Below are 72,089 nucleotides of genomic sequence, written 5' to 3'. Positions count from 1 at the left end.
TCAAAGGTAAGGATGAATTTTTTTATGAGATTCATGACTAGAGAAATACAAAGAATATTTGATGAAGGTGATTTAACAATTAGAAATGGAGTACATAGTTCAAGGTGGAAGTATATTTTCTGAGCATCTAGATTAAATTAATATGAACTTGATGAAGATTTGATGATTATGATTAAGCAAAAGAACTTAGAAGATTCTAAAGGGATCATTTTTTTTTTCTATTTAAAGGATGAACAAAATGTTCATTCTAGCTAGCCAAGGAAGAAGAAAGCATGTAGAACTAAATTGTGAAGATCAAGCAATGGAAGTGCTAAGTTTTTGTGTGGAGTGAGTGAATCAGCAAAAAAGGGATTATAATTTGAAAGAGGGAAGATATTTGATGACACAAAGATTCAAAAAAGAAAGATAATGCTAAAAAATAACAGATCATTTCATTGTTACTCTCTAATCATTGTAGCAGAAAATCTCTTAATCAACTAAACCTAATAGTCTTTTGAAATTCTATATGGTGACATTGTGTTGAATGTTTTGTAAGTCCTTTGGAATAGACCACTCTTTATAATTTTCAAGGAATGAACAAGGTCTAGATGACTTTGCTATAAATCCTCTAACAAGGTCACATTAACAATGTGTATGTAACCTTGGTTGGATCCTTATGGATCTTACTTTAGAAGAGTGAAATTTTTGGGTTGTTGGTTCCTAGGTGTTTTTTCCTATACAAAGTTTTGATGTTAATTACTTGTGTCAAATTGTTCAAATTCTTATTGTTAGCGATTTTAGCCCCCCCTGTTTACTCCAATGTTGCCACCTTCATAAGGACCCATGGTGATAGTCATGTTCCACATCCATCAAGTTATTCATGATTGCCATGCATGCATGAGATGGATACGTAAAATATTGGTCATACATCTTCTCCTTATATCCCTAAGTCTAATATTTTCTGATTTGTATGATAATTTTCTTATGGATATTTCAAGTTGCAATCATGCAAAAACCTTCCCATCATTTTGTTACTTTGGTTTATTTCTTAACCATCATATGAGATGTGAATATTTGACACATTTAGGATAACCATCAACGTGTCTTCATAGTTGTTAATGCTAGCATTCAAATTCATGTTGTGATGGTGCGAATGGTAATCATGCAGTTAAGTTTAGGATAGTCGTAGTGTCACACAAGGTGAAGGCTAATCCATGGTTTGGGCTGTGAAACAATGAAGCCTTTTGTCACTTCATTGCATGGAGTTAAAGATCACTAGGTTTTAAGGCTCTGAGGTTGCAATTTGAGGAAAATTTTAACTCCAAGAGGCTTTTGTGACATTGTAACAGTTAGCAAAAGTAAGCCGTCTACGGTCACAAAGCTACGAGGGCATCAAATAGTTAAAAGAAGTGGTATTCATATTATTGCATGTGTTTGAGCTGTAGTCAAGCTTAAGTTGTGAGGGTGTGATGGAAGTTAGATGAATGGTTATGACCATTTCATGATAGTTAATGGAAAGAAAAAGAAAGCAGCTATGATAGTGCGATTGGTAGTTAAAGGTTTCTTCGAGGCTTCATACAATCAAATTGTGAGTAAGGATTTTAAGTTGTGATAGTGCAAAGGGCATTAAAAAATTAATCCATTTCAATGTTTTGCTTATTCACAAGTAGTTAAGATTAACCTATGATTAGGTTTGCAATGAAGATAAATACTTTAACTACATTTTTGCAGGGTTAAATGCTAACTCTAGTTTTAGGTTGCATGGAAGCAATGAGTGAACACGTCTTGGTGGGCCTGATTCTTATGAGATCCTCATCGCATCATCACAAGGTTAGGAGGCAACTAATATATCAAGTTTCAAAGGAGTATCTCATTGAAGAAAGGAAACTGAGCTTCAATCGATATCACTCCATCAATAAGCTTCAATGTTTCAAGTTGCTATGATGCAATAGTCAACAACCTCAATCAAATCTAGTCATTGCTCCATCACACCTAGTTGAGGGTAACCCATGGTTTAGGTAGTGAAGTAGTGAAAGGCTTTGATCATGGTTTCACAAGGTTAATTGCTGAGTTAGAAGTTTGAGCTATAATAGTGTGAAAAGTGATTAGAGTAGTTAAGTTCAATGGTCATCGCATCTTTATAGATGGTTAAAGGAAACCCAAGGATATAGTGGCGAAGATGTGAATGCTTTGTTCGCATCTTTACAAGGTTAAAATTGAGGTTAAATTCAAGGGTTACAAAGGGTTGACAAAGGAAAAGTATAAAGGCCTTGCAACATCACATGGTTAAATAAATGATAGGTCCTAGCAGTTGTGATGATGTAGAGCAATCAAGATGCGGTCATCACAAGGTCATTTTGGTTAGAGCACTACAGTGTTTTAAAGTTGCAAGCTGTGATCAAGCATGATATGAAGAGGTCATAGTTTTGGATGGCCAAACAGTTAATGAGGATTATGAGTTGCAAAGCCACAAAAAAATGAAGGGACATGTCAACATAATGGAAAGGAAGTTGGAAAAGGTGGCATAATGCTTACGGGTTACAGGGCCACCTAGCGAGATTGAATTGTTAAATTTAGTTGACTTACTAATATGGCTGACTTGGCATGGTTGTGAACATAGAATTGAGTAACTCTTTAATGATGAACATGTCTTTTTGTTCATTTGGAACCATCTTTTGGTGTTCTCCATGCCTTGCAAATGCATTTTTCACCTTTTCACTAGTTTGGGTTATCCATCTACTAGCCATAGCAGTTGTGGCTGCCATTTCTACCTTTTTAGGGCTCAATTTGCAAGTAAAGATCAGATTTCCTACATATGGACATGCACCCAATAAAATATTCCTAGATTTGTAGTAAATTTTCTTTGTGAAAATAGAAAATAGTTGAGTTTTGGCTTCCAATAGAGTTTTTCTCAGTTATGTTTTAGCTATAAAAACAAGTTTTCTGACCCTTTAAAGGGTCAATCTTTCTATGATTCTATAGCAATTGAATTTGTATTCTCTACTTACTATAATTTCCTTTTTCCTTTGAATAAATATACTTCTCTACTATACCTCTTTCTTCATTAATATATTGTGCAATATCTTCTTTCCTTATGTTGATGTATTGCCTCCTTTATTCAACTGTATAATTGCATCTACTAGGCCTTTGAATGATATAGAGTGAAGTTCCTTCCTTATAGAATTCTATTGGTTTCTAATCTTCATGTGGTTCTTGAGTTAAGAAAGGATTGCATCTATGTATTTTGAGATTATATTGATGAACTGTGCAGCTCTAGGTAGCGATAAGATTGAACATACTATTTTGGTGTATCACCCCTCTAGATTAGATTAGGTAGTTTGATTTTCATGCATTTCCTTCTTCCTTTTCCTCTCAAGATGTAATTAGGTGCAAGCTAATAGTAATGAAGTTGAGATTCTCTAGAGACTCAATCTCATTGTTCAAGTCCCACAACTTGGAGATTGTTCAAAACTTTAGGGAAGGGTGCAAACTTTTGTGACAACAATTTTTGGCATGCTTGGTGGGACATATTTAGATTCATAAGTCTACTGGTTAGCCAATTTGAAGATCCATTCATTGAGAAATTTGGTATTTTTCTCAATGCCATTAGCCTTTGGAGGCATCTAGCTAACACCACGGTGACTCTATGCATCTATTTGTTTCAACAGACCAAGTGGTGGTCTAGTTTTCAGTTTTATGTTTCCTCAATATTTCTGTGTAGTTATTTTCCTAAATGCTTTATCATGGACCCCCTTCATAGAGATGCCTCCCACTTCCCCCATATCATGAAGAGGCTATTCCTTGGCCCTCTTGTTCTCTACCTTAGCTTGCCTAGTCTTCCTTAGAACCTCATAGTGATCCTAGGTCAAAGGTAGGAGAGTTTTATGATTGCTCAAATTTTTTAGGCCTTGGATTTGCTAACATAGACAATATTTTTGAATTCGTACATAATCCTTATGAGGATACAAACTATGGAGATGCTGCTTATGTTATGTTCATTATGTCTTCTTGGCTTAATGATATGCATTATGAGAGGAAGATGTGGGAAAATATCCCCTATTTTCACACCATGGTGTTTGAGGCATTTGATATTTTGAATGAGGATCAAGAGGTTTTTCTCTAGTTGTGGTAGGAGAAAGAACTTAAAAAAAAGAAATATGAGGAGGAAGCAAGACTCGAGCTTGCCCAAATGAAGAAAGCTGAAGTGCAAGAGCCTCTAAGGAGAAAATTTGCTAGCTTTAGAGAAAGCAGTCCTCCCTAGATTTATACTTCAAGCTACCTTGAACCTCAACCTACAGTTCAAATCCCTCCACATGTCAATGATGGTGAGCCCCAAAATGATTATTGTCCCTTCTTTATAGTTCTTGAAGAAGTGGATATATCTTCACCCACATCAAAGACAAAAAATGAGTAGCCACTAATTGAAGAACATATGCTGCACCAAGAGTAAATCCTTATCCTTGAGGAGGAACACATTAATGTGCATTTGGCTACTCCTTAGCTTGTATGCAATATCACAATAGAGAAGAAAACCCAAGAAGAAGTTTTTCTCTCTTCTTCAAGGCATCATAGAGACTGTTGTGACATGGGGTCATAACACTAGAGGGAGATTGATTTCTATGAGCTCGAGGCCTCGTGCCTATCTAATGAGTCATATTTCCCATATGAGGAGTATTTGTTGCAACAAACTATCCTCCATGTTAGGGAGGATGGAAGGGAGGATCCCAAGGATAGCTCTATCCTTAAGGTGGAACATGCTAATATGCATAAAGTTTCCCCTCAACCTATGCATGTTATTATATACATAATGGAGGAGATCAATGATGAGGATGACCTTTTGGATGATTTTTATGCTATCTTCTCTTTCATAGGTGTTGAATCATCATATCCTATATATGACAAGCATGTTCTTCAACAACAACAAGTGGAGAGTCACACCATACTAGTAGCTCCCAAGGAGGTGACTCATGAGCATCATGAGCAAGGGGTGGAGATTGTTTCTTTACAAAGAGAGGAGACACTTCCAAATCACTTGGATACTACCATTATAGAGCACAATATGATCAAGGTTGATTGCCTGGACCCAACACCATCGAGAAGTGCCCCATTAGGTATCTTGTTGGACTAACCACCAATGTTCCCCTTGAGGATTCGTGACATGGCTTAACCACCTTCTATGTTCTATAAGTCTAGTGTTTATATCAAGCATTAGAACGTCAATTTTTTGGTTTAATGAAAACTCTAGCTTGTAACAAGTAGTATCAGAGCTTGGTCATAGGTTCAAATCTCTTTAGGTAACACTAAGTGGGGGATTGTTGGACTAACTGCCAATGTTCCCCTTTGGGATTCATGACATGGCTTGACCACCTCTTGTGTTCTATAAGTCTAGTGTTTATATCAGACATTAATAGGTCTATCTTTTGGTGCAATGACAACTCTAGCTTGTAACACATCTAGCTCTGCAACAATGCAAGTTGCCCCCAAAGAAAGAAATAATGGTATTGTAAACACATAATAAAAAATATCAAGAATTTATTTTATTCATAATATTAAATAAAATTTCATATAATTGTGGACAATCTCATAAGTGAGATGTATGTCTACAAATTAATCAAATTTGGATAAACTCATGGAGGATTTGTGTGTCCAAGCTCATAAAAGTTGGGCTATCCTATGAATGATATGTGTGCCTATGAACTCTATAAGAGTTGGGAAATCCCATGGTTGAGATGTCTACCCATGAACTCCATATATAAGATCTAATACAAATTGGCAATCTCAGCAAATGAGATGTATCTCGATCTTCCTTTTTCTTCTTTTTGTTGTTGAATTTGACTTGAGCCTCTTTATGCATATCTTCATGGAAGTTGAAAGATTGCTTCATTTACATCTTCTTTAGAAATTGAATGGACAATTTAGAATTGAAGAGTCATACTAATTGATTAGAGACACAAATTAATTAAAATATATGACTTAATATAATATGCTAGTTCAATTTTGATCATTCCTCCCCTCTTATGAGGCAATGGGCTCCATTGTCTGATCACCTTTTGCATGATATGCACTAAAGGCATGTAGCTTGAAATATAGATATACCAAGACAAGTTCCTATATATAGATACCCTCTTAGTTGTGATAGTCTCGATCACTTTAAGAAGAAATAATGGCAAACTCATCTTCCCTTAATGTATCATCTGGCTTCCATGGATACATTCTAACCATGAGCATGTTGAGATATATCTTATCAAATATATTGCACCAAAGTCCATAATAGATCTACTATGCAACTTGAAAGTTATGTTAAGACCATAGCCTTATCAAGATACCTTAAAGTTATAGATAGAATGAATTTCAATGAGATTTAATGCACACTAACAGAAAAATCTCGCACTAGACTATTAAACTTTGCATCTTTACTAAAGTTGTTTATCATTGACATCCAAAGGTTACAATAAATAAATTATCTTTAATATGCATGCCCTCAATGCTAAAGAATAGGCCCTTAAGCTATTTGTAATATAGTTTGGCATGGAAAATGCATTGTGTGAACAAAGATAAACAAGGGAAATTTCAGAAGTTGAAGCATCATAGGATTGTGAAGGCCTACTTTTGCTAAATGAACTAATTTATAGTTTTGCTACACCAATATCTCTCAGCTGCACCAATAAATTCACAACATGCTTACATATATAACACTTTTCTCCTCCAATCCAACTGGCATTTTTGAAAATATTTATGCATCAAGATTTAATGAAATTTGTCTTTAATCACAATATTTGACTGTTGATCTTCATTTTCCATTGTATCTTACATTTTGGTTAGATATTTGATCTTCTTCTAAGTGGATGCTTCTACTTCGATGGCAACTATTGGAGAAGTAAATAGAATAGAAATGAGATTTACCCTTTGTAGTGTATCATTATATCTTTTGCATCCATTACTTTGATTATCACATTTATAGTGATCAATTTTAGGTTTGTAAAGCTCAAACACCTTCTATAATGATTCGACAATTCTCCCAAACATATAAAGTTGAAGTGCGAAGTTATGAGCTTGTCTATCTTTATTAGGTTTGCAGACAACTTTTTATTTGCTAACATCACTTCTCAATTTACAAGCTTGATGGATCATTTTGGAAACATTTTCGAACCTAAATTTAATACAAAACCTATGAAATATGAAACCTTCATTGCAAAGAAAATAACAAAACTTGCCCAATTATGTGTCATCAAATTCTTCATCAAAACAAAACTCATAATCATTATTTTCATTGTGATGATTCTCAATAATTCTTGGGGTTGGTAGGCCTTCTACCACTTGTAATACCTTGGTGAGTATCTGGTTATCCCCTATTTCACTTAGATCATGCACACAAATCTATACATCACTCAAAATATCATTGACCTCTACCAATGGAAGAAATGAGTATTGTATACACTCCATGGGATTCTCGCAAATACAATTGTCTACTTGGAGTTCAAAAAGGTAGAACTCCTTCTATATTGAATAGAATTCTCTCTTACCAGGTATAACATGATCTGTAGCATATATTTAGTTAAATGGTGAATTCAGCTCATCAAACTCTCTTTTCAATTCATTGGAGTGATTGTTGAAGTCCGATAGATGGTGCCTAATATCTTTTCTTAAGGTAGAAGTGTTTTTTGCAATCTCTCCCAACTTTGATACCACTGATCTAAATCATATTGTTAATTTAGAGGACAATACCAAAAGAAAGAAATAATGGTATTGTAAACACACAATAAATAATATCAAGAATTCAATTTATTCATAAAAATTAAATAAAATTTCATACAATTGTGGACAATCTCCTAAGTGAGATGTATGCCTGCAAATAAATTAAATTTGGACAAACTCATGGAGGTATTGTGTGTACAAGATCATAAAAGTTGGGATATCCCATGAATGAGATGTGTGCTCATGAATTCTATAGGAGTTGGACAATCCCGTGGTTGAGATGTCTACCCATGAACTCCGTATATGAGATCTGATACAAATTGGAAATCTCAACAAATGAGATGTATGTCTATCTCCCTTTTCCTTCTTTTTTTTGTTAAATTTGACTTGAGCCTCTTTATGCATATCTTCATGGAAGTTGAAAGATTGCTTTATTTACATCTTCATTAGAAATTGAATGGAAAATTTAGAATTGAAGAATCATACTAATTTATTAGAGACAAGAATTAATTAAAATATATGACTTAATATAATATGCTAGTTCAATTCTAATCACCTAGTCATGCTTACCTCAAAGCATGAGGAAGATTTTCACCAGAAGGATAGAGTTGATCTTGCTGAAGACCAAGGTGTCCTAGTATTGGAATAGTTCATTGTTTTCAACATCCATAAGATACTTCAAGTTGTAGTAGCATGTTTGTTATGCTTGCTGCCATTTTTAGCTAACCTTATGCATAGAAGAAGAAATCCGCTAGTGAGGAAGGGTAGTTACTTCACAAAACCAGTCAATGGGTTTGTTTAACCTTCCATATCTATAAATTTTTGTACGTATTAGAGTAGTTGTTTTCCTTTTTTTTCAAGAAGTGCATGAGCATAGACTATTTCTTTGTGAAATACAAGGTTTTAAATTTTCCCTAGTCGTAGAGGTCATAATTTTCTAGTTTTGCAGAGAGAGTCTCATTTTTTGTGACTCTATAGCCCAATAGATTGCTTAAGGCCATTGGTCCATGCTTAGCAAGAAAAAATCCCCTTTGAGTCACCAGAAATGTTAGCCATTTTAGTCCCCCCCTATTTACTCCAATGTTGCCACCTTCATAAGGACCCAAGGTGATACTCATGTTCCACGTCCATCAAGTTATTCATGATTGCCATTCATGCATGAGAGGGATGCATAAAATATTGGTCATAGGTCTTCTCCTTATATTCCTAAGTCTTATATTTTATGATTTGTATGACAATTTTCTTATGGATATTTCACGTTGCGATCATGCAAAACCTTTTCATCGCTCTGTCACTTTGGTTTATAACTAAAACATCAGAATGGAAGTAAAGGTGTGAGATAACCATAAGTGCAAATTTGCAACTATTAATGATAGCATTCAAATTCATGTCATGATGATGTGAATGGTAATCATGTAGTTAAGTTCAAGATAGTCATAGTGTCATAGATGGTGAAGGCTAATCCATGGTTTGGGTTGTGAAGCAACAAAGCCTTTTTTTTCTTCATTGCATGGAGTTAGATATTACCTAGGTTTAAGGTTATGAGGTTATGATTAAAAGAAAATGTTAACTCCAGGAAGCTTTTGCAACATTGTAGTGGTTAGTAAAGGTAAGTAGTCTATAGTTGTGATGTTGCGAGGGACATCAAACAGTTAAAAGAAGTGGTCTTTGTATCATCACAAGTGTTTGAGCTACAATCAAGCTTAAGTTGTGAGGGTGCAATGATAGTTAGATGAATGATTATCACCATTTCGTGGAAGTTAATGGAAAGAAACAACAAGCAGTCATGACAGTGTGATTGGTAGTTAAAGGTTGTCTTCATGGCTTTGCACAATCAAACTATCAGAAAGGATTTTAAGTTACAATAGTGTGAAGGGCATTAAAATAGTAATCCATTTTAATGTTTCACATAGTCACAAGAAGTTAAGATTAACTTATGATTAGGGTTGTGATGAAGCAAAATGCTTTAATTGCATTTTTGTAGGGTTAAATGTTAACTCCAATTTCAAGTTGTGTGGAATCAGCAAGTGAATATGTGTCTTGGAGGGATCGATTCTTATGAGATCCTCATCACATTGTTGCAAAGTTAGGAGGCGAATAATATATCAGGTTTTGAAGGAGTATCTCATTGAATAGAGGTAACTGAGATTCAATTGATATCACTCCATCAATAATTTTAGTGTTTCAAGTTGTGATGATGTGATAATCAACAACCTTAGTCAAATCCAATCATCACTCTATTGTACCCAGTTAAAGGTAAACCATGTTTTAGGGTGCAAAGAAACAAAAGGCTTTGATCATAGTTTTGTAAGGTTAATTACTGAGTTAAAAGTTTGAGCTATGACAGTGCGAAAAGAAATCAGAGTAGTTAGGTTCAGTGGTCATCACATCTTTGTGAATGGTTAAAAGCAACCCAAGGTTATGGTGGTGAAGATGCAAATGATATGTTTGCATCTTCACAGGGTTAAAACAGAGGTTAAGTTCAAGGGTTTCCAAAGAGTGACAAAGGAAAAGTATAAAGGCCTTGCAGCATTGCAAACATTAGGTCTTGGTAGTTGCAATGATGAAGAAAAATCAAGATGCGCTCATCACAAGATAGCTGCGATTAGAGCACTAAAATATTTTCAAGCTGTGAAGAAATGATCAAACATGAGATGAAGAGGTCATGATTTTGCATGGCCAAACATGGCCAAATAGTTAATGAGGAATATGAATTGCCAAGCCACAAAAAATGAAGGTATAGGTCAACATAATATAAAGGAAGCTAGAAAAGGTGAAAAAATGCTTAAGGGGTATAGGGCCACGTGGTGAGATTGTATGGTTGAATTTAGTTGAATTCTTGATATGGTTGACTTTGCATGGTCATAAACATGGAATTGAGCAACTCTTTAATGGAGAACAGGTCTTTCTGATCATCTACAACCACCTTTTGATATTCTCCATGACTTGTAAATGTAGTTTTCACCTTTCCACTACTTTGGGTTATCCATCTACCAGCCAGAGTAGTTATGGTTGTCATTTCTATCTTTTTAGGGCTTGATTTACATCTAAAGATTAGATTTCTTGCATATGGACATGCAACCAATCAAATCTTCCTAGATCTTTTGTAATTGTTCTCGACAACAACAGGTAGTAGTTGAGTTTTGGCTTCCAGTAGAAGTTTTCTTAGTTATGCTTTAGTTATAAAAAATGTTTTGTGACCCTTTCAAGGGTTGCTCTTGCTCTAATTCTATATTAGTTTTATTTGTATGCTCTACTACTATAATTTCCTTTTTCCTTTGGATGAATATTATTCTATAGTGTAATTTTTTCTTCATTAATATATTGTGCAATATCTTTTGACCTTATGTTGATGTATTACTTCCATTCTTCAACTATATGATTGTATCTACTCGACATTTGAATGATATAGAGTGAAGTTACTTCCTTATAGAATTCTACTGGTGTTTAATCTTCATTTGGTTGTTGAGTTAAGAAAGGATTGAATCTATGTATTTTGAGATTATATTGATGAATTGTGCAATTATAGGAAGAGATAAGATTGAACATACTATTTTGGTGTATCACCCTTCTAGATTAGAGTGTTGGGAGATTGTTGGAAGCATGAATGTTGATGATATTCCTATGGGGGAGTATTTTAGATATGTTACTATGATGATATGTTACATTCATGACTGAGTTTGTCATTGATGTCAAGATAGAAGTTTTCTATGGTATCTGACAGAAGAAAAATAGAAAGATCAAGTTGGTATAGATGACTAGTTGAGTATTCTCACTATTTGAAGTTATGGGAGATACTTCTAAGTATCTATTATATGCAGTTAACATTGGATGAAGAAATGATGAGTCAAGAAGAAGTTATGTAAGTTTTGGTGATGTCTATTCTAAGATAGAGTTTACAGAGGTATGTTCTGGTAAACTTGTTATATCTCTTAGTAGAATTGCTATTCTAAGAATCGAGATTGAGGATGTGTAGAAGACATGTTGATGATGATGTGGCTAAGCTCACTCATCATAATATTATGTGTATGAAAAGATATTCAAGTTGCAAGATGAAAGATTAATGTTATCGCTAAGTGTAACATGTTCTTAATGTGGTCCTATAATAATTAATTGAGAAGGTGTAACAACTAACTTAGAGAATTGTTTTATGAACTTGGTATAAAGGAAGGACATTTTCCTTTATCAAGAGAGGTGTGGAAGACATGGAATTGTATTGATAAGAAGTAATTGTAACCAACAAAGAGAGCATAATGCAAAGTTAAGAAGAGCAGATTGGAAGTGAAGGAAACTTCATTGCAGAGGTTCTATCTTGTGATCCAAGGTTTGATATTTGGATCCAATGTTTGTGACCTTGTCTACAAGGTCTGATAGCGATTGGTTTAGTTGATAGCACAAAGAAAAGATGAACATAATAGTAAATTGCATGTTTGAGCAGTGAGTTCTTCTTGTAATTGAAATTATATGTTTGGGCAATGGGCTCTTCTTGCATACATTGTACTACAACTCCTAATAGGTTTGGAATCTCCTAATAGGGATTCAAAGTCTCCTAATAGGGACTCTATGTACTAAATGTTGTAATAGAATCCTAATAGGGTCCATCCTCTAAGAAGGAATATTTATATTAGTGCATCATCTTGTAAGCATCATTCCCATTGGGGTTTTCCCTCTGATCAAGGGTTTCCCTAGTTAATATATCTAGTGTAATTTTCTATGTGCATCTTGTTATGGTTGTTGTTTGATTTGTTTGAATGGTTAAGTTTTTTTAAAGAAGATAAATGTTTTAATTATTGGATAACTGATTCAACCCCCCTCTTAGTAATCTTGGTGGACTATTGTTTCTAACAATTAGTATCATAGCATTAGGTCCTTGAAGATAAAGTTTAACAAATTTGGGAGATCTATGGCGAGCATGTTTAGGAAAGATAGTCCTAAGTCTACCAGAGGAAATTTTGACACCTAGATGGTGGAAATTTTTGGTGAGTAATTAGATTTGTGTAAAGAACAAAGTATTGAGTTTTCAAATCAGAATCCTTGTATTGTATACAAAAGAATAGAAGCCCAAGCAAATATAACTCAAAATCCAAAGAAGACATAAAGATAAAGGAAGATGTTGACCTACTTATGAAAAGAGAGCCAGAAGGTATGAATTTTTATTTTTGTTGGACATGTAAAGAGTTTGGTCATTTTTCATCTAGATGTCCTAAGAGATTGAGGAATTTAAAGCAAGTATGGAAAGATTATTGAATGACTATGATAATGAGTCTAGATTGGTTAATAAAAAGGAAGTAAAAGAAGAGGTAACTTTGGTGACTATTATGGAGAGTGAAAATGTGAGAGTTGATGAGAAATTTAGGATACAAGAAATAATAGTTAATTACAATTTAGATGATGATGTTGTTACTAAACCAAGGAATGATAAAGTATTCTTTGAGACTAAAAATGATTTGTAGAATGAATGAGAGATAAGACATGAGAAGAGCTTAGAACCTTTAGTAGAGCCAAGAGTTAAGATAACAACTCCTACTTCACATAAGAATATGACAAAGAATCATTCACCCAAGTAGATCATCAAAAGTAGAGACAAAGGAGTGATGATAATAAGTAGAGTCTATGAAGAACTATGTTTGATATCTCAATTTGAACCTAAGAATGCAGATGAAGCATGTAAAGATGACTATTGGAAGCAAGCTATGAAAGAGGAACTAGATCAGATAATAAAGAATGAGACATGGGAATTGGTCCCCAGATTAATAGATAAGAATGTGATAGGAACTACATGGGTATTCAAGAAAAAGATGAATGAACAAGGAAAAGTTGTAAGGAACAAGGCAAGATTAGTATGTAAAGGTTACTCACAGCCTAAAGGAATAAACTATGATGAAACTTATGCTCCAGTGGCAAGAATAGAACTAGTAAGGTTATTCTTAGCATATGCAGCAAATAAAAAATTCAAAGTATATTAGATGGATGTCAAGTCAGCATTTTTGAATGGAGAACTTAAAGAAGAGGTATACATTGAACAACCTGAAGGTTGTCCTTTAACAAATAACAAGAACATAGTATGCAGATTAAAGAAAGAATTGTATGGCTTGAAGCAAGCACCCAAAACTTGGGATGCAAGGTTAGACAAGCATTTCACAAAGCTTGGATATAGAAAAGGTATGAAAAATAGTAATCTCTATTGGAAAGAAAGTGATGATGGATTAATGATTTTGGTAATATTTTTTGATGATATCATATTTGTATTATGATAAAAGTGACAAGTTTTTAGAAGAAATGAAGAAGGAATTTGAAATGAGTATGATAGGAGAAATGAAATATTTTATAGGATTATAGATTGTATAGGATAAAGAAGGAATCTTTATTTCTTAGGCTAAGTATTTGAAGGATTTAATGAAAAGGTTTGGTTTAGAAACATGTAAACCCATTGGAACACCTATGGTAACTAGACACAAGTTATCTACAAAAGATGAGACATCTACTATTGAATAGAAGAAGTACAAATCTATGATTAAAGGTTTGTAATATCTGACTCACACAAGGCTAGATATAGAAAATGTATTTGGAATTGTTGCAAGATTCTAAGATGATCCCAAAGAAGCACATTATGTAGTTGTCAAAAGGATATTTAGATATCTAAAAGAAACACAAGAGTTTGGATTATGGTATGATAGATCTAATGATTTCACTCTAAGTGCTTATACTAATGCTAACTAGGTAGGCAGTATGGATGACAGAAAGAGCACCGTTGGTGGAACCTTCTTTCTTGGAGGAAGATTGGTTTCTTGGTTAAGCAAGATGTAGGATTATACCTCATAAAGTACAACAGAATTAGAGTATGTTGCAGCAGCAAAAAATTGCAATCAAGTTGTTTGGATGAAGCAAATGCTGAAAGATATAAGGATAAAATTTAGTGAACCTATTATTATACATTGTGATAACACAAGCACAGTAAATATGTCTAAGAATCTAGTGCTACATTTGAAGACCAAGTAAATTTATATTAAGTATCACATGTTGAAAAAGAAAGTTGTAGAAAAGGAAATCAGATTGGAGTATGTGAGCACTAAAGAATAGATTACAGATATATTCACTAAGCCTCTTCCTGAAGAGACTTTTGAGTATTTATGAGGTATGCTAGGCGTTATGCCCCTCCCTATATTAGCATAGAAGATGTAAGGATGCATTAGTCTAGTGTAACAGAGCACCATTATTTGTTTGGAATGAATGATGATGCTTCTTGTATGGGAGAGTATCTATAATGGATAGAGTCATCTAGGACTCTTATTGGATATGGTTTTGAATAGTGTCATTGGACACTTGAGCTAGTAAGAATTAGTTGGTGCAAAATTTGATGGTTGCTGAAACCTTTGACATTGATGTCAATGGGGGAGAAGATTAGCATGAAAAATATCATAAGGGAAAACTGTAAGAATTTGGTATAGCTCTGATACCATGTAAGAATTTTCCTTAGGGCAAGATTCAACTAAGATCGTAGAACTCAACACAAGAACAACTATAGACTAGAAAGTGGATATGATCTATTAATCAGAGTATGTTTGAATACATTGCTTTGCTTAGTATATATGTGATGTACAAACACACTAGGAGTACCTGTCTATAAAGGCCTCTCAGAAAGCACCTAGAATGTCTCTAGAAACAACTAGGAGATAAGATAAGCATTGACAACTAAGCGCACACCTTATCCAAAATTGTAGATGAGTGAATAAGATTAGAAGTTTGTACACACCATGTGCTCAATTAGTGTGCTAACTCCTATGTCGTAGACACCATGTGCATAAAAGAGGTGCAAACTCCTGTGTTGTCAACTTGACAACTCACAAGAGTGCACATACTCCTAGGTGAATAATAAATAAATATTAAAATAATGCATTAACCTAAGTAAACTTAAGTAAGTGTAAATAGCAAATAATTATTTACACCAACACCCCCCCTTAAGTGCAACTTAGGGGAATACCCTTAAGCTTATGACAACTAGGATGAAATGCATGATGGGTCCTTGCTACGAGGCCATGTTAGGTACCCATGTACAAAATGAAATGCAATCTCTCATAAAGTGGAGAAAGAGGGGAAACCACATGGGAAAAACCCTCCCCCAAAAAGAGAGAAAAATAGGGATGTATGGATGGATGGAGTAATCAAGACCACCCCATTATGACATACATCGAGTATATACAAGAGAGAAATGGAGAAGGGAAAAATCCCCTAAGAGGAAGAAGTCCCCCCCAAAAAGGAGAAGAAGGAGATGAGGTAATCCCCCCCCCTCGAAAAGTAGTTTGCTGATTAGTGAGTAATGCTCTGATGTAGAAGCTGATCCATGACCACTGAATGATGTTCCTCCCCTTTGGAAGAAACAACTGTAAGGGTAGTTGTGATATGTGTCCCTTGTATGGAGAAGGAATCTCTATGATGATCGGTGTCACTAAAACCTGTTCAAAGGTCCCTGTGTTGATACTAATGATGGCTTCCTCCAAAAATATTGAAAAGAAGTGCAAATTGAACAAGGAAGAATGTAGAACCTACTTTAGGAAACCAACTGTTTTCTCAACTAATGAAGAGACCTCTTGCAAATGTTGTAAAGGAAAATCCATAATCATGCCAACCTGGAAAGATTGATCATGTAGAGCATGGACTTGCAGGTCAGAGTGGGCCCACACAACAACTATAGAAGACTCCTCAGCAAAGAGAAGTGATAGATCACCATAAATGTCTTCCATATCCGCTGTGTGTGACTCTAAGAATAGAATTGAAATGTCTGGCAAGAAATCATCACCTAGAAGACCATGAGTAGCTTGCAGTGTGGAAGTACATGAATTTGTCACTGCAACAATATAATTCACCTAAAAAAGAAGATGAATATCATCAATAATGTCTCCCACATCTTTAATGTGAGACTCCATGAACAACTGTGCAATGTCTAAAAGGAAGTCTTCACATGAAGGTAGAGTAGGAAGACATAAAGGGTCCTACTGTACTGAATCTAAAGTATCTGTGGCTGGAATAGGATTAATAGGAGCAACGAGAGTTGGAGGTGTGATCTCATCTAGAGTTGAAGAAACCATAGCTGGAGTGATTGGATGTAGAATGTTCTCTAGAGATGGAAGATCACATGGATCTCCATATGCTTCCCAAATAGACAACCAAATATCATAAGGAAAATGTGCCAATCTAAGAGGAGCAAAAGATTCCTTACTCATACTTTTAGATAGAAAGTGATGAAGGTTGACAAGATGTGTCCATTTAAAATGTGGTGGCATTGAATAGAGATAAGGAAACAATTCTGGATTGTCTCTTAGATGATCAACTATTAAAGTACTCTGCTTGTGATAGTTCCTTGTTGTCAACTATGGTCTAATACTAGACTAATAAATCTAACAAGAATCTATGAGATCAATCAATGAACCTCCAAAGAATCAAAGAGAATCAAAGAAATCCCCCCTAATGTACGATTTAGGCATTTGATAGCCACTTGCCAATTTAGGGCCTATTTTAGAAAGCAGTATTTCTATCTACAGAACCTATAATATAATTGCAGATCTAGAAAGTAGACAAAAAATATGCACTTTAAAAAAAAATAGAACCTAATTTGGAGTCCAAATGAGCCTGTACTAAGCATTTTAAGTGGCAAAATTTGAGATTTGTGAGTTGCAGAAAAATTTAGGAACAGAGATGTCAAACCACCTGCACAAATGTGTAGATCACAAAATTCTACCCCAAAACAAAAAAATTGCTCGCAAAAAGGAGTCTGTATGAGGAAGATATCGCTATTTAAAAATTGCTGCCGCTATTATTTTTTTTGAATCGCCGCTACACCTCCAAAAATCAAATGGCTCTAGATTTTGCCTCAAACGTCCAATTTGGATGAAACAAAATTTGATCTAGGGGTTTTTGGACCTTCTACATGTGATGAAAATATCTGATTTGCACTAGGAAGCTCCAATCTTCACCTGCAAAAAATCTCTCCTGTGGCCCTATGGCAAAAATTTCCAAAAAATAATGCAAATCCAAAAAAGAATAGTAGAGATGTAGATGAAAAAAAAATGTAGATCTAAAAATTAAATGTACAGATCTAAAATGATCATACCAATGCTACAAATCAATCCTTTAGACACCAGTTTGCAAAAAAGAATTTTTCTCACGGTCGCCTTTAGGCCAAGGTAGTCGAGTTTATAGTTGATCTTCATTGAATCAGCATTTCAGACATAATGGCAAGGTTAGATCTGGCTCTAGACGCTCCCAATTTTTGCAGTACTCTAGATTTAGGTTGAGGTGTTGAAGCAAGCATGGTCTCAAAATGACCATGTGATGAGAAAATCTCCAAGAGCTCTGATACCATGTAAGAATTTTCCTTAGGGAAAGATTCACCCAAGATCGTAGAACTCAACACAAGCACAATTATAGACCAAAAAATGGATATGATCTATTAATTAGAGTATGTCTGAACACATTGCTCTTCTCAGTATATATGTGATGTACAAACACACTAGGAGTGCTTGTATATAAAGGCCTCCCAGGAAGCACCTAGAAGGTCTCTAGAAACAACCAGGAGATAAGATAAGCATTGACAACTAAGCACACACCTTATCCAACATTCTAGATGAGTGGATAAGATTAGAAGGTTGTAGACACCATGTGCTTAATTAGTATGCTAACTCCTATGTTGTAGACACCATGTGCATAAAAGAGGTGCAGACTCCTATGTTGTCAACATGACAACTCACAAGAGTGCACATACTCCTAGGTGGCTAATAAATAAATATTAAAATAATGCATTAACCTAAGTAAACTTAAGTAAGTGTAAATAGTAAATACTTATTTACACCAACAAAAACATCATTAGGGAGAAGCAAGAAAGAACAAGTACAACTTGTTCAGGAGAAGAAAATAGTTGGGGAGAATGATTAATGAAGGGGATTTGAAAACAAAGATTAACAGTCTTTTGTTGGTATTCCTGGAACTAGATGTTTTTCATCTATGTTGCCATCAATGCCAAAGGGGGAGATTGTTGGGAGATTTTTGGAAGCATGAATGTTGATGATATTCTTATGGGGGAGTATTGTAGATATGTTACTATGATGATATGTTACATTCATGACTGAGTTTTTTATTGATTTCAACATAGTAGTTTTCTGTGGTATTTGATAGAAGAAAAGTAGAAAGATCAAGTTGGTACAGACAACTGGTTGAGTATTCTCACTATCTAAAGTTATGGGAGATAATTTTGAGTATCTAGTATATGCAGTGAATGTTAGATGAAGAAATGATGAGCCTGGAAGAAGTTATGTATGTTTTGGTGATGTCTATTCTGAGATAGAGTTTACAGAGGCATGTTCTAGTAAACTTGTTATATTTCTTAGAAATTTTTTTATTTTGAGAATTGAGGTTGAGGATGTGTAGAAGACATGTTGATGATGATGTGGCTAAGATCACTCATCATAATATTACATGTATGGAAAGATATTCAAGTTGCAAGGTGGAAGATTAATGTTATCACTAAGTGTAACGTGTTTTTAATGTGGTCCTATAATGATTAATTGAGTAGGTGTAAAAAATGACTTAGAGAATTGTTTTATGGACTTGGTATAAAGGAAGGACATTTTTCTTTATCAAGAGAGGTGTGGATGATATGGAATTGTATTGATTGGAAGTGATTGTAAGCAACACAAAGAGCAGAATGCAAAGTTGAGCAGAGAAGAGCGGAAGCAAAGGAAACTTCATCATCGAGGTTCTATTGTGTGATATGAGGTTTGATATTTAGATTTGAGGTTCATGACTTATTCTACAAGGTTTGACAATGATTGGTTCAGTTGGTAGAACAAAGGAAAGAAGAACATAATAGTAAATTGCATGTTTGATAAGTAAACTCTTCTTGTAATTGAAATTGCATGTTTGGGTAGTGGGCTTTTCTTGTGTACATTGTACTATAACTCCTAAAAGGGTTGGCACAACTCCTAATAGGGATTCTATGTACTAAATGTTGTAATAGATTCCTAATAGGGTCTATCCTCTAATAAGAAATATTTATATTAGTACATCAACTTGTGGGCATCATTCCCACCTGAGTTTTCCCTCTGATCAAGGGTTTCCCTAGTTAACATATTTGGTGTAATTGTCTATGTGCATCTTATTATGGTTGCTATTTAATTTGGTTGAATTGTTAATTTTTTTTAAAGAAGATAAATGTTTTAATTGTTGGATAACTGATTCACCCCACCCCCCCTCTCAGTTATCTTGGTGGACTATTGTTTCTAACATAGATTAGGTAGTTTGATTTTTATGCATTTCCTTCTCCCTTTTCCTCTAAAGAAGTAATTAGGTGCACTCTGATAGTAAGGAAGTTGGCCTTCTCTGGAGAATCAATCTCATTGTTCAAGTCCCACAACTTGGAGATTGTTTATGTGTTTCATAAGGTTTCCTTTAGGTCAAACTTCAGGCAAGGGTGCAAAATTTTCTGACAACACTTATTATGTTGAAATTTTATTTCATGTTTACTATTAACTATTGCAACTTAGTATAAGATGGAAGATGACCTTGATACCAGGTATATTAAATTGGCAACTCAATGCAAAGTATATACTAGTTTATATTTTGATGTTAGATCTGGTTACCAAGTTTATGATATGAAATATTGAAGTGTTTGAATTGGTGAAAAGTGTTTTAAAGGCCTATACAACAACTGATTATAAATTATTCACCCCTCCTTTCAGTTATCTAACAATTGGTATTAGAGTTGAGTTCTTGAAGGAAAAGTTTAAAGGGACTTCAACTAAAGATTTGAAGATGTATAAGAGAGAGGTAACAAAGCTAAAGAAGGATAAATTTTCTTCATAGAAAAATAAGATGAGACTATATCTATCTAATAATGGAGATAATGTATTATATTATTTGGACAACCAGTACACCCTCAAAACCCTCCAATGATAGTAGAGAAGATGAACCATAATAATGAACATAAGAACTTGATGATTGAGATTGCTAGTGTAGGGCACCTAAACACTTTTTTTTGGTTTGGTTTGTGTTGTCATTTTTTTGAGGTTTTTTGTGACTCTAGCAAAGTCAAGGTGGTATGTCGGTGTACTTGGACAAAGTTGGTTTGGCTAAGCCTTGTTTAGGTGTGTTAATAAACACTAGGTGGTCAGAGTGGGTCAAAGTCCATACAAGTCATTGGGAAGTGGGATGTGACTCAACTAGGTCCTGAATAGTGATTTTGCATCTTGTTTAAGGGTTTGGAACTCATATAATGCAAAGCTGATAGATTATTGTCAAAATTGTCAAAAGTTGTTACAAAGTTGCTAGGAGGGGTCTAGGTTTCAAAAAGGGGCACCTTGTTGGTCTAGAAGCCATGTTGTACCTAAAAATATTCAATGAAACATTTTGGTTCCACCTATGAAGGTTCAAGCATAAACAAGGCCAAAAATACAAAAAATGCAAAGTTGTTAGCAACTTTGAAAAGTTGCTTGACAACATTTTGTACAATATTCTTGAAATGACATGGAAAAGTAGGTAGATGGTTATGATAACTAACCAAACACCTTGGGAGGTACTATATGGCCTAGGAGAAACAAGATCAAAAGGTTAGATGTTGGAAGAAGTTGTTTTCACTTTTGAATACAAGCATTTTTGTTGAAATTCCTTTTACAATTTTTAGATTTTGGAATACCAGACTAAACAAATAGATTGAATGTCAATATTTTTCTTTGGTTTAAAGTAGTGCATGGTATTTTAGTACTTCTTGTTTCAATACATTTATCTTTAAGAATTCATCTTATAGGGTTTTGAAATCATCCTAAGTGCTGGTCCTGCCCAAGCAGTCCACACAAAGATGACTCTCCCATGAGTTCCCACCATGGAATCATCATGGAACTGAGGAAAATGAGAGAGAACATGCACATAATGTATTATAAATATTGGCCCTTGAAGATGGATTTTTTTATTTTCCCAATGATGCCCTAGGAAAGTTTTGGATACTTGGCTAGGGAATCACAGTACTAAAAGGAGTTGGAGGGTTTGAATGTCGTTGATAGTTCAAACCATATTTGGATAAGGGAGAGGGATGATTAATGAAGCTTTTGGGAATAGGAGGTCTCTCCAAGATCAAGTTTGATGCCCTTGTGAAGTGACCCTAGGTGATGCTGCAACTTTTAGTTGGAAACCCTTGAATTAAGGCTAAAATCTTGCTTTGTAGTGTATGGATGCCTTGAGGAATTAATACCTTGAAAATCCTTGAAGTCTTCCCAAGGTTACTCAGATATTAATTTTTTTTCCACATTTCTAAGTGAAGTTTTGAGATACAGCTTGATTAGCCTAACTAGGAGGCCTAATTCATTAGGTCTATTTTAGCAGTTTTGACCTTGAGGACAAAATGGGTATTGAAATTGTTCACCATTTTTTCCCTTCTTGCCAAAATTTGAATATTTTGGGATTAGACATGTCTAACAGTCATAACTAATTTTTAAAATTTATTTTCCACACATATTTGAAAAGGATAAATCTTAGGTTATATGCCTTATTCCTAAGTCTTCATGCTTCATGCTATATTCTAACAAAGGCTTCAAGTCACAACCTTGCAACTGGTCTTCATTGCTTGGTCATTTTAGTTTCTAGCATAACCACTATAGAATCCATGAATGACAAAAATAACTAAGTCTACCATTAGTGCAGCTTCTTGACATTTTATGTTTGCATCTAGTTTCAAGTGGTGAAGTAGCAAATGCCTTCTATTCACACGATCATGGGAGTTTATGAGCTAATCATGGTTCAAGCCATGAAATGATGATCTTATTGTTCTTGTATGGTCACAAGGATAAATACTAAACCTTAGGTTTAGGTTTTGAGCATATGCTTGGGCGACACAGGTCTTGGTGGGACCAGTTTCAATTTTATGGGCCACGTGCATTGGAAGTCCTTCACTCGCAACATCACAAGGGAGTGTTTCAAAGGAGTTTCTCTTTGAATGACATTGACTAGAATAACTCAACATACTTCATTGAAATGAGTTTCAAGTCTTCAAGTTGCAATTATTTGATGGTCAAATAGTCACAGTTAAGGTCAGTGTTTCACATCATCATGAGGGATCAAGGATAAACCATGGTTTGATCAATGATCTTGTGAAATGCTCTTGATTGCATGATCACAATGAGTTAAGCTTAACCCAAAGTTAGTATGGTGAAGCAATGAATTGTTCTATGCACATGGTCACAAGGTTAAATGCCAAATCCCAGTTCTAGCTTGCAAGGTTATGACTAGTGGACAGATGCCATGGAGGGCCCCTATGTATTTTCTATTTTCACACAATCATGATTAGTCAAATATAAACAAAATTTAAAGAGGTGACACAACAATTACCTTGATCACTTGCTCAAAGGGTTAAACATTAGGGTTAATGGTTAAGTTGTGACCTTGCGAAAGTCAACAATAGTAAAATTGGGTTGTCGTAGCATTGTGGGTGGAAATTTTAAAGATTGCAATCTCACGACATTCATTTGTCATGACATCATAGGAGTCTCATAGAGAATGGTAAGGAGATGGTATGAGGGAATTTAAATTTATTGATGATCATAAGATTGTATGTCCCTAGGTTGACTGAAAGTGTGTTTTACTTGTTTGAGCTAGAAAATATAAAGGCTTCCCTCGACCAATGAAAGAGCGAGAAGGGTATAGGAAAAGGTTGAATATTGTTGACTGGTTGATATATCTAATTTGGCATGGTGAGAACAAAGCAAGCAACTCTTTAATGGTTAGCTAGATCCTTTTTATCATCTACAACCACTCTTTGAGCATTTCTCCATGCCTGTTTGATGAAAGGGACACTCCATCACCACTTGGTTATCCATCTACATAGCCAAGGTGATAATGGCTACCATTTCTATCTTCTTAGAGCTTTGTTTTGGTGAAAGATATGATTTCCTACATTCAGATGCATACCATGATTGGATCTTCCCTAGATTTGCAATGATTGTTCTCTGCAACTTTAATGGTAGTAGTTGAGCATTTGTCTTAGGGAAGAAGCTATCTTAGTTATGCTTGAACTATAAAGGAAAGTTTTGTTGTTGTTCCAAGGGTTTTCTCTTTTTTGATCTCTTATACATACTCTCTATGATTGTTTTCCTACTATTCAATAGAATTCTCTTTTGTCATATCTATTCTCAATTAGTTAAGTTTGTGCACTCTACGAGGCCTTAATTTCTGATGTATTTTGACAATTGTAATATCATATGATCATTTTCATTCTGGACAACTAGTTTGATTAGGTGAATCCATTGTATTCCTTGTCTTATCATGTTACTTCTTGACTTATCTAGCATATTAAGCTTGAAGAATTGCAGATAATAGTATATTTTGTGAAGTCTGTTGGATTCTAGTGCAATTATTGGAAAAGTAGTAGACCCACATAATATTTGGTGTATCACCCCTCTTAGATTAGATTAGGTAGTTTTCTTTCATGCATTCCTTCTCCCTTTTCCTCTCAAGAAGAAATTAGGTGCACCCTAATAGTAAGGAAGCCGACCTTCTCTAAAGACTCAATCTCAAGTTGCAAAGTCCACACTTTCAAGATTTTTTCCATGTTAAAGGATACAAGGAGACTAGGGAAGGTGAAATACAACTTGTGGAGACACTTATCCCATCAAGAAGGAGATATAGTCCATCTGGTTGAAAAAAGGTGTATGGAGGTGCCTAAGAAGAGTACATTTGGAAGAAGCATTTGAGCAATTCATTGGTTTTACCTTGGTAGAAAGTGGCAAAAGGATAGATTAAAGATCCTCTAGAGGTTAAGATTAAGTAAAGAACTCTATTAGGTTGAGCATAAGCCTAAGAAAGTCCTAGGAGAGTTAGGACTAAAGTTAGCAACCTACCATGTGCTACATCAAATTGGTATCGAAGCTAGCTGATTTGGGAGAGTGGGTAGACATTTCAACCTCAAGAATCCATTGGAGAGTCAACCATGGTGACCAACATAGAGCTAGCTAAATAGATGGGTGAACAAAAAGAGAGGAATAGAATGCTAGAAGAAGACTTGGAATAAACGAAGGCAATGTTAGAGAAAGTTGTTGAGATAGCCAAGAAGAACCAAGAAGGTGAAAGCAGTGCAAGTGGCAAAGGGAAGGTAGATGAAGAAGACATTTTCCCTGGACTTGACCTTCCTATTATTGAAGAACCATTTTAAAAATCTATCAAAACCTTGGGAGGAAAGGCCCTAGAAAGTGTTCACTTATTTAGTGGGAAGATGGATCTTGAATTGCTGATGAATTGAATGGAAGGGATGGAAAACCATTACGAATGTGAAGGAATTACTAAGGCACAAAAGGTCAAAGTGGCCAAATAAGGACTAAGAGGAGCATCTCTAATGTGGTGGAAATACCTCCAAGAAGAAAGGGAGTGTTGATATATGATTGGAAAGATCATTTGAGTTAAAACATTGTTGTAAGAAGTGTTTTCAATCATTATTTTGTCATTGATGTCAAACCTGCTATATGTTGGTAAGAAAATTGCTTATATGTTTCAAGCACTATCACTTAGTTGATTGATGAAGAGGATTTGAGCAACAAGATGTAACAAAAGTACCTAGAGGAAAGGTTGAGTTATGATTATGTACTAAAGTGCAAGAATTAGTTAAGAAAATGATTACATAATGTATTGATGATCTACTTTGGGTTTAAAAATATTTGGCTACACTTAGAAAGTTCATATGAAAGAGGTTGAACAAAGTTTATTTGCTAAGCTTGACCAAGTTGATAGAAGGTGTCGAGTAAAGACAGTGCAAGCCAAGTAAAAAGTCAGTTGGAGTCGAGTGAAAGCATTTTCTAGTGGATGTTGAACAAACTAATAGATGCCAAGCAAGTTAGTAGATGCTGAGTGATTTTTAGTATGTGCTAAACACTAGTAAAATCTAGTTGATGCCGAGTGATTTTACAGTAGATGCTGAGTAACATAGTATGTGTTGAGCATCAGTAAATCGATAATGCCAAGTTGCTGCATTATGAAAAAGATCAAAGATTTTCCAAATAAAAGTCAACAAGTTTATTTTCTTAGAACTTGTGAATAAGGAGGAAGATAAGATTGATGAGCTCAAGGCATAGAATCTTATGTAAATCATTTTGAAGGTGAATTCAAATGGATTATAGGAGAAGTTTCTAAAGAATACAAGATATGGGGTAGATACATTGTATCCTACCTAATCCATCGAAAACCCTAATTTTTGAGATGAACATTGAGCGGGAAAAAGAGTTCTAATTCCATATATATAGGGATGCCTAGTCATGAAACAAAGGTTGAGAGAGATTAGAATATTATTGGATGCAAAAATCTAACAAGGAGAAGAAAGAAGGTTTTGCTTCATCAAGTGATCTAAGAAAAGAAGTCTACAATGGCAAACTAAGCAAGAAGGCTTAATGAAGATGAATGCTTGAAGGGTGAACAAGCTATTAGAATTGCAAAGATACGAAGCCAACTAGAGTTGAAGACTGAATAGTGATCTATAATTTGCAAGTAAGGTTGTAAGTTGTATCAGATCAAACTCTACTGTTACTCTCTAACAATTGTATCAATTAGGGTAAATTATTTGGAGAAATATTAAGTTAACTATCACTGAAAAATCTTTTAACTGGGTGACATTCCAAGTGAATGGCCTAAAGTCCTCTAACAATGCTCACTTTTGATAGGGTGATTGAAATCCCTTAACCAGGTTACATTTAACAGTGTGTGTTGTAATCTTAACAAGGTTGGCCTTTAATAGGGCATCACTTTAGAAGAGTGAGAAAGGAGTAGCATGTTATTGGTGGTTTTCCCAAATTGGGTTTCCACGTTAAATCATTGTGTCATGTGTACTAATGAATGTGTTATGTTTTATGCTTTATGATAGTAACATATCAGTCTTGGTTAGCTCACAATGATTGCATGTATGATTAAGAATGTTAAATGGGTTTAGTAAATTTTAAAATTTTTATTTTGACATCTGGACCTTGAATAACTGATTCAACCCCCCTCTCAGTTATTCTAAAGAATTGCAAGAATTGGTTTCAGAGTAGAATTGATTAAGAGGATTAGTTTCAAGGTAGTAAAAGCATAAAGATCAAGATGTCAAAGAGAGAGGTACCCAAGCTAAAAAGAGATAACTTTCCTGAATGGAAAAGTTTGATGAAGCTTTACCTTGGAGGACTTGGAGACTATGCACAAACTTGCATTATAGCAGAACATGTTGATCTAGTAGGAGCCCTAATTGTTGAAGATTTCAAGAAAAAGAAAGAGCACAATAAGGAAATGTTGGAGATTGCCTCTGCTCTGAGATATGCTAAGTTTGATGATATAAAAGACCTCAAAAGTGCAAAGTAGATGTGGGATTCCCTGAACACCATCTATGGAGGAGACAAAAATGTTCAAAGAGCCAAGTTAGAGAGCATCAAAGGTGAGATTGATGACATGAGAATGGAAGAAGGTGAAAACATTTCTCAATATGTTGCTAGAATAAAAGAGGTTGTTAGTGCTATAAAAGGTGCAACTGGTAAAATAGATGATGAATTGTGACGAGTAAAGGTCTAAGAACATTGTTGCCTATATATGCCATTAGAGTATCTACAATTCAAGAGTTAAGATGTATGCTAGGAAATGATCTAATCCTTGAAAGTATAGTAGGTAGACTCATTACATTTGAGTTATCTAATTTTGAAAACTATAGACCAAAGAGTATTGAATCAGGTTTCAAAGCCAAATTGTTATTGAAGGATTCTGAGGAAGTAAAACCCAAGAAGAAGAAAAGAAAGATAAAGTATGCATCCAGTGACAAAAGTATAGATGAGGAAGACATTGAACAACTGGAAGCTTTTCTGGCAAGAAGATTCCATAAAGGAAAAGGTAAATTCAAAGGTAAGTTGCCTAGTATTTGTTTTAATTGTAATGAAGTTGCTCATATTGTAGCAAGATGTACAGAGAAGAAGAACTCTAGAGAGGGGAATAAGTACAAAAATAGAAGAGAAGATGATAGAAGAGACTACAGAGATAAAGGCAAGAAGTCATGCTATATTTTTGATGAAAATAGCTTTGATGAAAATGATGATGAAGTGGTATATGTTGCAATGAAGGATGAATTAGATGAGGATGAGGCTACTACACTTATGACTTGTATGAATGAGAATGATAAATGGATCATTGATAGTGAATGTTCACATCACATGAATGGAGACAAAAGTAAGTTCATTACCTTAACTTGTTATGATGGAAATACTATAAGATTTGGTTATGATGCACCATGTTCAATAAAAGGAGAAGGGTCTATTAAACTTACAAACAAGATCTCATGTGACAATACTTATTATGCCGAAGGATTGAATTATAATTTGTTGAGTGTGTCACAATTGGACAATTTGGGGTGCAAAGTTGAGTTTGAAAACAAATCAACCAAGATATATGATACAAATGGAAATCTGATTGGAAAAGGTGATCAACCTAGGAGTAATCTATTCTATTTGGATATAGAAGATGCTACTTGTCTTATTGTAAAATTTGATGATGTATGGCTTTGGCACAAGAGATTATGTCAAGTTAACTTTGATAATCTGATTAGTATAAGTAACATGAAAAGAGTTAGAGGTTTTCCTAAGTTGAAAAAACTAGAAAATATAATGTGCAAAAAATGTCAGCTAGGCAAGATGACAAAGTCAAGCTTTAAAAGTAAAGCTTATACCTCTAAGAAAATACTTGAAATTGTCCATACTGACTTGTGTGGACCTATTGAAGTGCAAAGCTATAGAGGAGATAGGTATATAATGCTGCTTGTTGATGATTACTCTAGAATGATAATTGTCATGTTTTTAAAACAAAAAATTAGATGCTTTTCAAATGTTTAAATGGTAGTTGGCAAGAGTTGAGAAAGAAATAGGTAAGAGTTTGAAATGCTTGAGATCAGACATAGAGGAGAATTCACTTCACATGAATTTGAAGTGTTCTGCAATGACAAAGGAATTAAAAGACAGACATCAACACCAAGGACTCCCCCACAAAATGGAATTGCTGAAAGAAGAAATAGATATGTAATGGACTATGCTAGAACACTAATGATGGAGAAAAATGTTTCCTTGAAATATTGGAGAGAAGCTATAAGTGCTGTAGTATACACTCTGAACCATGTGCAAGTAAGGAAAGGTACTGACTTAATACCTTTTGAAATATGGTATGGTCATCCACCAAATCTGAAATATTTTAAGGTATTTGGAAGAAAATGCTATATTCTCAAAGATGTTAGAAGTGGAAAGTTTGATGCAAAGAGAAAAGAAGGCATATTCCTTGGATACTCCACAAGAAGCAAAGCTTACAAGTGTTTAATTACTAACACTAACAAAATTGTGAAAAGTGAAAATGTGAATTTTGATGAGTTTATAGAAGCACATGAAGCTGAATCTACAGAAGAACCAGAAGATTACAAGACATTTTCATACTATTATGAAGGGATGCCTACTGAAGAAGATGTCACAATGGTGCAGTAAATAAAAAAAAAGTCTCAACAACTACCGAATCATACCCTATGAATGCCGAGTTGCATTCAGATGCCGAGTTGTAGAATGAGGAGAATGCACAATCTGACTCTGAGATGAGCACACATGAAAGAGATGCTAAAATACCTGACAGAGATGCACATAGCAATACTGGAGCTGAGAGATAGAATATAGCCACAAGAACTGAGCCTAGACTATCCAAATATGTCAAAAAACACCATCTTGTAGATCAAATCATTGGAGACAAAGATGCAAGGCCAATGACAAGAAATAGATTGAGAGGTGAATCATGTTTGCTGAGCATGAAATAACCTAAGATAGTAAAAGATGCATTGGAAGATTATGATTGGTACAAGGCTATGGAAGAAGAAATTTAGCAGATAGAAAAGAACAAGACTTGGAGCCTAGTTCCTAGACCAGAGGACAAGAATGTGATTGGCACAAAATGGGTATTCAGGAACAAGCTAGATGAGAATGGTGAAGTAACAATAAATAAAGCAAGACTAGTTTGCAAAGGGTATGCACAAGAAGAAGGAATTGACTATGGTGAAACTTTTGTCCCTAGTGTAAGAATAGAAGGAGTAATAATTTTGCTTGCTTATAAAGGTTTCAAAGTTTACCAAATGGATGTCAAGTCTGCATTTTTGAATGGAATATTAGAAGAAGAGGTCTACATAGAACAACTGGAAGGATTTGTGGATAAGAACAATATGAACATGGTATGTAGACTACACAAAGCCCTATATGGATTGAAACAAGCACTAAGAGCATGATATGAAAGACTTCATACTTATCTTGTTAAGATTTGATTTGAAAAAATAGATGATAACAACAATTTTTACATAAAGAAAGATGAAGAAAAAGGTATACTATTATTTGAAATTTTTGTTGATGACATTATATTTGGAGGACAAGATGCTTTGTGTAAAGCTTTTGCAAATCAAATGAAGCAAGAGTTTGAGATGTCAATGTTTGGTGAGATCAAATTCTTTGTAGGACTACAAGTATATCAAATGAAGTATGGTGTATATATTACTTAGTCAAAATACATCAAGGAAATTTTGAAGACATTTGGACTTGAGGAATCAAAACCAGTAAGTACACCAATGGTAACAACACTCAAGCTATCAAAGAATGATGAATTAGTTGAGGTTAATCAAACATTGTATAGATCCATGATTGACAAATTGCAATATGTAGTACACAATAGACCTGATATTGCATTAGCTATGGGAATAGTTGCTAGATTCTCTGCTAACCCAAGAGAAAATCACTCGATGGTAGTGAAAAGGATTATGAGATACCTAAAGGGAATAGAAGAGTATGGATTATACTATAAGAATAATGGAATTTTTGAATTGAAAGCCTACACTGATGTTGATTGGGCTGGGAATATTGATGACCAGAAGAGCACTAGAGGAGGAGCATTTTTCTTAGGCAGAAGACTTGTTAGATGGACAACCAAGAATTAGAGTTGTACTTCACAATCTACTGCTGAAGTAGAATATGTTGCTGCTACTATCAATTGCACAAAAATTGTATGGATCAAATAGCTGCTAAAATGAATGAAGGAAGAAATCACTGAACTACTGACACTTTATTGTGATAATACAAGTGCTATAAATATATAAAAGAATCCTATTATGCATACAAAGACAAAGCACATTGAAATAAAGTATCATTATGTAAGGGAGTTGGTTTAAGACGAAGAGGTGAAGATGGAATATATCAACACAAAAGAGAAAATAACTGATATCTTCACCAAAGCATTACCTAAGGATTCTTATGAGTATCTAAGAGGTAAATTAGGGGTAATACCCCTATCAAAGGCTATGTGAAAGACAAAGGGAGTACCCTACATCAAACAAGCTAACATACATTTCATACAAATTGATGTAGTGGATTTTACTTTAGGAAATTGCCTAAAGTAATCATAGAACTAGAACTTCAAATTAGTCACAAGCAAGGTGACAAAGGGAGAAAAATTGAAGAGCCTGCAAAAGTTTATATCTACATATACAAAGATGCCAACTATTGAGTACATGTCTTTGACATTTTTATCAAAGAGGGAGAATATTTAGTAAACTAATCAAGTGCATATTGATCATGATGAAGATGATCAAAGTAGAAAATCAAGTCAGAGGGAGAGTAAGAGAAGAATAATAAAGTGAGAATACATCATCAAAAGATCAGAAGAGTGAAAAAAAGAAAGAGGTAGAAAGCAGGATAAATGAAAAAAGAGGGAGAAGATTTTGTAAGCTAAGAAGGAGTTGCTGATAGAGGGAAAAGTGTTATTCACAAAATTTTTTTTTCAATATTGCCTTACTATTTAATCTAGTTAGTTTGATGTTTTGACTAGTTGATCAGTTTGGTTTGCCATCAATGCCAAAAGAGGGAGATTGTTGATATATGATTGAAAAGATCATTTGAGTTAGAACATTTTTGTAAGAAGTGTTTTAATCATTATTTTGTCACTGATGTCAAACCTTTTTTATGTTGGTAAGACAATTTCTTATATGTTTCAAGCACTATCACTTAGTTGATTGATGAAGAGGATTTGATCAACAAGATGTAACAAAAGTACCTAGAGGAAAGGTTGAGTTATGATTATGTACTGAAGTGCAAGAATCAGTTAAGACAATGATAACATAATGTATTGATGATCTACTTTGGGTTTCAAAATATTTGGCTACACTTAGAAAGTTTAGATGAAAGAGGTTGAACAAAGTTCATTTCTAAGCTTGACCAAGTTGATAGAAGGTGCCGAGTAAAGATAGTGCAAGCCGAGTAAAAAGTCAGTTGGAGCCAAGTGAAAGCATTTTCTAGTGGATGCCAAGAAAACTAATAGGTGCCAAGCAAGTTAGTAGATGCTGAGTGATTTTTAGTATGTGCCAAGCACCAATAAAATCTAGTTGATGCCGAGTGATTTTATAGTAGATGCTAAGTAACATAGTATGTGTTGAGCATTAGTAAATTGATAATGCCAAGCTACTGCATTATGAAAAAGATCCAAGATTCACCAAATAAAAGTTGACAAGTTTGTTTTCTTGGAACTTGTGAATAAGGAGGAAGATAAGATTGATAAGTTGGGGGCACAGAATCTTATGTAAACTATTTTGGAGGTGAATTCAAATGGATTCTAGGAGAAGTTTCTAGAGAAGACAAGATATGGGGTAGATACATTGTATCCTACCTAATCTATCAAAAACCTTAATTTTTGACATGGACATTGAGCGATAAAAAGAGTTTTAATTCCCTATATCTAGGGATGCCTGGTCATGAAGCAAAGGTTGAGAAAGATTAGAATGTTTTTGGATGTGAAAATATGACAAGGAGAAGAAAGAAGGGTTTCCTTCATCAAGTGATCTAAGTGAAGAAGTTTGTAATAGAAAACTAAGCAAGAAGGCTTAATGAAGATGAATGCTTGAAGGGTGAGCATGATATTAGAACTAAAAAGATAGGAAGCCAAGTAGAGTTGAGGATTGAATAGTGATCTATAATCTACAAGTAAGGTTGTACATTGTATTAGATAAAACTCTACTGTTACTCTCTAACAATTATATTAGATTAGGGTAAATCCTTTGGAGAAAGGTTGACTTAATAGTCATTGAAAAATCCTTTAACAGGGTGGCATTCTAAGTGAAGGGCCTAAAGTCCTCTAACAAGGCTAATTTTTAATAGGGTGATTAAAATCCCTTAACTAGGTCACATTTAACAGTGTGTGTTGTAACCTTTAATAAGGTTGGCCTTTAATAGGGCATCACTTTAGAAGAGTGAGAAAGGAGTATCATGTTTTTGATTAGGAAAACAGGTTTTACAGGGATCCTGAAACCCAAAGTTTTACAACATTAAACAACTTAAAGCATTAAGACAGAAAAAAATCTGCCTCAAAAGGCCAGAAACAAAAAGGCCCAAAGCCTAGGAAACAGAGGCCAAGAACAGAGCCTGGCAGGCAGACTAGTGTCCCTTCTTCTACATTGCCTGCAAGGTTTCTGCAGTGTCACTTTCCTTCTGGTTGGCTTCTTCCTCCTAGATTGTGGGGGGTAAATGTATCTTTTCCCCCTGACTTTCTTGGATTCCAGTCTCTTTCTGAGGATCCTCTCGGCTAGTTCTGTGCTTTGTACTTTGCTCCATGTTCCCCACAAGACCGACATTGGTCAGATAGTCCCCCAAATTGACAATGTTTTCATTGAAGGTATGGAGGGTATCCATTATCTGTTTAGTCACAACCTGGTGGATGAAATCTAGCCTTTGGACCTTCTACTCGAGCCGGGTGATTCTATCCTCCTGATTGTCTCTGGGCACCTAGCTTCTGTCTTTTTCCTAGCTACCCACCTGGTGTTTACTGCCTCTGGCCTCATAATCCTTGACTTCCCCCATGTTTCTGGTCTGGTTGGATCTATCCTTCAAAGTCTCAATTTCTTGAAAAAGCCACTTAATAGATCATAAATTATCAATCAGGCTATTCTTTGCATTGTTGAGGAAATTGAAACCTGTTTCACGGACATTGTTAGAGAGAACCAGAAGAGTCAGGTCAAGGAGCTCGTCATAGTGGGTGCTACTGTCGAGATCCCCCAACACCTGGATTTTAGCAGGTTCTCTAACAATGCCCATACTGACACTATCCATATTGAAATTTCTCTAAGCTCTTCTATTATTTTTCTTGATGGCCTCCCCTCCCTTTTCAACCATAATTTCTATCATCTCTTCTGGGGGCAAAATGGGGACCTCCAGGGGGGAGGTGGGCGCAATAGGGCTGGGGGGAAAATCAGTGCTATCATTGAGATGATCATGGGTTAGGGTTTGGTCCAATTTTCTTTTCTTGGGGTTATCTTGAGTTACCAAGGGGGTCGCCTCCTTCTTGTCATTATTTTTCTCCTTGTTGTCTTCCAACTCACTTTCCTTCTCTGCCACCAAATTCGCCTCCTCCGACTCCGTATCTGACTCATCACTAGTCTCCTTAGGACGAGGGGTATGGGGGTTAGGGGGAGGGCACCTGGGGCTCTTCCTGTTAGGGAAGCAAGGAGAGGGTTTGGCTTTTGGGGTTTTAGACTTGACAAATTTCACAATGCGCACTTCCCCTGAGTCTGAGCTAGTAGTGTCCTCCGAGGAGCCACCCGAAGCCCCAATGGACTTGACTCTTGTCTGGGTTTTCAGGAACTCAAAAATGAGGAGCAGAAGATCTTCGTGAAGGGCAGGGTTCTTGATAGGAAATTTCTTGTAACTCTCTATATTCTTAGTCATAGAAGTATAAATATAGAAAGGAAAAGAGATTTTCACTTTATGTCTAAAATGATTAAGCATAACAAAATGATGGGTTCTGACTCTATCAAACCTAGGCTCCAAAGTGACATACTCTATGATGATCCTCAGAACAAGCCCCCAGAACTTCTTGATGGACTCTATGTCGTAGAAGGTGTCAATCTTTACTAGTTTGCTTTTCTCCTTGTCGTTCTTGATGAAAGTGTTGACAGCATTGGCAAACATCTTCTTATCCCTGAAGAAGCTAATGCCTTCCTAGGAGAGGCCTGTCACCTCCGCAATGAGACCCCCTATGATTTGGTGGGAGACACCATCAATTGTGACCTTTCTGTTGTGCCAGGTTTCAACCATAATCTTGGTAACCCCCATGTCGAAACCATGGAGCCTCTCCATGAAGCTGGTTATGCCGCCCTTTTGGAGTTTTTTCCAGACCTTACCTTTTTCTTTCTAGCTCTTTGTTTCTCCCCATGGCTCTCTTCTAATCCTTTCTCCCACCATCGCAATTTTTTGCCACTCTAACCCTAAACCTTGAATAGAATTGCAGAGCTCAAAGATGGACAAATCACTAAGGACAAGAGCTTTAATGCACATGTTTTTGGGTTTAACTCTGGCTTTCTTCTGCTTGTGTAATCCGTACACATTATTATGAAATGGTGGGGGTTTCACATAACTCCAATTGATTCCCTTTTTAAAACATGATTAGCATGTCTCATCATCATAAAAAGATTTTGAGTTGGTACCTTGAATTTGCTCCTTTTGGATGAGCTCAATAGCCATCGCCGAAAAATGATTGTTGTTTCCCCATGTCATCACCAAATTGAATGTGACCGCTGCATTTGCGAACCAATCAGCAATGAGATTAGCTTCATGGTAGACATGGCTGACGTGGTAATTTTAAAATTTTCTCAAGTCCATTTTTAGGTCCTCGATTATGCTTTCAATGGTCCATGATGGTTTGGTTACTCCTAAAATATAATTAATTATATTTAGGGAGTCACCTTCAAGCCACAGTTGTTCGATCCCTGAGTCCAGGGCCAACTTAACAGTGAGTCTGGCCGCACTGGCTTCAGCCCTATGGTTGGTTTGGTGGCCAATAGGAGAGGAGATAGCAGAAATGCCCCCTCCCAAGCTATTTCTTATGATTCCACCACATCCGGTGGGACCAGGGTTCCCCTTAGCCGCTCCATCAAAATTGGCTTTATGCTAGTTTTCAGGGGGGAAGGACCAAGAAGCTTGCTGTCTTCTTTTGATCCTGTCTTCTTTCCTAGTCTTAATTTTCCCTAAATCCTTTATGTTTCCATCTCTAGTTGTGGAATAGTTCTCTTTCATGAGGCCATCAATTTTCTTTTCTATAATACCCTCAGGAGCTTCTTTGTCTCTGAATATCCTGTTGTTGCGCTCCTTCTAGATTCCCCAACAAAAGTGTGGGATAATCCAGGAACTCAAAATTTGGGATTCCAGGCCTTTGTGGTTGCTTCTCCACTGAATGAATAAATCTTGGATGCTAGCAGGCGGGCACCAGTAGGAGTTCATATTGGAAGTCAGAAGACTCCACACTCTAGAGGAAAAGGGGCAGTGAATGAAAATGTGATTAACCATTTCCTGGTCATGCTTACAGAGGCAACATCTGTTGGGATTAATTTGGCCTCTCTTAGCTAAATTATCCAGGGTAAGGATCTTGTCTTGCAAGAGGAGCCAAAAGAAAATGTTGATTTTGGGCGTTAATCTAGGGGTCCAGGCCTTGGCCCAAATAGGTTTCTCCCCTGTTCCCTCAAGGGAAAGATAGCCTGAGGCTACAGTATAATGGCCTCCAGAAGAGTCTCCCTAGACTAAGGTGTCACTTATCTGGTTGATGTTGATAGCATACAAAGAGGCCATCAAAGGCTTGAGATCCTGCAAAAGCTCCACTAGATTATGCCATTCATTCCCATTTCTATAGTTCCTAACCAACATACCATATCTGCCTATTGCCTGATTAGCCCACCTGCCAAATGAAGGATGGTTATTGAGAGGTTCCTAAAAAAGCCAGCTGTCCTACCAAAAAAGGATTTTGTCTCCCATTCTAGCTTTCCATTTGGCCTTGGATCTAGCAACGGGAAGGGCCTTCAAGATACCTTTCCAAATGTTAGAACCCAACGGCAGCTCGGCCCCTTGGAAAATGGAGGAGAGAGACAGGCCTCCTAGGTACTTCTTAGCCAAAATATCCCTCCAAATCCTTGTGCCTTGGAAGATGCACCAAGGGAGTTTAGCTAAGAGAAATTGATTGAGGTGAGAAATTTTCCTAATTCCAAGACCTCCTTGGCTTTTGGGCAAGCAAACCTGGTCCTAGGCTACTAGGTGGTATCTCTTGTGGTCATTATTTCTAGTCCAGAGAAAGTCCCTCTAAATCCTCTCCATTCTATCTGCAAACTTAACTGGAATCCCAAAGAGACTGAGGGCATAGGTGGGGAGGTTTTGGAGAATCAAGTTAACCAGGGTGCATTTACCTGCCTGACTGAGGGTGGCCCCTTTCCAGCAAGCAAGTTCTTGTTGAAGTTGTCGATAATGCTTGTCCAAAAGGAGTTCGGGGGTTTGGAGCCTAGAGGAAGCCCAAGATAAGTCACCGGTAGGGACCCAATGCCACAACCCAAGATTCGAGCAATTTTCCTCTGCCTCTCCAGAGGAGTGTTGAGGAAGAAGACAGAGCTCTTGTCTAAGTTAATAGCTTGGCCAGTACCCCTGGTGTAGGAATTAAGAATGCTTTTGAAGGTCCTGGCCTCCCGAACTGAAGCTTCACCCCCCAAAATTGTGTCATCCACAAATTGCTGATGAGTGAAAGTGGATGGACCCGAAGAAGGCCTCAAACCCACTAAACACCTATCCCTGATCTTCTTCTGAATGAGTCTGCCAAGGCATTCTACCATTATAAAAAATAGGACTAGAGAGATGGGGTCTCCTTGCCTTAGTCCCCTGGAGGGGGAGAAGAAAGGAGAGGGGTGGCCGTTGACCAGAACTGACAAAGAGGGTGAAGACACCAGCTGAGAGATGAGATTGCAAACCTGATCATTGAGGCCAAAGGCACGAAGAACAGCAAAGAGGAACTTCTAGTCAACCTTGTCGTAAGCTTTTGACAAGTCTAGCTTAAGAAGGAATCCTTCCTTTTTGCCTGTCTCAAGAGAGTGGATAACCTCATGAACCGAAACAATTGAATCAAGGATCTACCTACTAGGGACATAGCTAGTTTACTGAGGAGAGATAATCAGAGGGAGAACTCTGAGGAGCCTGGAAGTGAGAACCTTGGAAATGATCTTATAGAAGGAATTGTAGAGGCTAATGGGCTTGAATTTATCCAGAGAATCAGCACCTGAGATTTTAGGGATGAGGACCATAAAGGTAGCATTAAGTTCTTTAAGCAAATTCTTGGCTCCAAAGAAATCTTGAACCACTTTAACCACATCCTTTTTCACAACATTCCAAAAGATCTGAAAGAAGAAAGTTGGGAAACCATCCGGGCTAGGAGCTTTATCCCCCGGGAGAGAGAAGAGGGCCTGATGGATTTCCTCCAAGGAGGGGATTGCCTTCAGCATGGAGTTGTGGTAATCTTGAAGAATTGGGAGAATGGTCACCAGGATTTCCTCTTGTTCAGGCCCAGAGAGGGAAGGGTCAACAGAGAGGAGAGATGAGAAGTAGCAGACAACTTCCTTCTGAATTTCACCTTCTTTGGTAATCTGAACCTGGCCCTTAACAATGTTGGTTATTCTATTATTAGCCCGGTGCTTAAGGGTGGTCAGGTGAAAAAATCTGGTATTGCGGTCTCCTTCCTTCAACCAATTGACTCTTGATCTCTGTTTCTAGAAAAGCTCTTCCTTAGATATGATGTTGTGCAGATCTGAAAGGATGGCCTTTTCTTGCTGGCTATTATGAGCATTGTATCCTGAATGCTGGATTTCATCTTGAATAGAAGAGAGCTGATCAGTTACCTCATCTTTCTCCTAGAAGATGTGGCCAAAGTTAGTTTTATTCCATGATTTGATGCTTCTTTTCACATTTTTTAGCTTCTGGGTGACTCTGTACATTGCAGTGCCTTCAACTTCAATGCTCCACCAATGGGAAATATTACCTTCCAGCGTAGGGTGTGAGAGCCACATTTTCTCAAATCGGAAAGGGAAGGCCTTGTTGCTGGAAAGGGGGGAGGCAGATAGAGAAATCGGGGAATGATCAGAGCCCACCCTAGGGAGGAGGGATAATCTAATGGAGTGGGAGAGGAGCCATTCGGGGGAGATGAGGGCTCTATCAAGATGAACCTGGATACTATCACCCCCAATTCTTCTATTAGACCAAGTGAAGCTGCCACCTTGTAGGTCCAAATCTAGGAAAGCAAGATTCTGAATGAATGAAGCAAGGTCGTGTTTGCTATCCTGATCTGGGGCATGAACCCCCCTTTTGTCTGCATCAGATAGAGGCAAGTTGAAGTCCCCCATTATAATCCCTTTATTCAAGTTACATTTAGATAAGATGCCAAGGAGCTTGGTCTAGAAGCAGTTCCTTTCTTTCTTGGTATTGGGGGCATACAGGTTAAGGATTAGCCAAGATTCATTGCTTTGGATGTGAAAAACCTTACAAAGAAGAGCATTAGTAGAGCTGTAAAGAGTAGTTAACTTGAAAGGAGTATCATGTTACTAGTGGTTTTTCCCAAATTGGGTTTCCATGTTAAATCATTATGTCATGTGTACCGATGAATGTGTTATGTTTTATGCTTTATGATAGTAACATATCAATCTTGGTTAGCTCACAATGATTGCATGCATGATTAAGAATGTTAAATGGGTTCACTGAATTGTAAAAGTTTTATTTTGACATTTGGCCCTTGAAAAAATTATTTACCTCCCCACCCTCTCAATTATTCTAAAAAATTGCAATAGGGAGAAGTTAGGCAAGCAACCTATAGAAAATTGGAAAGAAATGGTAACTAAAATGAAGGAACAATATTTTCCTGAGGATTATGAAATCTAGTTACACAAGAAGAGGTAGAGTTTGAAACAAAAAGACATGGATATAACCACATATACTGAAGAGTTTCAGAAGTTATGACTAAGATCAAGAGTATAAGAAGATGAAGCCATCAAGGTGGCTAGGTACCTACATGGCCCTAAATGGAGCATTCAAGATGAGACAAGTTTGTGGACTCCTACAATAGTCCATAAGTGTTTTCAACTAGCCTTGAAGGTAGAAGAAAATAACAAAAAGAGGGCATGTTCAAATCAAAGAGGCAGAGGTAAGGGAAAAGATGGAAGAGTTAGAGTCTATGGAGGAAGAGGGTTAGAATATAAACCCCAAGGAGAGTCCAAAATTACTGATTAGCAAGAGGGAAGTTTAGGAATAGAAAACTCAAATAGGGGCAAAGGTTCTAACACAAATTGGAGAGGAAGAAGCAATAATCAAGGAAAATGCTCCTCCTATTTTTCCATTATGAAATGCTATCATTGTCAACAATTGGGGCATCCAACATACCAATGTCCTGAGAATAGTTGAACTTCCCAAGGAAGTACAAGAAGGGTAACTTATGTACAAGAAGAGTCTAGTAACATCAATTAACATTCTAAAGTCCCTCTAGAATTAGAGGAAGGGGAGAACCTCATGATAAAGAAGACATTGATCAAATATCTAATTAAGGAGGAACCAAGCAAAATGAGAGCCCTCTTTAGGATCAGATGCAAAATCTTGAGGAAGGTATGCAGAGTGATCATAGATTTAGGTTCAACTGATAATATTATTAGTGAAGAGGTAGTTAGTAAGTTAAAATTGAAGAGAATGCCTAATACAAATCCCTAGTAGATCACTTGGCTCAACAAGGAACAACATATACTTGTTAGAGAACAAGCATGGGTGGAGTTCACCATAGAAAAGTATAAAGATATGGTCCTATGTGACATTCTCCCCATATATGCATGCCACCTTCTACTTGGAAAGCCATATAAATTTGATAGCCAAGATATACATGATGGCACAAAGAACTCCTATTCATTCAAGAAAGATGGAGTAACATTCAAAATCCAATCCTTTCTAGAAGAAAGAGAACTAAAGTCTACACCAAGTGTGCTCATGGTTGGAGAGAAGTAGTTTTTAAAGACCCTAGAAGAAAGAGAGGGAGTTGTATTTACCTTGGTTTTGAAGCCCAAAGAAGAATCTACAAGTAAGAAAACATAAATGAAAACAAAAATACCTAGTGTGGCGCAATAATTACTTGGAAAGTATAAAGACATAGTGAGTGATGGGAAATTATCCTCCCTACCTTCTTAAAGACTTATTATCCATCAAATAGAATCTATCCCAGGAGCCACCCTACCTAATAAAGATTCCCATAAGATGACCCCACAAAAAAATGAAGATATTGCCAAACAAATCCAAGAACTCCTAAGCAAGGATTGATTAGGAAGAACATTAGTCCTTGTGCAGTCCCTACTATTTTAGCACATAAAAGTGAAGAACTTGGAGACTATGCACTAGTTCTAGAGCCATAAATAGAATCACCATTAGGTATAGGTTTCCAATACCTATAATTGAGGACCTAGTGGACTATTTAGGGGGTGCAAAATACTTCACCAAAATAGACTTGAAAAGTGTCTACCATCAAATAAGGATCAATGAAGGGGATGAGTGGAAAACAACATTCAAGACCATTGAAAGTCTATATGAGTGGATTGCTATGCCATTTGGTTTGTCTAATTCTCCATCAACATTCATGAGACTCATGAATGAAGTCTTGGCAGATTGTATCAGTAAGTTTGTTGTTTTCTATTTAGATGACATTTTAATTTTTAGTAAAACCAAAGAGGAACATCTAAAGCATTTAAAAATTCTTTTTAATAAATTACATGATGAAAACCTAATGATCAATTTGGAGAAATGTGACTTTATGAAGTAAGAGCTAGTTTACATTGGGTTTGTTTTGTCTCAAGGAGATCTCAAGATGGATCAAGAGAAGGTAGATGCTCTTCTATGTTGGCCTACTCCAAGAACCACATTAGACATGAGAAGTTTCCATGGTTTGGATCAATAAAATAGGAATTTCATTAGAAACTTTAGTGGTATATGTGGACCTATGATAGACACAATTAAGGGTGTAATGAAGAAAAAATTCCTTTGGACCCCACAAGCTGATCAAGAAAAAGATAGTAGAATTACGTACACTGGTGCTCTCAAGATTTGATAAAATCTTTCAAGTGGAATATGATGCTAGTAATATAGCTATTGGGGCTATTCTAATCCAAGAAGGTAGACCAATGGCTTTCCATAGTGAAAAGCTTATTGATTCTAAAAAAAAGTACTCCTCTTATGACCTAGAGCTATATTCCCTAGTCCAAGCCTTGAGGAAGTGGAGGCACTACTTGCTCCCTAAACAATTTGTGGTGTATTCAGATAATCAAGATCGTAGCTTTCTAAAATATCAAGAAAAATTGAGCAAAAATCATATGAAGTGGGTAGAATAACTACAAGCCTATACCTTCACAATCAAGCACAAAAAAGGGGTGCAAAAACAAGTTGCTAATGCTTTGAGTAGAAGACTTCTCACAGTGCAAGAAATACAACTCCAAAGTATAGGGATTGACAACTTCAAGACACTTTATGTTGATGATGAGGAATTTTCTCATATTTACAAGGTATGCAAGGAGTTTAAGAATAGTTTTCATGGTGATTTTTCAGATTATACATTGTAAAATGATCTTTTGTTTAAGGGTAGTTAGGTTTGTGTCCCTAGAGGGTTAATGAGGGGGAATTTAATTCAAAAAAACCATAATGGGGCACTAAGTGGATATTTTGGAGTCAACAAGACTTATGAACTAGTCACTAGGTTCTATTATTGGCCTAGAATGTCTAAGTACATCAAGCAGTATGTGGAGAGTTGCATTGTGTGCCAAAAAAGCCAAGGGGACATCTTCTAATGTTGGACTTTATTAGACACTCCCAATCCCTAACAGGACATGGGAATGTATTAGCATGAATTTTGTGGTTGGTTTACCCAAGAAAAGGTAGAGATATGACAACATTTATGTCATTGTGGACCGGTTTAGTAAGATGGTCCATTTTTTGCCTTACAAAAGGATTCATGATGCTTCTCACATTGCTCATCTATTGTGTAAGGAAGTAGTTAGGATCTATGGCCTAGCCCTCATATATTATTTCAGCCAGAATGCAAAGTTTATTTTCTATTTTTGGAAAACATTGTGGCATAAAATAGGAATTAATTTATCCTTTGGATCTGCCTACCATCCAAAAACTAATGGCTAAACGTAGGTCATTAATAGAAGTCTTGGCAACTTATTGAGATGACTTACAAAGGAGTATGGTTAAACATGGGAACAACTTATTGGAAAAGCTAAATATTGTTATAATGATACCATAAATAGGTCTACTGCTAAGAGCCTTTTTGAGGTGGTGTATGGCTTACATCCTAGAGGCATATGTGAAATAAGAGAAATAAAAAGTGGAGCACAAGGTAGTGGTTATGTTAAAGACTTTTCCCAATCTATGAAATAGGTTCATGAGATAGTCAAGAAGACACTACTTGACAATACTGCAAAATTGAAACAAAAGGTGGATGCCTCCAAAAGAGAAATTCAATTTTAAGTTGGTGACCTTGTGAGGTGCACTTAAACAAGTAATGATTATAGAAAGGGATACACCATAAGTTGCAAATGAGAAGGTTGGGTCCTTGCCACATCCTTGCCAGATATGGAAATAATGCATATAAAGTGGATCTTCCTTTAGACCTAGGATTGTCTCCTATGTTCAATATCCTAGACTTGGTATCTCACAAAGGACCAACTCCTGATGTCATTCAGACTCTTCTTGAGATCACTCAAGAGATAAGAGACCTTACACTCCCTCTTGCTCCACACCTAAAAGGACCTAAGATTTTAGACTCAAGAGCCTACAAGAAGACTAGAAAGAAATATTAAATGGAATAGTTGGTATAGTGGTTAGGAAAGGATGATGGTGAGGCTACATGGGTGAAAGAATCAAACTTCAAGAGGCCGGGTATTGATCACACCTTACTCAACCCAAGGATGGGTTGACTTCTTTTTGTTTGGGGGAGTATGGTTCCAAGAACATAAGACCTTGTTTTTGGTTTGGTTTGTGTTGTTTTTGTTTTGAGGCTTGTTGTGACTTTAGCCAACTCAAGGTGGCGTGTTGGTGTGCTTGGACCAAGTTGGTTTGGCTAAGCCTTGTTTAGGTATGCTAATAAACACTAGGTGGTCAAAGTGGGTCAATGTCTATATAAGTCATTGGGAAGTGGGATGTGACTCAACTAGGTCCTAAATAGTGATTTTATATCTTGTTTAAGTGCTTGGAATGCATACAATGCAAAGTTGATGGATTATTGTCAAAATTGTCAAAAATTGCTAAAAGGTTGCTAAGTTGACAAAAAAGTTGCCAGGTGGAGTCTAGGGGTCAAAAAGGGGTACCTTGTTGGTCTATAAGCCATTTTTTCCCTAAAAATATTTAATTAACCATTTTTTTTCCACCTAAGAAGGTTCAAGCATGAACAAGGCCAAAAATGCAAAAATTGCAAAATTGTCAGCAACTTTGAAAAGTTGCTTGAAAATATTTTGTACAATGTTCTTGAAATGACACAGAAAAGTAGGTAGTTGGTTATGATAACTAAAAAAATTCCTTGGGAGGTCCTATATGACCTACGAGAAGAAATATCAAAAGTTTGGATGTTGGAAGAAGTTGTTTTCACTTTTGAAAATAAGCATTTTTGTTAAAATTCCTTTGACATTTTTTAGATTTTGGAATGCCAGATTGAACAAATGGATTGAATGTCAAGATTTTTCTTTGGATTAAGTTAGTTAATTTTATTATAGTACTTTTTACTTCAATACATTTCTCTTTAAGAATTCATCTTATAGGGTTTTGAAAATTATTTTGAAATCATCCTTTGTGCTGGTCTTGCCTAGGTAGTCCACACAAAGATGACTTTCCCATGAGTTCCCACCATGGAATCATCATGCAATTAAGGGAAATGGGAGCGAATAACATGTACATATTTTATTATAAATCTTGGGCCTTAAGGATGGAGTTTTCTTTTTTTTCCAATGATGCCCTAGGCAAGTTTCAGTTACTTGGCTAGGGAATCACAGTGCTAAAAGGAGAAGTTTGAGGGTTTGAATATTGTTGATAGTTCAAACCAAATTTGAAGGAGGTAGAGGGATGAGTAATGAGTCTTTTTTCCAAAGTCTCCCCAAGATCAAGTTTGATGCCCTTGTTAAGTGACCCTAGGTGATGCTACAACTTTTAGTTGGAAACCCTTGAATTAAGGCTAAAATCTTGCTTTCTAGTGTATGGATGCCTTGTAGACTTAAAACACTGAAAATAACTGACGTATTCATTAGGTCTATTTTGGAAGTTTTGACCTTGGGGACAATATGGGTATTGAAACCTTGCCAAGAAGAATACTAGGAGCCTAGGGAAGGTCAAATATTTTTTTGGAGAAACTCATCCCATTAGGAAGGATATATAGTCCATTTGGTTGCAAAAGGTGTATGGAGGTGCCTAGGAAGAGTATCTTTGGAAGAAGCATTTGAGAAATTCATTGGTGTTACCTTGGTTGAAAGTGGTGAGAGGATTGATTATAGATCCTCTAGAGGTTAGGGTTAAGTAAAGAACCCTATTAGGTTGAGAATAATCCTATGAAAGTCATAGGAGAGTTAGGACTAAAGTTAGCAACCTACCTTGTGTTACATCAATTTCTTTTACACTAAATGATGCCGAGTTTGATGATGTCAATATCTATGCTACTTCTAAAGAGATCTAGGATAAGATGATACTAGTGTATGGTGGATATCATAATGTATTGAGAGAAAAAGATAAAGTTCTAAGAGGCAAGTATGATGAAATGAGGATGAAAGAAGGAGAGAACATTATTTAATATGTTAACTAAATAAAAAAGTTGTGAGTGCCATCAAAGCTACTAGTGGAGTCATGGAAAATAAAGAATTTGTAATAAAAACTACAAGAATTGATAAAAGGGTCATTGAAATAAAAAGGCTGACGTGCAATAAATTTGACATGGTTAATTAGTTACTAAGTGTTAATAATGAAACTGCTAGGAAGGTGGAGGAGATTGCAATCCTCAGATCAAAAAATAATTGATTGAAAAATGAATTGAGATTTGAAAAATGAATCAATGAAAGAATGAAGAGATTTGAAGTGAGCATGAGAAAACATGATGAATGATTAACATAACAAGGAAGACTAATTGTACGACTAGATTAGGTTATAATGAGTTCCTATCATATACCAAGCTTGAGGTGAGACATTAAAGCATGGAGAACAAAGGAATGTGTTTGCAAAACCAAAGAGAAAGAAGACTACATGCTATCACTATGGAAAATTGGGTCATCTAACAAATGTTTGCAAGAAAAAATTTGGTAACTCTAATCTTAAACCTAAATATTATGGTTATTGCTTTAATTGTAATAATTATGGACATGAAGCATATGAGTGTAGATCAAAGATCAGTAAGACACCATATATATACATATACATATACATATACATATATATATATATATATATATACACACATATATATATATATATACATACATATACATATATACATATACATACATATATATATATATATACATATATACATATATACATATACATATATACATATATCTATATATATACATATATATATATATACATACATACATACATATATGTATATATGCATATATATACATACATGTATATATATATGTGTATATACATATACATATATATATGTATATATATATATGTGTACATACATATATATATATATATGCATATATATATGTGTATATATATATGTATATATATGTATACATATACATATATATATATACATATATATATATATGTATATGTATACATGTATATGTATACATATATACACATATATATATGCATATATATATATATATATGTATGTACACACATATATATACATATATATATATATATGTATATACATATATATATGTATACATACATATATATATACATATATGTATGTATGTATACATACATATACATACATATATGTATGTATACATACATACATATATGTATGTATACATACATACATATATGTATATATATATGTATGTATGTATACATACATATATATATGTATATATATGTATATATATATATGTATACATACATATACATATATATATATACATATATATATATATATGTATGTATGTATACATACATATACATACATACACATATATACATATATGTATATATATATATGTATGTATGTATACATACATATATATATATATTATGTATACTTACATATATATACATATATATATATATGTGTGTGTATACATACATACATACATACATACATACATACATACATACATACATACATACATACATATATATATATATATATATATATATATATTTGAAGGTTATTTCTATATATGTTAGAAGTATGGCCACAAGGCACAAGATTGAAAATCTAATGCAAAACATAGTTGGATACCTATAAGACAAGGAAATACAATTAGGAAAGGTAATGCAATAAATTAAGATTACAATACTTGGGTCAATTGTTATTTATGTGGTAGGAATGGACATATTGTAGAAAATAGTGTAAGAACACATTTTAGAGGAAGATATGGAATTCTTTCATTGTCAGAAGGTCAAACACCTAAGTAGAGATTGTAGGTACCGAGCATTAACACCCAATGATGAAGGGAACAAAGGAAAAGAAAAAGTTAGTATTGAAGGAGTAAGAAGCCATATGACTTAGACCTAGAAGAAGAAATATGAAAGAAGAAAAAAATCAAATGAAGCAGTTGAGATCACCCAATCTAATAGATCAGGTGATTCATCCATCACAAACTAAAATTAAGAGGTAAGTATAGAATTGCATTTCAAATTATTAAATTATGCATTAGTTCCTAAGATTGAAAGCATAAAAGTCCAAATGAGCATATGATCAGGCACATAGGGGAAAATTTGTAACATGAAGAAGAACTAACAATATCAACCAAGTTAATGTGTTTGGATACCAAGCTACAAAGTCAATAATGGATGAGTGTTAGTTTTGAAGATTGAAAATTGTCAAGTGTTGAGAAAATTGTTTAACAAAGACCGAGTCATAACATTGGCCAAAGTCAAATTGAAGGAATTTTGAGAAGTGTTACTATTGAGATTTGCAGTAGTGTCTAAGACAACATGTGATGCACCCACTCTAGGTATAGAACATTAAAGAGACCCTAAATCAAAATTTTAACCCATATAGAAAATTTTATCATTCATTTTGGTGTAAGTGCACAAAGATGGGAGACCAAAAAGGGGGTATAAGTTGCCACTTTTTTTTGAGATTAGACAAATTTGAACTTTAGAAAGAAATTGAAGATAGTTGGACTGAATATTTAAATATATGTTAAACAACAAGTTGTATCCCTCTGAATCTAGTTTCTAAACTACTAACGTTTTTGTTAAATGGTGGAGTTGAAGACCCTAAAAAAGGGGAGCACACATAGTGGTCTTGTTTTTTGAGTAACTTTATAACATAGTGTCAAGTGTGCTCCCCCTAAAATCTTAATTTTTTTTGAATTTTTTTAATCACTCTAGTGAGGAGATAGTTAACACTACGTAGTTTGTCCCAGATTGTTTTGGTTATTTTTTACTCTATATTTAATTTATTATGAAATTTTAAAGTGGAATCATCTAAAAAACATGAAATATTGTTGTGGCACCCCTAGAAATCATTGAAGACTAATTGAAAGTGAGAAATTTTTTTCAAAGTGTGTAGAATGGAATCTAGTTTCTAAAAATATAACTTGTTGCAATAAATGCTAAAAGAGTGAGAATCCATCCCCAAAATACTACAAGTTAATTTTTTGACAAAAAATGGACATCAATTGAAAATAAATAAGTGTTGAAAGGCTTAACATAATCCAAATTAAAAAAAAAAAAAAGGTTAGATAGCTAACAAGTCCAGATAAATAATCTTGTGTAACCCGATTCTCTCATTATATAACCACGAGAAAACTTGATGGATGCCACATAACAACATCTTTAGTTTTTTGTGTATACTTGCTGATAATAATGTCTAAGATTTTTTTTCTGATGTCCAAGCCTTTGGATTGGATATCCAAGGAAAATTCAACCCTTAGGATTGGCAATCTTCAATGAAGACCATAGTGCATACACACTATAGTATGCACACATTATTTTAATTTGAAAAATTGGCACTTTATTTCTATTTTTAAATAGCATATACACACTATAGTGTGTATGCACTATTTAAATTTGAAAAAATGGTATTTTTTTCTATTTTTAAATAGCGCACATGTGCTGTAGTACATACATACTATGTTTTGTCTTGTCTAAGTCTATAGTTCACTCAATAAAAAGTATAGTGCATACAAACTATGGCTTAGATTGGGGAAAAAGAAAAAGTGGCAACTTTTTGGTCCCCCATCTTTGTGCACATACTCTTTGACCACTTTGCACTCAAATAGGTTGAACTCTCCACTCTTGTTACTAATTTGGAAATGTTAGTACATAATGTAAACACATTGTTTACTAAATTATGTGATGTCCTCACATTCACCAAAGAAATCAAAGAGAAGATGAGCAAGATTTATGTTGATCTACAGAAGAGTGGTAAGGAATTTAACATGGACCAAAATTCTAGTTCAATATATTTCTCTAAGATTAGATTTTTGTAGGGAAAGCAATCAGAATAATTGCATGAGGAATGCATAGTAAGATCAAAGGTCATATCTATTCAAGAAATGTTATTACTTCATTTGGAGGTGATGCAAAGATATCTATAGATTTCCAAGGACCTCATTCAAAGTCAAAAATTTTATATAGCTAATAATATGGTGGACTTAGTAGCCAAATGAGAGAGAGTGAGACAAGTTCTTGAGGCACTCAAGAAAAATTGGTACAACACAATGACTATTATCTTAAGATTACAACAACCATTTTTAGATGCATTTGGTATAGTCCCCAATCCAAAGTTAAATGTCAATATTTGGTATAAGTGAAAAAAACAAGGGCGAATAGATAGTTATACATGGTGTATTGGAGTAATAAGGAGAAATATAACATTGAATTTTTTTTTTGGAATATATTTTGACAATATAAGTAACAATGTACTAAATGAAGATTGAGCTACAAGTATGGAGCACACCCCAATAGGGAGCTAAATGTTTTGAAGATTTTGTTATGTCCAATTTTTTTATCATGATAAGTGTTTTTTCAACTAATTCCCAAGACAATCTTGGTATTTTCTATTAATATAAAATACTTAGTCATTTAAAAGGAAGAGTTGGTTAGTCAACATTGCAACTGAGCCACAACAAAGGCTGAGAACATAATAGTCACTGGGTATTTAGTAGTTGTCAAGCTATCCAATATGTAACATATGATATAAGCCAAGTGTCACATGAGTTGAATAATTTAGAGAGGAAAAAATTTAAGCCAAGTATAGTATATGTTGAGGACCAACAAGAAAAAACAAGCATGAAAGAGTGTCAGATGTTATATGTGTCGAGTTATGCAGTTTGTGTATATGAGTTTGGAATGACACATAATCTGATGTAAACCATTTTTCCAAGCATGTAGTGTGTTTCTAAGATTGAGGTAAAGATCAAGGAGGTGATTATGCCTATAATCCAGTATCACTAATCCCTATGCAGTATAAAGAACAAATCAAAAATAGGAAAACTTAAATAGGAAAAAAGATGAATTACAATAATTGATTATGATCTATAAGAGTCTTAATATTTCTATATAAGGAGGAATTCAAGGTTGAATATGTAGTTGTGAGTTAGAGGAATGCATGCATGTGAACTTGAAGGAGAATCAATGAGTATAAAGTGTTGAAGAACTAAATGAGACTGAGTAGTGTAGTGAGGAGATATTACATAATAGTCACATTGAGGTAATTAGATATTGGAGAGAGAAGATATATTATTAGAAAATCAGTGTAGACCAAAGGATCATGGCACTGTTACATTCTAATTAGTGTATCAAGTGAATCTCTTAATAAAGTGGTCCTAACATACCTATTGTAAATCTCCCAATTGAGTACTCACTTAGTTGTGAAGTTTAAATCTTGTTGTAAAGGTAGACTTAACAATCTTGTATGCTTTAAGTAGAGAAGACCCCTCATAGGGTAGATGTTAAACATGATCAAACTATAGCCCTAATAGGAACTTTATTACTTAAGTAGTGAAGAGTTTGTGGATACCATCTCCACCATAGTTTTACCTTCATATTGGAGGGTTTCTATAATACCAAATATTATGTTAAGTTTTGTTTACTTCCTTATGTGTTTTGTTCATATTAGTAGATGTTAGATATGTTATTACATGATATTTCATGGTTAATTACATACAAGGTTTAGGTTAATGAGGTATAAGGTGAATTATGTTTAGTATGGTTAATATTTGAAGTGGTAAAAGGTTTTGGGAAATCTCGATTCACCCCCTCTTAGTACCTCACTTTCTCATTATAATTCCAACACAGTTATGTATTAATTCTTCTTCACCAAAGGAAATTACAATTTTCCATATTTATTGCTAAGGTTTCATCATATTCATTCAACTACATGGATAACCATTTAGCTACTATAAATGCTAACTCATACATAAATCTATATGCAAATGACCCAAGACTTCAACATAATTGCTATTATACATGACCAAGATAGTTGTGAATGTTCTTCACTTTATTAAAATTAACATTAAAAGAATTAGAAAATGGAGATTGCTTGAATAATTTAAATAAATCTCTTTGTTTCTAGTAACTACAAACTAACCTAAATTATTTTAGTCGCTACATTCTTTTTCTCCTTATTTAGTGCATGTAAAACTATTTGATAAAATAGAGCATGTATAAGAAATTATTATTTCCATCATTCCTCCTTAATTCTTTTAGCTTTAATTAGATATTCAAATATTTCTTTAAGTAATACCTTAGTGAAGATATCAACTAATTGCTCTTCAGATCTGCAATAATCAAGATCAATTTCTCCATTGCTACCACTTCTCTAATGAAATGAAATCTCACATCAATGTGCTTGCTCCTTTAGTGAAAAAATTCTTTGAAAGTGAAATTTTTGATTTATTTTCACATAAAACTTGTGTTGGCTCCTACTGCACTTGTAGTAGATCCTTCAATATTATCCTCATCCAAATTGCTTGGCATGTTGCTAATGTGATTGCTATATATTCCACTTTAGCTGATGAAATTATTACTATGGGTTTCTTCTTTGATGCTCATGAGGTTGTGCTTGTACCATAGTGAAAGATATATCTAGAAGTGCTCCTTCAATCATCAAGATTACCTATAATATTACTATTAGAATAATCAATCAAACCAAAATTATTAGTTTTGGAATATTAAATTCTATATTCTTTTGTTCTTGCAGCATATCTAACTATCATTTTTCCAACTTTCCAATATGAGTGTTTTTGTGACTCCATGAATCTTGAGATCAAGCTAATATAATACACAATGTCAAGCCTTGTAGTTGTGAGATACATCAAACTAACAACAAGTTTCTTAAATAAAGTTGAATTAGCATATGGCCCAAAATCATTTTTGCTAAGTTTTATTCCTGTTAAAACTAGTTTTGGTGCTAGATTATAATTCATCATATAGAATCTTCTTAACACATTCTTGACATACTTTATTTGACAAATAAAAATTCCTTTATCAGATTGAATAACCTGAATACCCAAGAAATATTTATTAAACCCAAATAATTCTTTTCAAAATCTCCCATCATTGATTTCTTAAACATGTCTATAGATAAATTTATAGTGAAAATTAAATCATCAATATACAAGCATACAATAAAAAATTGATCTTCTTTGTTGATTTTTGTATATAGAGTAAGCTCATTAAGACTTCTACAAAAACCATTTCTTTTCATGTATGAATTAATTCTTTTATACCAATCCCTACGGGCTTGCTTCAAACCATAAATAACCCTTTTCAATCTGCACACTTTAATATCATGCCCATGTACCTCTTAACTAGGAGGATGATGAATATAAACTTCTTTCTCAAGAAAACTATTCAAAAAAATTGATTTCACATCCATTTGAAAAACATTCTAACCATTTTGTGAAGCTATAACTAAAACCATTCTAATTGTAGTAAGTCTAGCAATGAGAGAAAATGTTTCATTATAATCAACTCCATATTGTTGTGAAAAACCCTTTGCTACTAATCTAGCTTTATACCTTTTAATGTCACCTTATACATAAAATTTGGTTTTGAAAACCCATTTAACTCCAATGCAATCCTTACCTTCGGGTAGATCTACAAGCTCCCATGTATCATTTCTTCCAATGGACTCACTTTCTTCATCCATGGATTTGACCCAATGTTCCTCCTTAACCACTTATTCAAAAAAAAAATAGATCACACGAGAAAAATGTAAAATTTGAACAAAAATCCAAAATGTCTTCTCCTTGATCATAAATATCTTTCAAACTTCTCATCTTTTTACCCTTTCTTGTAGAAAGTGTATTATTTACACTTGGAGTCTGTTGATTGTCATGATTTGATGGTTAACTTTGTACATGATTTCTTTGTGGAGTGCTTGGTCCTACTTGATTTGGCTAACCCACTTTCTCTTGATGCTCTTCTTCATTATGTATTAATACTCCAATTGTGATTGCATCATTCACTTTTCCATCCCATGCTTCTTCCTCCTTAAATATGACATTCCTACTTGTAATCCTCTTCTTTAAAATGGAGTTATATAATCTATAAGATTTTGAATCCTCACTATAACTAATGAAAATACATTTTTTTATTCCTATCATCCATTTTTCTTCTTAATTCAGATAGAACTAAAAAATATGCAACACAACCAGAAATTCTAAAATGAGATACATAATGTTTCATGCACCTTCGAACTTCTTGTGGAATTTTTTCTTTCACACTCTTCGTAGGAATTCTATTAAGGATATAAATTGCACATGTAATAGTTTAGCCCAAAATTCATTAGATAGGTTCTTTTCTTTCAGCATACTCCTTTCCATGTCCATTATGGTTGTATTTTCCTCTATAATACACCATTTTATTGTGCTACATACCTGGTTGTAAACTATTTTTAATCCCATGATATTTGCAGAAATCCAAGAATTTATTAAAATTATATTCTCCACCTCTATCAGATTTGAGTAACTTGATGAATAATCCACTTTGAATTTCCATCATCGATTTGAATTCCTTAAACTTATTGAAGGGATCACATTTCTATTTTAGAAAATAGATTCAAGTCTTCCTACTAAAATCATCAATGATTGTTAGGAAATATAGAATTCCTCCTAAAGATGGAGTTTTCATAGGACCACATATGTCAATATGAACCAACTCTAAAAGATCTCATTCTCTAGTTGAACTTCCTACTGGAAAACTTTCTCTATGTTATTTTTCTATTATACAAATTTCACAAGAATTAGCAGGTACTATCATAGGAGGTAAACCTTTTACCATATTCTTCTTCTATAGTAAACTCAAGCCATCAAAATGAAGGCGTCCATACCTAAAATACCATAACCATATCTAATCTAGGGATTTTTTCTTGAATTTAACTTCCATCATTTTTTGAATACAAAAGATTTAATGTGTACACATCTTGTTCCTAAAATTTCCATCCAAGATTGTGCATGTATTATCCTTAAAAATAACTTTATACCCCTTTTCAACTAATTGACCAACACTCATTATATTATGTGTTAATATAGGCACATAGTAAACATCAAGAATAAACATCTTTTCTCCATTTTTGGCCAATACATGAATAACACCTTTCTCAATTACATGCACTATACTATCATTTACCAATTTTATATTAGATTTCACAAAATCACCCAAATTAGAAAATAGTTCCTTTACTAGTCATGTAGTTACTAAAACCACTATCCAAAAACCATAGATCCTTAGAGATTTCTTGTGCCACATTATATCTTATAAACAAACTATTTGAATTACTATAAGATACATATGAATAATTTTCACCAATATTTTTTAAATTTGCTTGTTTCTTCCTACATTCATTAGCCAAATGACCATAACTCTTCCAATAAGAGCACTGTACATATTGGATTTATCAAACCTTGATGATTGTCGGTTTCTACCACATTGTCTATTATTGAAACTTTGATTAGGTTGGTTTGTCCTTCCTCCTTGATTTTTATTCACTTGTCCAACTATGTGTCTTCCTTTTCCTTTGAAATTTGATCTTCCTCTTCCTCTTGATGAAGTCTAAGCTCTAAAAGAATTTCTAGAAGATGAATTGTTATTTCTATTTACTCTAGACTCATGAGATAACAAATAACCTGTTAGTTCATCAACAAATAATTGTGATAAATCTTTTGATTGTTCAGTGACAACTATAATTAAATCAAACTTATTTGGTAAACTTCTAAGAACCTTTTAAAACAATTTTTGATCACAAATGTCATCCTCGTGTATTCTCAATTGATTAACAATATTCATTACTTTAATAAAGAAATTGTCTATATTATTTGATGCATTTATATTTTAAGATTTTCAAACTTTCTCCTTAATATTTCCAATATTGCTACTTTCACCTTTGCTGTACCTTCATAAGCTACTTGTAAGTTATCCCATGCTTTCTTGGATCTCATTGCTCCATAAAATCTTGAAAATAAAGACTCATCCATTGGTTGTTGGGTGAAAAACAAAGCCTTCAAATGCTTCTCCTCCTTATCCTTTAATGAATATTTTAATGCATGTGATCATGCCATGTAGCCTTCTTGATCCTATAGTTCTACAAACCCCTTCTCAATCAAATCCCATATTTATTGAGAGTGAAATAATGTTTTCATTTTTATGCACCAAACATCATAATTCTTACCATTAAACATTGTAATTTGAGGCTATGATGTATTATTGATCATTGCCATGTCTTTGGATGTAATTCTCCAATTTTATCTTCAGCTTCCTCCTTTGATGCAACCTATTTAACTCCAAAAAATATTGGCTCTGATACCACTTTGATAGTAGAGAGAAGATTAAATTAAATAAAATATAATGAAAATCTATATTTTTCTATCCATTGCTACAACAAAGAATTGAAGAGATAAAAAATTCAATTTTGTATTAATTTTTCTTCACCTAAGGAGATTACAAATTGCCATCAACATCATATTCATGAACCCACGTGCCTAACCATTCAGCTACTATTAATGCTAACACATACTTAAATATACATGAAAATAAATATCCTTGTTTATGGACATTACAAACTAACATAAATTATTTTAATCATTGCACATTTATTTTTCTCCTTATTTGGTGCATGTACAACTATCTGCTAAAATGATGCATGTAGAAGATGTTGAAATCTGATTGAAAAGAACATTATAAAAGAAGGGAGATTGTTCAAAAGAAGGGAATTTGTTGATAAAGAATGTTTTCAATCATTGTTTTGTCACTAATGTCAAACCTTCTATTTGTTGGGATGAAAATTGCTTTTATAAGATCCAAGTACTATCACTTAGTTGATTGATGAAGAGGATTTAATCAATAAGATGTAACAAAAGCACCTAAGGGAGAGGTTGAGTTATGGTTTTGTAATGAAGTATAGGGATTAGTTAATACAATGGTAAAATGATGTATTGATAATATGCTTGAAGATACAAAGGTTGGCTACACTTAGAAACTCTGGAAGAATAAGCTATAACAAAGCTATCTGCAAAGCTTGAGTAAGTTCATTAGTGGGTGCCAAGCAAGCTAGTTCAGATCGAGTAGATTTTTAGTAACTATCAAGCAAAAGTAAAATCTAGTGTGTGCCGAGTGAAATAGAAGGAGCCAAGCAAGTTCAGGTGCCGAGCAAGTAATAGGTGCTGAGCATTAGTAAAATTTAGTTGATACCGAGTGAATCCATAGTAGGTGCTAAGTAACATAGTATGTGCCAAGACTAGAAAATTCAATAGTACTGAGCTGCTACATTATTTGAAAAGTCAAAGATTCACTAGATCTGATCTGACAAGTTTGTTACCTTCAAGTTTGTGAACAAGATGGAAGATAAGGATGATGAGCTGGTGGCACAAAATTTTAGGTAAACTATTTTTAGGCAAATATAGGAGGATTCTTCATGATGTTTCTAAAAGAAACAAGATTAAGGGTAGATTAATTGATTCTTACCTAATCCATTCAAACCAAAATTATGACCAGAAAGATTAGAGTGGGAAAAGTATTCTAGACTTCTATTTAAGGATTCATAGGTTAAGAAGTAAGAGCTTTTGAAGTGGTTGATTGGATGTCAAGGTGAAGGCATTGAGAAGAAAGAATAGAGTATAGAGACTTTACTTCAACAAGTGACCATAGAGATAATTGCACTGGCACAAGGAGCATGGAGACTCAAGGAGAAGAAGCTTGAAAGGAGGACAAGCTGTCAAAGCTATAGAGAATGAACGAAAAAAGAAATTGTGAGCTGAATTGTGATATGAAATCTGCAAGTTATGTTTTGAGCTATATTAGATCAAAAGCCCTTATTGTTACTCTCTAATAATTATATCAGCTAGGGTAAAATCCTATGGACTTAGGTTGGTTTAACAACCATTTTGTAAATCCTTTAACATGGTGACATTCCAAGTGAATGTTCTAAAGTCCTTTAACCAGGCCCACTTCTAATAGGGTGGTTGAAATCCTTTAACTAGGTCACATTTAATAGTGTGTTGTAGCCTTTAACAGGGCATGCCTTTCATAGGGCATCACTTCAAAAGAGTGAGAATTGAGTAGCATGTTACTAGTGGTTTTTCCCAAATTAGGTTTCCACATAAATCACTATGTTATGTGTTGATTTTTATGTGTTACTCTTGCACGTTGATTTATCAGTAACTTGCTAAGAAGAATGTTTAGCTTAGATGCATGATTAGTTTAATGGGCTCACTATACTCGGTGAAAAAGTTTTATTAGGACATTTGGACCTTGAATAACTGATTCACCCTCCCCCTCTCAGTTATTCTAAAGATTTTCTAACAATTAGTATTAGAGCCATCTACTGATTTGGTTTAAAGGTATTAGAAGCAAAAAAGATCAAGATGTCAAAGAGAGAAGTTCCCAAGCTCAACATAGATGAATTCACTACATGGAAAATTTTAATGAAGCTATACCTTGGATCAATAAGTGATCATGCATGAACCTCAATTGAAGTGGAACATATTGATCTAGCTGGTGTCCCTACTACAGAAGATATGAAGAAAAAGAAAGAGCATAATCAGACAATGTTGGAGATTGCCTCTGCTCTAAACTATGCTAAATTTGATGACATTAGGGGATGTGACTCTGTATTCAAGATGTGGAAAGCCTTGAAAAATATTTATGGAGGAGATCAGAATGTCCAAAGAGCAAAAAGAGAAAGCTTTAGAGGAAAGTTTGATGACATGAGAATGGAGGAAGGTGAGAACATTGCTCAATATGCCTCTAGAATAAAAGAAGTAGTAAGTGTAATAAGAAGCTTGGGTGGTCATTTAGATGATGAAACTATCAATATAATTTTTTTAAGAACCTTTCTCCCCATCTATGCTATTAGAGTATCAGCCATCCAAGAGTTAAGATGTGTACCAAGGAATAAGCTAACTCTTGAAGGTATAGTGGGAAGACTTATTGCATTTGAGTTATCCAACGTTGATAACTATAGAATTGAGAATCTTGAATATGATTTCAAAGTCAAGTTGTTGTTAAAAGACACTGAGGAGGTGAAATCAAAGAAGAAGAAGAGAAAGGTAAAATATGCATCTAGTGATAGTAGCACAGATGAAGAAGATGTGGAACAATTGGAAGCTTTGCTGGCTAGAAGATTTCACAGAGGCAAAGGTAAATTTAAAGGTATGCTGCCTATCATTTGTTTTAATTGCAATGAAGTAGGACATATTGCTATAAGGTGTACACAGAAAAATAACTATAGACAAGGAAACAAGAACAAGAACAAAAGAGAAGATTATAGCAGAGATTACAAAGACAAAGGCAAAAAGTGTTACATTGTTGAAGAAGAGGATTCTCATGAAAATGATGATGAGGTAGTCTATGTAGCTATGAAGGATGAGTCAGATGAAGATGAGGTATCAACACTGGTAACTTGTGTAAACAGGAATGATAGGTGGATCATAGATAGTGGGTGCTCATATCACATGATAGGAGACAAAAGAAAGTTTGTTACCTTTACTTAGTATGATGGAAATAGTGTTAGATTTGGAAATGATGCTCCATGTCTAATCAAAGGAAAAGGTTCTATTAAGCTTACAGAGAAAATTTCATGTGATAATGCATATTATGTTGAAGGATTGAACTGCAATATGCTAAGTGTGTCACAATTAGGCAATGTAGGATGCAAAGTAGAATTTGGAAATAAGACTACCAAAATCTATGACACTGATGGAAATCTGATAGGAAAAGGATACCAAACTAGAAGTAATCTATTTTACCTAGATATGGAAGATGCAACCTATTTTATTGTTAGATTTGATGATGTGTGGCTATGGCTTAAAAGGCTATGTCATGTCAACTTTGATAATCTAATTAGCATCAACAAAATGAAGAAAGTTAGAGGATTGCTTAAACTGAAGAAGTCTGACAATACAATGTGCAAACAGTGTCAACTAGGAAAGATGACCAGGTCAAGTTTCAAAAGAAAGACCTATACCTCTAAAGAAGTATTAGAGTTAGTCCATTTAGATTTATATGGCCCAATAGAAGTGAAAAGCTACAAAGGAGACATATATATAATGTTGTTTGTTGATGACTACTCTAGAATGATGACTGTCATGTTCTTAAAGCAAAAAATTGATGCATTTCAAATGTTTAAGTGGTATTTGGTCAGGGTTGAGAAAGAAATAGGAAAGATTCTAAAGTGCCTAAGATTAGATAGAGGAGGAGAGTTCACATCAAAAGAATTTGAAACATTTTGCAATGACAAAGGAATTAAAAGGCAAACATCAACACCTAGTACTCCCCTACAAAATGGCATTGTAGAAAGAAGAAATAGATCAATGATAGACTATGCCAAAACATTAATGATGGAGAAGAATGTTTCTCTAAAGTACTCGAGAGAAGTTGTAAGTATAGCTATTTACACCCTGAATTGAGTACAAATCAAGAAAGGTACAAATGAAACACCTTTTGAACTATGGTATGGTCACTCACCTAATCTAAAACATATTAAAGTGTTTGGATGTAAATGCTATATTCTTAAAGATTCTACAAGTGGAAAATTTGATGCAAAGAGTGATGAAGGTATATTCCTTGCATACTCCACTAGAAGTAAAGTGTATAAGTGTTTGAGTACTAAGACTAACAAAATTGTGGAGAGTACAAATGTAAATTTTGATGAATATGTAGTAGTTTAGATGATGAATCCATCAAGAAACTAGAAGAGTATAGATCCTTTGTATACTTTTATGAAGGAATGCCTACTGAAGAAGAAGCTACTAATCAAGTTGGGAATCAGTAACAAGTTTTAGTATCAATCGAGTCACAACCAATGATTGCCAAGTTGAATTTAGAAGTTGAGTTGTAGAATGAAGATAATGCACATTCTAATTTAGAAATTAGTACACATGAAAGAGATGCTAAAATACCAGAAAGAGATATGCACAGTGACTCTAAATCTGAAAGACCAAACACAAAAATAAGGAAAAAACCAGTCTATCCAAGTATGTGAGAAACATCACCTTGCAGAACAAATTATTGGTGACAAGGAAGCCAAACCAATGAAAAGAAATAGACTAAGGAATGAATCATGTTTGCTAAGCAATATTGAACCCAAAATATTGAAAGATGCACTACAGGATGATGATTGGTGTAAAGTTATGGAAGAGGAGATTGATCAAATAGAGAAGAACAAAACTTGGACTTTAGTTGCAAGACCAGCTGATAAGAATGTGATTAGTACCAAGTGGCTATTTAGGAACAAGCTAGATGAGAATGGTGAGATCACAAGAAATAAGGCCAGACTAGTTTGTAAAGGTTATGGACACGAAGAAGGACTAGACTATGGGGAAACATCTGTCCCTATTGCAAGGATGGAAGGAGTAAGAACACTATTTGCATATGCTGCTTACAAAGGTTTTAAAGTCTACCAAATGAATGTAAAGTTTTCTTTTTTGAATGGTATACTGAAAGAGGAAGTCTATATAGAACAACTAGAAGGATTTTTTGATGACAAAAACAAGGATATGGTTTGCAAACTACATAAAGCACTCTATGGTTTCAAACAAGTGCCTGGAGCATGGTATGAGAGACTTCACAAATATCTTGTAAAGATAGGATTTGAGAGAATAATGACAACAACAACCTATATATCAAGGCAAGAAAAGGTAAAGACATTCTAATATTTGAAATCTTTGTTAATGATATAATATTTGGAGGAAAAGATGCAGTATGCAAAGCTTTTTCTGATTAGATGAAACATGAGTTTGAGATGTCAATGTTTGGAGAAATCAAATTCTTTGTTGGATTGCAAATACATCAATTGAAACATGGCATATTTGTGATCCAATCAAAATATATCAAAGAGATACTCAAGACATTTGGCCTAGAGGATTCAAAACTAGTTAGTACACCAATGGTAACATGACACAAGTTATCCAAGAATGATGAATCAACTAATGTAAATCAGACAATGTATAGATTAATGATTGAAAAGTTGTAGTATGTTGTGTATTGTAGACCAAACATTGCATTATCTATTGGAATAGTGGCAATATTTTTTGCAAACCCAAGAGAAAATCATCTTTTGGCAGTAAAATGAATAATGAGGTACCTAAAAGGAACATATGACTTTGACTTATATTACAAGAGGAGTGAAAAGTTTGAGTTGAATGCTTATAATGATGCAGATTGGGAAAGTAATATAGATGATAGAAAAATCACCAGTGGAGGAGCACTTTTCTTAGTTAAAAGATTAGTCACTTGGACTAGCAAAAAGAAAAGTTGTACCTCACAATCCATAGTTGAAGCTGTGTATATTGCTGCTGCTATCAACTGTACCAATATTGTATGGATCTAGCATCTATTGAAAGGTATGAAGGAAGAGATAATTGAACATGTAATACTCTATTGTGATAATAAAAGTGCCATCAACATATCAAAGAATCCTATGATGCATGTTAAAACAAAGCACATTGCAATTAAGTATCACTATTTAAGAGAACTAGTGGAAGACAAACAAGTGAAGATGGAATATGTCAACTCAAAGGAAAAAATTGCTGACATCTTCACAAAAGCATTACCTAAAGATGCATTTAAATATCCTAGAGGTAAGTTAGGGGTGGTACCCCTATCCAAAGCTATTTGAGTAATAGCAAGATTGCCCTGCATCAAATGAGTTGATTGCTGAAATGTTATAAATTAATGCAAAGGATACTTACTTTAGGTTTTGCCTAAAGTAATTAATTTATTGAATCTCCAAATCAGTCACAAGCAAGGTGATAGAGGGAGAAATTGGAGTTCCCACAAATGCTACACTTGCATGATAAGATGCTAAATTAGTATGTCTTTGGCATTGTTGTCAAAGAGGGAGAAATAAGAAAAACTAATCAGACATGTAGAGGGAGAAATATCAAATCTATAGGATCAAATAACTGATCTGACATGTAGAGGGAGAAATAGAAAATCTACAAGATCAAAAGTGTAAGAGGGAGAAATAGTAGAAACAAGAAGAAAATGAAATAGTATCTCAGAGGGAGAAAATAGTGCAAACAAGAATCAATCAGGATGACAAGATCAAAGAGGAAGCAAAACAAAAAGGAGAAGATAGTCTATCTACAAAAGAGATATTCCTAATACTATAAAAGAGGGAGTTACTTATAGAATTTAGAGGGAGTTATAAGAAACTCAAAGTTGCTGATAGAATGAACACTTTTGGATATAAAGTTTTCTTTTTTCCATTTGACTTACTGTTATTAACCTAGTTAGCATTTTGATAACTTGATTGATCAGTTTGGTTTGCCATCAATGCCAAAGAGGGAGATTGTTAAACTTTGATTAAAAAGATCATTATTAAAGAAAGGAGATTGTTGAAAAGAAGGGAAATTGTCGATAAAGAATGTTTTCAATCATTATTTTTTCACTGATGTCAAACCTACTATTTGTTGGGATGACAATTGCTTATAAGATCCAGGTACTATCACTTAGTTGATTGATGAAGATGATTTAATCAATAAGATGTAACAAAAGCACCTAAGGTAGAGGTTGAGTTATGGTTTTGTAATGAAGTACAAAGATCAATTAAGAAAATGGTGAAATTATGTATTGATAATATACTTGAAGATACAGAGGTTGGCTACATTTAGAAACTCTGGAAGAATAAGTTGTAACAAAGCTATCTGCAAAGCTTGACTAAGTTCGTCAGTGGGTGCTAAGCAAGCTAGTTCATGCCAAGTAGATTTTTAGTAAGTGCCAAGAAAAAGAAAAATCTAGTGTGTGCCGAGTGAAATAGAAAGAGTTGAGCAAGTTCAGGTGCCAAGCAAGTAACAGATGCCGAGCATCAATAAAATTTAGTTAATGCTGAGTGAATCCACAGTAGGTGCTGAGCATTAGTAAAACATAGTAGGCGCTGAGTAGCATAGTATGTGTCGAGCATAAAAAATTCAATAGTGTCGAGCTGCTGCATTATTTGAAAAGTCAAATATTTTCTAGATCTGAGCTAACAAGTTTGTTACCTTGAAGTTTGTGAACTAGATGGAAGATAAGGATGATGAGTTGGTGGCACAAAATTTTACATAAACTATTTTTAGGTGAATATAGGAGGATTCTTCATGATGTTTCTTGAAGAAACAAGGTTAAGGGTAGATTCATTGAATCTTACCTAATCCATTCAAACCAAAATTATGAATGAAAAGATTAGAGCAAGAAAAGTATTCTAGACTTCTATTTAAGGAATTATAGGTCAAGAAGCAAGAGTTTTTGAAGTGGTTAATTGGATGTCAAGGTGAAGGCATCGAGAAGGAAGAACAAAGTACAAAGACTCTACTTCAATAGGTGACCATAGAGATAATTGCACTGGCACAAGGAGCATGGAGACTCAAGGAGATGAAGCTTGAAAGGAGGACAAGCTATAAGAGCTACAAAGACTAAAGGCTAGGAAAATTATTGTGATCTAAAATTTGCAAGTTATGTTGTGAGTTGTATTAGATCAAAAGCCCTTATTGTTACTCTCTAACAATTGTATCAACTAGGGTAAAATCCTATGGACTTAGTTTGGTTTAACGGCCATTTTGTAAATCTTTTAATAGGGTGACATTCCAAGTGAATGTTCTAAAGTCCTTTAACCAGGCCCACTTCTAAGAGGGTGGTTGAAATCCTTTAACCAGGTCACATTTAACAATGTGTTGTAGCCTTTAAAAGGGCAAGCCTTTCATAGGGCATCACTTCATAAGAGTGAAAATTGAGTAGCATGTTATTGGTGGTTTTTTCCAAATTGGGTTTCCATGTAAATCATTGTGTTATGTGTTGATTTTTATGTGTTCCTCTTGCATGTTGCTTTATTAGTAACTTGCTAAGAGGAATATTTAGCTTGGATGCATGATTAGTTTAATGGACTCACTATACTTGGTGAAAATTTTTTATTAGGACATTTGGACCTTGAATAATTGATTCACCCCCCACCCAGTTATTGTAAAGCATTTCTAATAGAAGAAATTATTATTTATATCATACAACTACTCTAAAAAGAGACTAGTTTGTACTTAATGTCTTGTATTCATGTAGCAAAACTATATTATGATGTATTAAGGTATGCAAGTGAGGGAAAAATTCAAGAGGATTGAATGTGTATTTCTGATAGCATCTACATGGCTGACCAAATTGTCTAAAATTATTCGAAAGGTTACCATTCTCATGGAACTCAACATGATCATGACACCATTCCTCATATTTGTGCTATTTTTTTGTCATTTTATATGTCTAAAGATTGAATCCTATTGAAAGTAGGAAAAAAACATTGAGACTTCCCCCTGGGAGAATGGGATGGCCTCTCTTAGGAGAAACATCATCTTATCTAAGACCCCACTTGGCTACTATGCTTGGATGATTCATGGAACAACATATTTCTAGGTAAGCCTTATGATTCATTATGAAGACAAATTAGTTTTCACAATTTATGAATGAATGAAGATAGTTTGTTTTGAATCTTCATAACCTTTAGTATAGAAGAAAATTTTTCTAGGTAAGATTCGTAAAACTATTGGAAATTTAGTATAGACTGGATTATTGAGAGCAAGGGGTGAATCAACAACCAATAAAACTTATACTTTAATTTACCAATTAAAAAATCACCATATAATCTTATCTAATTTCATGCATGAAAGATTGAAAGAAATAAAACATTCATAACACTTGACACTATATTTGGTAGCACATAAACCTTCCAAATAGAAAGTAAAATTGGGGTGGAGATGATACCCACAAGCTTTATTACTATAGTATAAAGTTAGCTTATAAAAGCTTACAATTAATCACTTTTGATGATCTTCCCTATTAGGAGAAATAAGGACTATTAGTTCCACCTTGTGAAAGGATTTACAACATACAATGAAGTATGCACTCTGTTAGGATATTTGGAAAGGACTGTTATGTCCACCTTGTTAGAGGATTTGACTAATGCACCTATTAGGGTGAATCAGTGGCTGATCTCTAATTTGCAACTTAGTTTTCTAAATGAGATTCCTTTGAGATATAATGAACACATTGCTGTGAGAGATATGACTCTATTTTTCCTTATATTACTTGTAGCCTTCTTAATTCACACTCATCTACTTCTTGCGTGCTCTACTTCAATGTATTGGATATTGATAAGATGTATTATATATATACTAATCCAATTAATTTCCTTTTGGAGTTGGCTACAATACCTAATTCAAAAAATATTCACTAAGTTAGATCACTATTTTAACTTGGGTTTTGAAGACCACTTAGGTGATGTTCTAACACTCTACAACATTTTTCAACACTCAAAAAACTTTGGCACTCAATTGAAGTAGATGAGAAGTCCATTCTAATCACTTGGAGTAGTAGGAACTCAGTCAACACTGGATGACTTGGTGAACACTAAAGAACTTGATAAATACTAAAATGATCGATTGACACTACATGGCTTGGTCAATAAATACCTTCATTCACTTCATTAACACTTCTAGCTTGGTAGATATTGATAAGCTTGGGTAGCACTATAGGGCTTGATTAACACTACATCCTTCATTGCTTATATTGAAGAGCTTGGTAGACTTTATGAAGCTCAACTTATATTACACTTTTCTTGTAATTCTTGGTAGAAAATGTGAAGCTTGGAAGACTCTTCTGTCTACATATAGAACTCAATAGCAATAAAACCAACTGACTAAGTGTTAAGTCACTAATAGCCACATTTTTTGATCGTAAGGTCAACAATCCCCCCCTCTGGCATCAGTGACAAAAACACTTATCATACCAAACTACCGAATACTCAAAATACAAGTCAAAACTCCCCTTATCAACATGTCTAGGTCTGAAACTTGGTTTTGACTACTATCTACTGCTGCTGCTGCTCGGTAACCTCTGACTCTATTTTTTGATTTTTAAATGTTTTTTTGTAAACATATTTTCTTCTTTCTATAAAAATCTTTCCTACTATACATATGTTTCCTCCTAAACATATTTTCTTCTTTGTAGATACATCTTTCTCATTGTACATATGTTTCCTCCTTGATTTTGCATGTGATATACATTTTGCCTTGATTTTGACACAAATGCCAAAATTACATAACTATAAGGTAACACCAAAATGTGAAAGGAAATCACTATGTACCTTCAAAATTATGGACATTTTCTTGTCCCAATTCTCTTGCAAAACTTTAGATGTGTGCAAATCTTTCTACACCTCTACTGATAGTTCCATCATGTGATCAAATATAGACAAATTGTTGTCATGGATCGATGTTTTTGCATGTTCAATATGTTTTTTCATTGCATCCATGTTGGGAAGTATCATGATTTGTCTTTCTGCTAGTGTGCCCTTATCTTGGCTTCTTTCCTCAATAATATTGCCTAAAGGTCTGTTAGATATCTTAGTTTTAAAAAACATGTAGAACTACTGCTAGGATCAAGTGACAATTGATGTGCACTTGCCTTCATACCAACATCTATCTTAGTCAGTTTCTCCTTTATTTCCTTGGTAAAATTTGATGTGTCACTCAAATTCAAAAATAAGGAAACAACATTATTTACAAAATTTTCAAAATTTGAAAGAATGATAGATAAGTCTACTTGGTCAATAGCTATCTTCTGTGCTACTTTTTCCAAAACTTTATTTTCAAATTTTCTTTCTCCTCTTTTTAGAAGGTTGTCTTGTCCATCCATTTCCTCATTATACTTGTGAACAATGTATGTTCTTGATGCCTTTAAGAACTTGACTTTTCTTTTTCTTATATTCTCTAAGATTTTTTTGTCTAGCCCTTTTCTTCCATAGCTCACCAAGGGTATCCATTTGATCATGAGTTTGATTAGGAAGTTCCCAATCTAGCATTACAATTTCCTCCTCTAGATCAATTTCTTTAGTAGAGGCCTCTACTCCTTGACCCTTTTCCTTATGACTAAAAAAAGGAATAACTTCCTTATCTTTCTTTAAAATTTCAAATCTCAGTTGAGGCTCAACCTCAACTATTATTGCAATCATCACAATAGAAAAAATAGTGGAGATAGTATTAATAATAATTATAACATGATAACTTACTGATGCTGTTTATGACTTGATTCGAACCACTACTATGAGAACATGAACTTTCTACTCAGTAGATAAAGTGGTCAGCATAACACTCGGTAGGATTGCTCCAATAGTTAGTTGGGTGCTTGATGAAGCACTATTTACTCTGAGCTAGGTGGCACCAAGGCTTTTCTCAGAGAAAGTGGGAGGGAGTCCATTACCTTCGCTTCTATCTTTTTAGGAGGATCTGATCCTCCTCCTGTTACTTCTTGATCCTCTTGATCCTCTGCATCATTGACCTCTTCATCTACATTATCAATTTCATCATCATTTATCTCCTCAACATCTATTTGCACAACCTCCTCCCTAGGTTTATGTAATCCATAGATGTTATTCCATGCAATTGTGTTGGATTTCACTATAGATTCAATGTCTTTTGATAGGATCAAGAATTCATTGAACTTAGGGGTTAGCTTTTATTCATATTTATTCAATGATTCCTTCACTTCCTTATCAAATAGACTTGGCATAAGCTATCTCAGGGTCTATTCTCTGATGTCCTTGGAAATTTTTATTGCATTTTCCCATTGTGGTGCAATTACCTTTAGAATAATATTAGGAACTTGTCTAGTTAGTTCCTTTGGAGAATATTTCCACTTTTCCATTTTAGCCACTAGGGATTCTTCAATTTTCTTCTGCTCCTTCTTGGTCCTTGTTTCATATTTGAGGGATTTGAAATCTTCCATGCATCCTCCATTTTGTAGTCTTTGCAGTCTTCCTTGGAAGGTAGGGGAAAACCTCTTGAAAACTACTTCCTCATCTTCATCTTCATCTTGTAACTTTAATTACCTCCTAGACTTGGCAGGTCTCTAAGTGAATATAACAGGGGAGAGCTTTATAGGTTTGGTTATGATAACATTCTCTTTCTTCTTCGGTGGCTCCTCCTCTTTAGATTCTTCTTTCTTTGTAGGTTCCTTTATTTCTTTTTCTTCCTCAACATAATCTTCTTCACCTTTTTTCAGAAAAAGAGTAGAGCTGGACTTCTTAGTTTCTTTCAAAATCTTCTCCACTTGTTTTCTTCCTCTCTTCATGGCTTGAGGAAGTTTGATTTCCAATAAAATCCTAGTCTTGGCTTCCTCATAGGTACCAAAATATGGTACCTTGGGGTCTATTAGCTCATTCAAAAGGGCCTCAATAATGTCTCTTGTGTCATCAAAGTTAACCTCATATCTAAGAAGCTTAACCCATGCCACTCTTGGATTTACTACCTAGATGTGCAGTTTATCACAATCCTCTAGAAAATAGATATCTTTCTCATAATCTTCCACTAACTTCTTTGGAATCCTATACCTACTTTCATTTTCTCTTTGAAAGTTTCAAAGTATGCATCCATAATACTTTCAAAATTATTACCCATTTATGCTATGAATTCATTGATTTGATACAAAAATGGTGTATCCTTCTTCTCTTCCATAGTGCCTTTGGAAAGAAATTAATTTTGTAGATAAAAGAAAAAATAGGTCAAAAGAGATCGATATTTACATGGTTTTTTCTTTGATGACCGAATGCTCTCCATGTTTTTCTTAGTTGAATGAGTTGTAGCTCGACAAGGTCGAAAGATAAGTTGCTCTTCACAACTTTGAATGCCAAGTTAATAGCTTTACATAGAATGCTATTTAATCAACTCAAGCTATGGATCTTGTGGGCTATAACATGGATGCCAAACATGATCTCCATTTCAGTTACACCATTCAACTTCATGCCTCTACCATCCCACTTGACAAGAGTCTTCTTTTCCATTGCTACCCAACCTAGGGTTTTGGTGGTTTTCTCCTCGATCAACATTGGAAACTGTATGATTCTATAAGTCATCTTCTTGGTGATCTAAATAGGTTGATCCAACCATAAGTGTATTTTGTAAACTTAGATGAGTATAAGCCTAATCCATTTCCCTTGGAAATCTCTTGGTATATGCATGATATGCATTAAACTTTTCATCTCCAAATGCTTGTGCTCAGGTTTAAAATTCCCATCCACACACAACTCATTATATGCTTGGTTCATTTATAGGGTTCCTCGATCTTGGATTGAATGGTGATAATATGAATGGATATCATGAATTAAAAGTACCTTAAGAGGAATCTAGGATTGCCTCCAATTGGGTCAATTTCTTCTACTATTATTGGACTCAATTTGAATGTGGGGGCTCTACAATCAACACCTCAAACCAACATCTTTGAACCTTTCTTTACTTTTTTGTTAGAAGATGCTATACTTCTCAAGAAAATTACAAGATGCCATACTTCTTAACAAAACTCCAAATTCTAGAAAGAACTTTGAAAAAATTTCTTTGGATCACTCAGGGGCTCTGGAATTCTCTTCACTCTATTTTCTTTGAAACTTACGATGACAAAATTACCTTCAATTTCTTCCTTTTAATAAATTTTTTCTTCAAATTATCATTAATCTATCATACTATGGTTAGCTCTAGGACATGATGTCCAACTCGGCTAAGTTTCCAATATTCGAAAGATACCTTTGAGTCGATAAGTTTTCCAAACTTGGTAGGGTTTCCAACTTGGTAAAGTCTTCAACTTGGAAGAGTTTCCAACTTGATAAGAACTTTGATCTTTCCATTTGCATCCAAGCTTGGTTAGGTCTTGCAACAAAACCATGATTGGTAAGGTCTTGAGTATTCCTTCATCTATCATCTTAACTTGGTGATCCTTGTACATCTAGAATGCTTATATAGACCTTTTGCTTGCTAACTAGAATTGATGTGAGATATGAGATATTTCCTTCTAGATCATAGTTCCAATAATCTCTATACATAACTAGTTTGAGATGGTTGAGTCACCCAACTCATTGACTTGTGTGTCAACACTTTCATGAATTTTTCCTATATTCTTAGGAGATTTCTTTACCCATTGCTGCCTCATTTTACTTCTGATATTTCCAACATTTTCTTTCTTTTTATCTTCAACTCTTCCTTGTTTCATATAGTTCTTGGCAAGATGTCGAAGTTCTATACATACAAAAAATCTTTTTGTAGTGTCTCTCTTCCTTGTGTGATGTTTTATGCAATTTTCTTGAATGTGCCCAAACTCACCACAATAGTGACATCTGCACCATGTGTTGTAATCCCAAGCAAATAATTCTTTGACAATTTGTTCTGCTAGGTTCCATTTCTTGGTCTTACATTCTAAGGATTTATGTCCTTGTTTGTTGCAACTGAAACACTTTCCTTCAAACTTAGGTTTCTCTATGATTCACTTGCTCTATGTCCTAGTTTGTTATAATTGTAACACTTTCTACTAAACTTTGATTTACCATTTCTCCAACACTTTTTTTTAAGTATGTCTATCTTTCCAAAATGATTACAAGTAGGCTTTTTGTTCTTTTGAGCTCCTTGTTCAGATGATTCACCTTCTTATGTGTATCCTAATCCTTCTTTACCTTTGTATCTAAATAAAGTTTTCTTATCCAACTGATTCATGCTTTCTTCAAATTTCATTATCCTCCCATTGGTTTGTTTCTCTATGCTAAGATCATTCTGCAATCTTTCATTCTCTATCCTTAAGTTGATAAGTTCTTGATTTTCATCATTGATTTGATCAATTAGATCTTCTTGTTGAAGAGATAGTTGAATAATTTCATTGTCTTTTTCTTCTATCTTCTCAGTTAGCAATATTTTCTCTTCTTTTTCTTTGTCCATTTATTCCATGTCTTCACACATTTTGACTTCTTCACCAAGAGTAAGATTCTTTTCAAGTAGATCTTTGATTGCTACATTAGCTTCATCTAAATATTTGTCTTGATAAATGTCGTCAATTCTTTCTTCAATGTAGAGATTTTCATTCATCTGTACTACAAGGTCTTTTCATCTTTTCAGGGATTGAGAGAGATGCTCCTTCATTTTCTTGAATTGTTCCATGCCTAATTATAGATCCAAATTCTCATTTTCAATAGCTTTCTCCAGTCTACATAGTTCCATTACTTTTGATCTTTTCTCAAGTTGCTAAACTTCTAATGTGCCAACCAATAGATCTGATACAAATTTTTGGAAATGTAGTATAGTTTGGGTAAGTGAGGGGGGGGGGGGGGGGGGGGGGGGGGTGGGGGTGGGGGGGTGTGAATTAGGAACCAATAAAACTTATACTTTAATTCACTAATTAAATAGTCACCATATAATCTAATCTAATTGCATGCATGAAAGGCTGAAAGAAATAAAACATTCATAACACTTGCCACTATATTTGGTAATCCATAAACCTTCCAAATAGAAAGTACAACTAGGGTGGGGATGGTAACCACAAACTTTATTACTATAATATAAAGTTAGCCTATTAAAGCTTATAATTGATCACTTCTAATGATCTTCCCTGTTAGGATTAATAAGGACTATTAGGTCTACCTTAAGAAAGTGGGAGGGAGGTCATTACCTCTATTGCTATCTTTCTAATGATCTACCCTATTAAGAGAAATAAGGAATATTTTGAATAGTAGGTTCTAGAATTGTAATCCTTTTCACTCCCAACCTGCAAATCAACATAGAAAAAAAGGTTTGGGGTTAGGATTTTATGAGGGCTTGTATTGATCAAGCCCTAGGTCAAGGAATAAATCATAATTAAGAAATGTAAATGAAATGCTTGCATGTGGTAGATCTAAATAATATCAAGTGAAAGATACAATTACCTAAAAAGATACATTTGACTTTGATATGTGATCAAGAATGTAAGTGTAATAGCCTTAACTCGAAGAAACCATGCAAAAATCAAAGAAGCCAAAACCTCATGTTTGGAAATGTATGTGACATTCTATGGATGAATAATATAAGATCTTGAATGAATTAGAATGATGGATCTTCTCCTTAGATTTCAACTCAA

This window comes from Cupressus sempervirens, chromosome 6, assembly GCF_028749045.1.
Source record: "Cupressus sempervirens isolate cs-2001-9-10 chromosome 6, ASM2874904v1, whole genome shotgun sequence".
In the NCBI taxonomy this organism is placed as follows: domain Eukaryota; kingdom Viridiplantae; phylum Streptophyta; class Pinopsida; order Cupressales; family Cupressaceae; genus Cupressus; species Cupressus sempervirens.
Note: the sequence above shows the minus strand (reverse complement) of the source record.